We start from the raw sequence: 72,089 nt of genomic DNA, 5'->3' as shown, positions 1-72,089 counted from the left end.
TCTAGCAGAAACTAGTCATAGAGTGGTGCAAAGTGATACCATCTGTGTCCCCTAAATTGAAAAATTTCATTGATAAACTCTCACAAAGTGGTATCAAGTATTCTAGAACATGCCTGGCGGATGCACTCATTAAAAATCAAAAGATTATTTTCCATACACAAAAACAAAAAATCTCATAAGAAAACTAATCAGTGTTTTCATAAATCTAAGCTCATGAAATTTCAGTTCATTTGTTTCTTTTTCCCATTGAAAAAAAATACTCATTTGAGAAAATAATCCTTGGAATATGTTGCCAATACGCCAAGATAAATAAATGAATGCTGACTAAGTTTACAATTCGACACAAATGGTAACTTTTCACTCCATTTGAAGAAAGTGATACTCATGTCTGTGCCAAAGAAAATACATTTCAGATCAAATTAGGTAAAATATGATTTAGAAATTTATTTATAAAAAGTTTATACGTGCAATTAGATGTAAGCGAGAACTCTTTCCCATCTGATAAATTGTTTTATTAGCCTGATATTGGCAGAATGGTAGGATATATACTCTACTTCAACCAAAAGTGTACTTTTGTTCTCAATATCGAAAATAATATTTCTGTATAAGTAGTTTGCTGTTTGTCTGCAATGTGACTTTGCGGTCAATATTGGACAAATTATGTTCAGAAAAATTATGTTACAATTATAGGTATGCCTGCAATAACATAATGAGATTCATCCTTCAGACCCCAGTCAAATCACAATTACACCAAACTTTCCTTCTGTTCTTTTTTATTAGCATTTTTTTTAATATTGCCACTCCAGTTAGGGTCTAAAGACAGGCTTCTTATGTTCACAACAGACTACATAATCTTAAATCTCAAATATAATCTCACATAATGGGTAGTAATGAACTCAAAATGACAAAGGTTCATTTTTATTTAATTGCAGAAGAACCAAACTTCAAATTAAAATGTTAAAAGTGTGCATAGTGACAGTTGACTATATATACCTTTAAACTGAATTTTCCTAGAAAGCAAACAGTATAATTTAAGCATAGTACAGTATTTGTACAGCCGACAGTAATTGTTTTAAATAATATATAAAAATGTTTATTATACTAGGGTAGAAAGGTCAGAGCTGCAGTATATTTCTGACATTTAATATCATACTATATTAACAAATATCTCTATTATTATAATCATATTCTACATACACCTTTACATGGCTTTACATCTAGAGATACATGTATGCTATAGAACCTCTTATTTTCTTAGACAAAAACAGTTCATATCGAGGTGGCCCAAAGTCATGCAGTCCATTACAAATTTGAAAACCCCAAAACTATGTCTTATGCCATAATGATATTATGCATTACATGACAATGTTATTTCACATGAAGGTATATTATATAGTAAATTCAAGACATTTCAAGTAAAATAACGAAGGGTTCAGTAGGTATGGAATTTGCCATACTGATATGCAATGGTAATCAAATTTGTTCTCAAATTACAAATAATTCAGATGTAGAGACAGGTTGTATCATGTAACTAGAAGCTTTAAGATTATGGCATGGATAAACAAAAAATCTGGACAACCTCTTTAGAATAACATGACTTAAATGATCTGTCTTAAGCTTTCTACATCTTTTGAATTTGCACATAGGATAACAAATATTTTCACTGTTAATTTGTGATCAATACATCAATTCTAATTTGTATAAATACCATGTACAAAAAAAACATTGCCCTTCTTTATATATATTCACCATCTACATACTGTTACATCTGGAGAGAGTAAATAATCAAATCTATAAGTAATATTTTTATAAGGCTAAAGTTGGAATCTTGGTTGTGGTCTGGTTTATTTCTTCAGTCAAAAAGTTGGCAAAATAAGTTTCTTACATAAATAAATATTGGCTGAAAATGAAGAAATTTGATGATAAAAAGTTGCAATTAAGAATGAAATTGTGATGAAATCTACTCGTATGTCAGTGGCCTGCAAAGAATCAGCTACACTTTTTCCATTTTAATCTCTCAAGGAATCTTTAAAATGTATACAACCTGCAGCATATCAGACACTTTTTTTTCCAAATCTGACTCTTTGACCTGACATTGGAGTTTATGAAATGCTAAAGCTGAAAGTGGCCTATACCAGATCCTTTTAAGTTATAATTGAATAAACCCAAGACCTATGCCAGATGCTTTCACATAATTGAAGAATAATAAGTAATTGAAGAATGTACCCCAGACCCATGTCAGATCCTTTCAAGTAATTGAAGAATAAATCTTTCAAGTATGCCAGATCCTTTCAAGTTATTGAAGAATAAACCACAAATCTATGATAGATCCTTCCAAGTGATTAATGAATGAACCTTCGAAATATTCCAGATCCTTCCAAGTAATTGCATAATGAACCCTGGACCTATGTCAGATCCTTCAAAGTAATTGCATAATGAACCCTTGACCTATGTCAGATCCTTTCAAGTAATTACAGAATGAACCACAGACCTATTCTAAGTAATTACAGAATGAACCACAGACCTATTCCAAGTAATTACAGAATGAACCACAGACCTATGTCAGATCCTTTCAAGAAATTACAGAATGAACCACAGACCTATGTCAGATCCTTCCAAGTAATTTCATATTGCACCACAGACCTATGTCAGATCCTTTCAAGTAATCACAGAATGAACCACAGACCTATGTCAGACCCTTCCAAGTAGTTACATAATATACCATGGACCTATGTCAGATCCTTCCAAGTAATCACAGAATGAATTCTTGACCTATGTCAGATCCCTCCAAGCAATAATGAACCCCAGACCTATGTCAGATCCTTCCAAGTAATTACATAATGAACCCTAGACCTATGTCAGATCTTTCCATTTAAGTACATATTATGAACCCCAGACCTCAGCCAGTATACTTTCAAGTAATCGAAGAATGATCCTCAGCCCTATGCTACATCATATGTCTGATCATTTTAAGCTATTGAAGAATGAACCCTCCCCAAGATTCTTTCAAGTAATTGAAGAATGAACCCTAGACTTATGCTAAATCGAGAGGAAATCATATTTGTGTTGTTAAAATCAAATTTGAGGTCAGTTGTTAGACCTACCTGTAGAGAGATAGATATAAAGATTAAAGATTAGTTTGATGTATGGCTACAAACAGTAAAATACATCTTCATGTACATAGTAACCATCTGTATGGACAATCAAACTGGTTCTTGTGTCTGTCTACCAAAATCTAAAGGTACACTACTAACTTTCATTTTTGCCCCAATGTTAACCTTCGGAAAATTGGCCCTGTCACAAATTTATTTGATACAACAGGCTTATGAAGTGGTCTGAGTTTCATCAGTCTTCAAAGGGTAAAGAAATATCTACAGGTGAAAATGGTATTTCAGATATTTTTGGTATTTATTTTGATATTTTATATTATGATCAATACAAAGGATCAAAATCCTCTTTAACACTTAATATATCAATAAACTTTAAGGGCATAATACATCTTCTTTTCATAGTTTAGATCTAAGACAGTCCATCTTTAATGTCCAAAATATCAAAGACTGTCTACAGAGGGATTTATATCCTTATGAAGATTCATACAAATATCCAACCACAAGGCATTATTCTTCTGCATTTCATCTTTGAAACACAATACTGTATCTTTAAAGGGACAGTTGTGCCATTTTGGGTGGTTGATTTGGGTCTTGAATATATGTAAATAGTCTTCAGAAGTACTTGAAATGTACGAAAATTACACATTATCTTTAAAAATATCTCAAACAAGGAATTTTACTTCTATTTCTTTTCTGTAACCTATATGACAGTGTCTTAAGAAATGACAGGTCTTATTTTTAACATTCAAGCATGGATTATTTATGAATTTGAAAGGTAAAATTTTGATGGTGAAATGTGTACACTATTACTGATAAGCTTAGCTAAAACAAAATTCCAGTTTTTGAGACTATAGTAAAATTGGTAAAGCGAATGGCAAACCTGTCCCTTTAAATTAGTAACACCCATCCAAAACTCAAATTCCATCATCATAAGAATTAGTAACATTTATACCATTCTGAAGTGACTATGTGGCCACACAGAGGTTGTAAATTTGTTAACCTACATACTATGTTTCTAACCTATGATAACTATAAAGTTTATGAGAATGTACTAAAGGCATTCCTGGTAGATGATGATCTCATCAGTTTAAGATGACCTCATCAGTCTATATGATATTACTGTTATACTGTGTAACTTGCAATAACTAGCTTATACAATATTTAACTAATGTTATCATTTAAGCTTACTTGTTTAATTGTTTGAACACTGAGTGTAAATGAAATAATATTTCATATGCCCTGAACTCCAAAATATATAACTTAAAGCTATGAGGTTAAAGAGACAGATGCACTATTTTGGAGGGTTGATTCGAGTCTTTAAAATATGTAAACAGTCTTCAGAAGTAATAGAAATGTACGAAAATCTCATAATTCCTTCAAAAATATCTATATTAAAATGATGAGTTGTCATTTTAACATTCAAATGCGGATAATTCTGGACACACATGGATTGGAAGGCTAATATTTCAACATTGTGCTGTGAACATTATTACTGATTAGATAAGCTAAAAATTTCCGTTTCTGAGATTAAACTATGATTGGTGCACCTGTCCCTTTAACAATATGTGATGTCACTTGGTAACGAGTGACCTTGTTAGGGTTTACTTGCCAAATAATTCAGCAATATATATATGGATTGGGAGAAACTTCAAAAATTCAAACCTTCAACAGTTTCAAGATCTTACATTTAAAACCATGTTCTACATTCCATCAAAATGTGATCAAAATATGTAGATGTTGCACACTAGATGATCTTAGCATGTGCTATGCTGCAATTACTTACATATCATCAAATAAGCTATTAGAATTTTCTGTACCAAAGTTGACAAACCTAGGTGCAGGGTGGCATAATGTGTTTCATAATCGTGTACCATACATCATTACTAACACATACTACATAGCACATCTCTTATTAATACGATAACTTTTACAAAAAATTTCCATATAATTCCATTCAAACAAACATGAAAATTTTTAAACTTTGAAAGATAGATTGAAAAGTTGTATCAGCCCACACACTGTTTTAACAAGGTTTGAGTAACTTTTATTGATGGTTTTTGTATCAAGTTGATACGAAGGAGAATTTGATTGTTACATGTTTAGCCTATCTTACATTATTGCTGTCAGAGTGGTGCAAGAAACAACACTATATTAATGTCAGCTATAATTCGTGGGTGGGCCATGGTTTGAAATCTGACGCTATCTAAAAGGAGATTTTCACCAAAGTAAATAAGGTTGGGCTGTTGACTTTGGTCATAAAAAAGTTTGATAATTGGATGAGTGAGATAATTTTTTATCTTAAAAACACATGATTCTTATGTTATGCCACTAAAAATGGAGGTGGCAAATGAATTGGGTTTTTTTTCCAACATTTTAATGTAAATTAATAATTTTCCTTTTAAGAAATACCATGAAATCTGATTATTTGAGAGAAATTTGATTTAATTTTCCAGAATTGAAAGCTGTTTGTTCTCTAATGTTGTTCTCTATCACAACAAGATATTCTTGAAAAAATGTAAATAGTCTTCAGAAGTACTAGAAATGTACGAAAATCAAATAATTCCTTTAAAAATACTTCAAATCAGAAGTAAACATTTCTTAGATGTCTTTTCTATATATCACAGAGAATCGTCATTTTGACATTCAAACGCAGATAATTCTGGACAAACATGGATTTGAAGGTTAAATGTTGACGGTGAGCTGTGAACACTATTACTGATTAGCTTAGCTAAAAAATTCCTGTTTCTTGGTAAAAATAAATGGCGCAGTACTGTCCCTTTAAAAAGAAATGTTTTCAACCATGATATTGTTGCATGTCATGCTAACTACCATTAACAAGAAAATCAAAGAAATTCTAGTTAATGGGATTATCATATAGAACAAGTCTTCACAACTAAGATAAATGATGAGATCAAAAAACAAAGTTAATCAATAAATCAATCAAATGATAATACCTGCAATCAACAATGTGATAGAAATCAATATGATAAATATATTGATATTAGATTCTATTGATCATATTTAACAGCTTACTGTTACAGTAACTTTTAGCTGCAAGCAATTCACGTTAACAAGGTCACTTTCAGATCATTTAGTTTGAATGTCCCAAATTAGACACAAACTAAAATATTGGTATGAAATGGGATAGGAAAAGGCTGTTCATTATGGCTTTGAGTTCACAGACTTTCTGTCGACTCTTCTCATTGGCTGTATTTGCTAAGAGACTAAGAGTACAATCCATCATATCATTTCATCACAAAGTTTCAAGATACTAGAAAGGTGACTATTGCAGTCAAGGTATAAGTATTTTATTGTGACAAGGCAGTGTGTATAAGGAGAGAATTTGCCAGAGAAGTGTTAAGAGCTGGTAAAATAATGAAATAATCGATTATCGTCGCTAGGAATTTAAATTTCAATTATTAATTATCAAATTTCATAATCGATTATATATCATAGTTACATTTCCCCACTGTACCCTTTAACAAATAGTTTTCTCTTCCACATAGGTTCCCTTCAGCACAAAACTTACCCACAATGAACTATAATAACCCATCAAAGCATGAATATACTTCTATGACACAAAAATTACTCATGAAATGAAGAATTTTAGCATGTTTTTAATTTAGTATATATATACAGGGTTTCTCAAATGAATTATTTCCATTCTTAATCTCTTTTTAATTGGTAGTCTGCCATCGATAATCAATTTCAATTTGGAAATCGATACCAAGCTCTAACAGTGACACATACTATTTTGTGGACAGTCTACAGCATACAGGATTTATCATTAAGATGCCCTTCAAATGACCTTCTGCAAAGTCATTGACAATTTGTATAACATAACAGATCACCTGATGCCACTCTGCAACTAGGCTTGTCAATTTCACAAAACCACTATCAAAAGACATGCAACAGTCACAGCATGACAATCTGAACATCAACATCACCACTACCAGCATACAATCAAACAATATTATCTTTACAAGTGCATTAAAAACAATGTCTAAATCAATCAGAGATAATCCTCTTTGTACCATCTTTAATGCAATCCTCTTGACATGGTCAGCCTTCTGTCAGCATCATTTTCAAACATCAGCCAAGTACTATGGTCCTTTCTACTATTAATTAAAAACAAACAGACTAACTCTCTTAGTACAATGACTGATAAAGATTGTTTCATTGTGATCATATTTTGGTTTCAAATGACCAGAAAATCATCCAATGGAGATGGGACACAAATATAAAATTTGATACAGTGCAAATGCAACTATACTGTGAAATTGAATATTATATGAATATGTTCAATTCATGAGTTGAATTATTTATAATATCATTTATGACAGAGGTTTTTAACCTTTTTTCTTTCAATTACCCTTTTCAGACTCCTTGATCTATACATTACCCTCCATGCCCCTGATTAAAATCCTTACTATTTCCTCATTTTCTCTTAGGTTTTCCCTGCAATCTCTTTTATGACTGAGAATATAGCCTGACTGAATAGAATGATCCCCCCTTTATGACTAAAACTTACTCATTATGACTCTTTTATGACTGAGAATATAGCCTGACTGAATAGAATGATCCCCCCTTTCTGACTAAAACTTACTCATTATGACTCTTTTATGACTGAGAATATAGCCTGACTGAATAGAATGATCCCCCCTTTCTGACTAAAACTTACTCATTATGACTCTTTTATGACTGAGAATATAGCCTGACTGAATAGAATGATCCCCCCTTTCTGACTAAAACTTACTCATTATGACTCTTAAAAGACACAAAATACAAAAATACACTATAAAAGCACAGTGCTGAACAGACATTTAAAAGCCCATTTCCATATGAAGCCTTTGTATCGTATTAACTGCTCCTTATACTTGGTGTTTAAAGGGTTATCAATGCATATATGCATTCCATTACAGTGGCATATTCCCTTTAATATTAGCATTACAATAGATGAATAAGAAGTTCTATTCATGATAGAGCCATGAGTACATCTGTCACCCTCCTACAAAAAGAATTCTAATTTTAGTATTGTCAATTCCTCTCTCTGAGAAGCTCTCTCTTGGGAATTCAGATGACTTTCCTAGATTTTCAAGAGCTTACAAATCGATCACTTTTTCCATAATTTAGAAATATTCAGACTGATAAATCACAAGTGAATGTCAAATTTGAATTTTCTATTATCTACTAAATAGGTCTGGTTTGAAACAATCTGATGTATTGGCATTATTATTCAAATAGCAAAACCTTGTTTATGAATACATATTATATTGTAAAACATTCTAGATACTTCTATTTTCTCTAGATTTCTTTTAGAAGATTAAAGTGATTGTAAAGAGGTTTTCTGAACTTTGTATGTGTATTGGGGACACTGATAGCATCAATTTGCACCATTCCAATTTTCGATCAAATGTCTGTAGTTCCTGCAATTCCACTAGAACTAAGCGTTTTATGACATAACTAATCGCGAAGTTCTTACATGATGCAGCATATTTTGCGATTAGTGACATCATAAAATGCTTAGTTCTAGTGAAATCTCAGGACCATAGACATCTGACTGAAAATTGAAATGGTGCAAATTGATGCTGTCAGTGTCCCCGATGGTGGTTGTGGGGTTCTAATCTTGGTCAAAGTGTCAAAGATTTTTGACAAATTAAGACTCTTTCCAATCATTCTTCTATTCAACACAGATATAAATGGGTATGGATCTGGATCTGGGAAATGCTTAGGGTTGGCCAAGGACTAGCTAAGAGAAGGGCCATCATGATGTACCTCTGATCCTTGTAAAATATAGCTGATTCTTTCTTTTCCTATTAAATCTGAAGTTTTCTTTTGAATCTTGGGTACTTTAGTGCACAATGATATAAATTCATCCATGACATTTAGCAGCAATCCCCTAATTCTACTGCTCTTAAAGGGCCATTTTTTTTAACAATCATACTTAAGTCTCAGAAACTGGAATTTTTTTAGCTGAGCTAATTAGTAATAATGTTCACAGCTCATTCTCGAAATAGTGAGTAAAATTCCTAGTTTGAAGTATTTTTAAAGGAATTATGCTATTTTCATACATTTCTATTCTATATACATATTTATATTCTAGACTAAAATCAACCCCCCAAAATGGCGCACTGTCCCTTTAAATAATTCATCCAGCTATATGTCTTGGCTTTCTGTAGGAAATGAAATAAACTCAGTAACACTAAGTTAAGTTCAAAGGAGAAAGAAATTCCCAAATCAAGCATGAGTAAACAAGGTGAGAAGTCTAGTGGAATCAATAGAAACATTTATCATAGCCAGTAATATGCTAGTAGAGTCATATAACTGACTAATATATCTTCATCATAAACATAGACTAACTAGAATTATTTCATTTCCTCTTAACTCCCATTTTGTTTTATCTCTCTGTGGATTAGATACAAATAGTCTCTTTTCATCCGACTAAAATTTCCTGTATAGACAAAAAATAAGGTGCGGGTACACGAACGGTCTTGGTTGGAAAATTTTGTCTCCGGTTGAATCTTGAGTAAATTCTCGCATGTGCCTGTGCTCCCACAACATGATTATCGTGTCCCCGACAGGATTTATAAAATCAAACAAGTTTGATGATTGTCTCAGATATCTTAATCGTCTATTTTGAAGCTAGTTTCTATTTGTAGGGTAAATTCTAATCTGATTTTGTATTCAAAATTACTTGGTTCAACTTCCAGTCAAAGAAGATCATTTTGAGATGGATGTTAAGAGACTATATTGACATTACTGAGAAGAAAGACTAACTTTAAAGCTTCAAGCTAGCTTCTATTTTCAGGGTAAATTCTAATCTAAAAAAAATATACCTTTGTATTAAAATTTATTTGGAATCAATTCCAGTCAAAGAAGATCAATTTGAGATGGATGTTAAGAGACTATATTGACATTACTGAGAAATAAGAGAAACTAAAGTTCAGTAATGCAATTATCAATGTCGAAATGACATAATCTTTCAAGAAACACCAGAAATTATACTCCGATGTCAGAAATGTGCTTGATTTATTTTAATTGCTTGACAGTTAATAGTGAAAAATGGAAGATAAACAACTTAATTATTGATTTTTTCACACAAGAAACATCTTATTCTATCATAACATCCAGAGATTGTCAATATCTGATCAACATTTTCCTAGAAGGCTTTAATGCCCAGACGTGGACTTTGTGCTTTTTTGACTTTAATATACTCAGATAAGCAATCATTTCTTCACCCAATCATATACTCTCGGACTACAATGATTTCTGAATTGAACTTGGTCAATTATTTCCGTATGAATTGAAATATAAACTACAAAATACTTGCCCCAAATCAGACATTGATGTGATAATTTGTGACACAGCTTATTAGTAATGACATCACCTGTTAAAAACACTTACAAACAAATTACTCATTCTATCAGTAATGATAACAGTCTCTTACCTAATACTAATAAACCCCTATTAATAGTACTTATAGCCTCAGGCATATTAAATCAGCCTAACTTTATTGTGTAAAAGCCATTATCTTGGAGAAAGCCCCCCCTTGACTATCTTTAAGTACATCCTGATAAGACAATCCTTTTATCATTCTCACATAATAACCTATTGTAGTGGTCAGTTGGTCACTTCAGTGGTCAAGGATGACCTGATAATTGGGTGCTATTTCTCCACATTAGCATTGAAGATAGAACATTAGCATGTCATTAGACATTGTGCTAGACTCATAATTTGTTAACTACAACCTTGTTAATGCTTATTTTATTAGTAAATCAGTATTGCTTAGTACCATGAAAAATACCATCAATTGGAAATTCCAAATTCTGTCAGATTTTTCGGGTCTTTTTTTCACTGGTTAAGTTAGTAGCAAATTTTACCTTATTGCTCACTGCCTTTGATCATGCTAATGTTTATTTTATTAGTAATTTGGTATTGCTTAGTCCTGAAAGATTATGCCATCAATTTGAAATTCTGAATTCTGTCAGTTTTTTGGAGACTGTTTTTCAACTGGTTAAGTTAATTTTACCTTATTGCCCACTGCATTTAATCATTAGTCTTAGAAGAATATGCATCATTCATCTTCATTTGTATTTCTCGCATTGATGACTATTTTTTTATGTTTATCAGACCTTAGCTTGGTTAAAAAATCATTATCCTGATGAATGTTCATAATATCATCCCATATAATTGCAGTTATAGTTATTGATACATGTAGTAATGCAGTCAGTTGTAAAATATAGTGAAAACCAATAAACCAATAAATAATGACAGATATAATTTGTGCAACTTCCAAAATTGATTTACATAAAATGCAAACACATTACAAAATACATACAATTTAGTATATAATATCAAGTCATTGCCACTGGGTTATTAGGGATTTTAGGTTGTAATGTTACGAAAGTAGAGGCACAGGCCTAACCTATAGTGAGAAAGTATTGTATGTACAATTACTTGAATAATATAATATATTTCGAATATATATGAAATGAAAATCCATAATCTGGAATAACATTCAACAGTGTCCTCAGCACACAAGAAAGGCCTCTTAACAGTGCCCAGAACCTTTTCAGGAAACACCAGACATTGCATGGCGCCAATGATACGTTACAGGAGTTGGTTAAAGATATGTCCCCTTGCCTGCAACAAAGTTCATTTTCTAGTCCCTGTTTCATCATAAATGGTAGCAATCCAATGTGACTTGAGGATAAAAATGCCAGATCATCTAGCGATGATCAAATTAGTTAAGTGATGGCCAAAAAATTTATAAAGTCTACACAAACAATAAAATAAGATCTCTAGACAGACAATAACACATCTGTTTTAACTCATCAAAGACACACTTTAATCTCACTAAAACAAACAGGTCTAAACAAAACAACAATCTCTCTTGTTTGTTATGGTCATCAATTATAATGGTCATTAAGATGACCGGTATGTCCACCATGTTTAAACACTATCCATTACATGTGTAACATCAAATGTTTGTGAAGAAAACATCACATGAAAACAGTTTGACCTAAACGAAGATTTTCTGACGTTACTAAACCTGTTCTGATATTTCCTCACAAATGAAGACTTATTTGCTCATGGGCAAAATCAAAAAACAAATTAATGACCTCAAAATACAATACTCTACAGTACTTGTAGTCAAAGATCATTTGATCAAATTCAAGACCACGTAGAATCTGAAACAAGTTGCCAAAATGATTGACACAAAAACTATTGAGCCAATTCTGTCTATGAACCTATATTTTTTATGTTCAACTTCCAATTCCACAATTTTTAATGTTTTAACCATTAGCCTCTAATTCACGTGTCTGTTATCAAGTGTTCTGTTCTCAGTGCAGACTAGGGTTGTGATAAAATGTGCCCATTTACATTGAAGTAAATTCAAAGTGGTCTGAGAACAGTTTCTTAATTGTAGTGTAAATGGAAACAGTATAACGAAATGTAATCATCAATGGTACTGAATACAGAGGAAATTCAGCAAGAATAGGTGAAAGTCGCTTATAAGGCATGTTTGGTAAACTGATCTCAGAATAGTTAAACATATTTATCAAGTCCGTTCTCAAGACCGTTAGAAGACTGCGTCGGGAATAGGTGAAGGCCACTTTTAAGGCATGCGCAATAAACCAGTTTTACAATGGTTACCATTTACTTTACTCGTATTTATGGCGTCCGTTCTCAGAACCGTTCCGGAGATCACCAACTTCAGGTGGGCCAGAATTGGAATAGTTTTCAGAACTCTGGCCCATTAACATTACACAAAATAAAAACAATAGTAATGTATTGGTAGATTAGAACCCCTTTCATCAACTCCCTGAAACAATGGCATTGGAATATGAGTTGAATATATTTTTTCTTGTAATCTCTCCAGAAGTAATAATCTATGAATAATCTTCAGTAAAACATATTCTGTTTGAATTGAAATAGTTTTCATGTTGAAGTCTATAGTCTCTACTTGTGACCTAGGCCAGTGCTTCTATAGGAGAGTATCTTCTTTAACACCTATAACAAAATTCATCATTCTGAGAAGATATGATTGGGGTTATTGTTTTTATCTAACATTGTCTGTAAGAAATAAAGGGTGTGATAAAGGTATATTATTTGTGATATAAGGTGATGATAAAAGTTATAAATTCATTAACACGAGGAAGTCATTAAGACTGATGATAATAAATATGTCATCCATTATCTTATATAAAGACATAAATTACATCATCATCATGATGCCAAGATAATTTCATTAATTAGAATGATGAATTAATTAGACCTGAATGGGACATCAAAGGGGTTGAGAATTCAGAAATTTAATATGACTTGGACACAGTTGGACTTCAAAACACCAAAAGGGTTTAAGTTTTTAGATTAAGCTCCAACACAATGCTATATATTTTAAAGCTTTTAGAAACCTAATAAGCTTTCAGCTAAAATAAAGTCTGAGCTTTAAAAATACTCCAAAACAATCTGATATATTCTGAAGCTTTTACAAATTTAATAAGATTACTACTAGACAATGTTTGACTTTTCACCAGCTGATACTCAAAACAGTTGAAATATTTGAAAGTAAAAAGCTATTTAGGGCCTATATTTCCAAGGGATTGTAAAGAAGTTTTTATGTGTATCTTGGTCACTGATAAAACCAATTCATTCCATTCTAATTTTCAATCAGATGTCTGTGGTTTCTGCAATTCCACTAAAACTAACAGTTTGATGATGTCACTAATTGCAAAAAATGCTTGTAACACATAGGACTTTTGCTATTAGTGACGTCATCAACCACTTATTTTTAGTGGAATTGTAAACACAGATGTCAGATTGAAAATTGGAATGGTGAAAATTGATGCTATCAGTGTCTCTGATTCACATGAAAAATTTAGAAAACCTCTTTACAATCTCTTTAGCTAAATTAGAAGAGAGTTACCAGCAGAATTCCAATGAGTGACCGATTAAGAAAGGTCAAAAAGTATTTTGTTGTTTATCCAGACTGTACATACATGGACATTTATGATTGGTTAAAACTCTTAATCATATGCAATAAGAACATAATGACATGATGAAGAATACATGATAATTCATTAGAAGCACCAACTAATCAAAATGTTTGCTTAATTTGACACTAAAAAATAAGAAAACCCATCTTTAAGTGAGTTTACTTCTTAAATATTAATTTTTTTAAAAGTATAGTTGTCATTCTTTACAAGTATTTGAAAGTTGACATTTTTTAAGGTATTTCAAACCTTCCCCTTTATAATAAACCTTATAAATGGATTGTATGACTACATCAAAATAACATTCAATACATACAGAACATAATACTGTACAAATAAAATTAACTTGTGTACATTATTATGATATTCATTTCATATCTACTATTTCTTTTTGAAAATAACTGAAAGGCTACCCACTCAATATTGTGTGAAGGTTCAAATTTAATTCAAGACATTAAAAGGAAATCTTCTAAAGAATCTTGAAATCATAAAGAGAATTCAAATAATTTGTGTAATGTATAACTAAAGCAAATGAGTAACGAAAATTTTGATTATAGATATCATTTGATCTAGGTTATCTTCAATTTTGTATTTTACAAAACTTGCAACTTTACATTAAATAAAAAAATTTCATTATTTCAATAACAAACACCCTTTTGTACATATTTTTTCTATGATAAGCCAAACTTAAGAATCACAATGATCTGCAATACAAATATTTTTGGTGAGAATTTTCTGTCAAATTTAGAGATTAAGGTGGTTGAAAGGTAATATGTTACTATTTAACAGAAGGCACTGGCACTGGCACAGGTTAAGAGAAATATTTAGACATATACCTACATTAACCTTTAAGACATGAAGGTATTAGATATGTCAATGCCATTAAGAAGATGGGAACAAAGGTTGTAGAGAAGTGAAAATCAGAAAATAAGCCTGATTTGTGACAAGTTTCACACTAAATTATGATTTTGATCCATAACTAGATAAGAATAGACAATAAAATTGACAAGTTAAGCTGTCTAATCAATCGTCTTATAGATCAATATTATTTGTCAACTTTGATAGATCATTCAGAGGTTAAAGGGAATTTCACACACAGATTACTATCAGATATTAAATGTTTTTCTGTTAAATCCCTTTCCTGGATTACAATACTACTGTCTTTTCTTTCAAATTTATTGGGAGTCGCAATGGCAACTCGCTGCTTGCTAACCTAAAGGTGCAGAGCTAAATCTCAGCGTTGGTCGAGATAATACCTTTGGATTTTTCAACCTGGTTTCCCCCTATCAGAGGGGCTGACAGTCGTTTGGATGGGACAATAAACCAAGGCCCTATGTGCTACAGAATGTTAAACATTAAAGATCTCTCAACAGTTAGAAATCAAAAAGAGCAGACTAATGCCACTATCCTGACAAAATTTACCTCATTGCACCCTGCATTGTGTTTTCCGTCTTCATTAGCCCACAGAAAAGTAGGACGTAAAACTCACACATACACTCATTTCTGGTAGAAGAAATTTCAGTATCTTGCAACCAATATATCTGGGGTTGGCCCTTTAATTCTAGAACAACCTTTTGCCAATTCTATTATGATGTTGTTGACTGTCTACTTTAAGGACATAGTGAAGTGTTTATATAAGGTAGATCATAAATTAATGATATGTCACAAACTATTATACTTCAATATCTTTATTACTACAAGATATTCATCAAACTTATTCATATTCCAATAAAAACTCTGTGCACAATAAAAGCTTCAAACATTTTGGACTCCTAAAAGGAACAGGTTTGCCATTCGTTTGACCAATTGTATCTTAGTCTCAGAAAACAGGAATATTTTAGCTAAGCTAATCAGTAATCAGTGTTCACAGCTCACCGTCTAAATTTGAGCCTTCAAATCCATGTGTGTCCAGAATTATCTGTGTTTGAATGTTAAAATGACGACTCGTCATATACCAACAATATTATGATTTCAGGATTGTCAATGATTCATATTAAATGGCAGTCATATCGATTGAAAGAATGGTCAGAGGGCCAGTCCAAATCTGGTTACACCAATCATGTTTCTGATTTCACTGAATGACTTGACCACATTTACAAATCAAATTATCCCAACATCAAAAGCATAATAGAAATTATTTTTATAAGCTTGATTTCAACATCAAAGTAAATAGCCGATTAATTTGGCTCAACCTTTCAAGTAACATCACTTTCATTCAGCTAAACCTCTCAGGGCAGAAGTCAAACTTGCATCAATAAGACTTTGACAGTCGCTTTTGAAGTGAAAGTGTTGATGACAGACGGACTGACAAGTTCACTTCTGCTCATTTTTTTTACTAGAATAAATGACTCTCTAATCAATTTCTACCAGAGATGTCTTTTAGATGCTATGTGCTACGGCATAACATTGTACTACAGGCGAAAATTTTCCTTGAAAACATAATTTTTTTCCTCAAAATCATGCATCAACGAGTAGAAATTCAATAATTTCCTGCAATTTTTGTCCGTTAGCACCAAGAGCAATTAATTGTGTGAAGCATGGCAGTGGTGCACAGGTTGCTATGGTTGCTTAGTCTCCCCTCCTATTTTCAACCTGGTTTCCCTGTTACTAGTGATTGGAGCTAAGGTTGGAGGCACTGACATTGCATAAATTGTCTGGGTGTATGGATGAGAACCTTAATAATCATTGCATACTGCATAACATTGCAATATTCATTAGCTCATTCTAGAGAGCAGAAAAGAAGGATATAACTACAATCCCCTTCATTTCCAGTTTCAGGTCTCTCTATCTTTGTACTCTACTTCTTTTTTGAAGGCTTCCCATAAAAAAACCCTATATAAGCACAGCTACATGTAAAAATTTGAGATCATTTTATATTCCCACAGTCTGTTAGAATGTGGTAGCAATACCATTCATTCACTATGCATTATGTACAACAGATGTAAGATATCTGTATGACAGTAATGGAATGTTGAGAATAATAAGATTTCAAACCATAACTAAACCATATTTTTTACACATGATCTATTTTAGATAGACAGATATATCTCATTGATAAAATAACTCACCAAATTATAGTTTATAATCTAAACCTGATAAGGATTATTGCTTATGAAAACAGCTGGGCTAAGACCAGATTTGTTGTCTTGTTGCTGTGTGCACAATGGTTGCATATGAAACAGTTTTGGTCTGCAATTCCTTTTTCATTTTTTCAATAATTAGAAGGAAAAGTGGTTAAAAATTGTTTCTTGATTTTTTGTTGCAAGAAGAACATCTTAATGAACTAAAGTTAGCATCTTTTTGATTGGGCAAATGACAGGCAATGTAGTGTGCAATGAGGGAATTTTGAAGGAAACAAGCATAAGACAAATCTTTTTTCGATTTACAAATCTGTTAAATGATATCAATGCATCATCCTGTATCCTGCACTTGCACCTCCTGAATAACTAAGCACTTGATAAATTGTTGCGATAATCTTCAGAACTAACCTATGAAAGTCATTTAACATTTAAGCTTCACGTAGGTCTATGAATTTTGTAATAATTCGAATGTGATTTAAAAAAACTCTTGACCATAAATGATTGATCTCTTTAGACAATTTTAAAGCAAAATTACATGTATTATCTAATCAGACCCAACTATCAATTAAAGTTTATTTTGACCACTTTAAGTCTGTCCACAATCGGATCACACAGATGTTTATTTGTTCAAACTGCCTAACAACTTTCTATTTCTTACATTTCATCATCGCAAACAACTAATCTTAACACAAACTTTTAAAAATAAACACACAAACAAACCAGGTTCTACTCTCGCCACTAAAACTATAATCTTTTTGTCCACTTTAAATTGACCGTCGTCCACTTACAAAGATAATATTTGATTTGTTCCCAATTTGTGGTCAGCGTCCAGAAATAACATGATGACCTTGATGTGATCATGCATAATAAATAGATTGAGTGGTCTAAATGTATGGTGGACACAGTGGTCAAGAGTGAAAGATGACCAGTGTGTAGCCAGTCTAAACACATTATGGTCAAGATTAAGAGATGACCAATCCAATAATCAACTGGTCAGTTGTTAACAGAAAATGACCCTTTGTATTATACTGATCAATACTTCTTGGAAATGGAAATACTGGATGCATTTAATGATGACCAAGAATCACATTGTGAATTTATTTTGCACATATAAAAAGGTTTGTCATTTTCAGGAAATGATTTAGGCCTTGAATATATGTTATGTCTACAGAAGTACTGTAAATGTATGGAAATTGCATAATTCTTTCAAGAATATCTCAAACTAAAGAATTTCTTTTCCTATTTCTATATAAGAAATCTAAGAAATGACAACTGAATTTAACCAGATAATTCTGGACACACATGGATTTGAAGGATGTGAACACCATATCTTAACTAAAACATCTCATTTCTGAGACCGTCCCTTTAAAAAAATATAGTAGATGGTACTAGATAGTACATAGTACCAGTAACATCAGGAAATTTCTGTACTAACATTAATAATTCAAAAAAAATTGTGTGTCTGAAAAATTTTGTGTTAAGAGTGAGATTGAGATTGAGATTGAGATTTAAAAATCCCAATAAAAGCACTGGCCTAGGTCACAAAATTTTATCTATATTAAGAACAATTTATGTTGAAAACTTTTAGTGGTTGTCTATGTAATAATATAAATTGAAAATAAAACAGGAGCTGTTTGTTTGGAACTGATTATAGAAAATGATTGGGGAGACTTAGCACTAAATTGAACATGAGAATAGAGTAGTAAGTTGTTAGCTAGTTGGAATTCAGGAGAGTTTAGTAGACTATAAAATCAATACTAGTAAACTACTGACACTGGTATAGTAGTTAATGGAGGAATAAAGTTCACTCATCAAGAACTGAATGAATTGATTGGTCTGATTCATTCCTCATATTTCATTTTTCATTCATTGATAGCAGCTCTATTTGTGGTGGAAACTTGACGAACTGTTTCAGTATCACTAGCTATGATTGCTGATGTCATGTTAAAGATGGATTCCATGATATTTTCTTATCATAAAATTGAATCAATTCTGATTGACCAAGAGGCAGACATAGTGGCATCTTCACAATGTCAAGCTATTATGAACTGCTTTCTTATACCTTGACTGCGATAGTCACTATTCTTGTATCACGGAATGATGTAATTTGATTGGAATGTATGCCAGCGAATACAGTCAATCAGAACCATTGACAGAAAGGTTATGATCATTAGACTTTGTCAAAACTTCTGATTGACATACAATCAAATCACTTCATTTACACACGTCCATGATAGCAGTACAAGAATGGTGACTATTGTAGTCAAGGTATAGGTACAAAGTTTTTAATAACTTGACACTGTGAAGACAACATATGTAGCAGATATTAGAGGATTTAAAGAAATAGTTTTTCATGTTTCCAAAATTAAAAGTTAAAGTTGGATTGCAACTTTACTTCAATATTTTGATCACAATAACTATAACTTAGCCAGTTTCATCTCATTCATAGTTTGAAGAACAAGGAAACACAAAATGATGTGAAAAACTGTTACAGCTCAAGCAAGACATTACAATGTTTTAAAACACTTAACACTTAATTTTTTAATGCAGTGTTTTCAATTTTGAAATCACCGGTTCAAATTGACAAGATCTTTTCTCACGCCTACATAAAATCAAAAACTAAAATTCACTCCTCATGACCAAAAATGATCAAGTTTGAAAGAATTTTGCATTTCTCAAACCACTTATATATTTCTGCACCAGCAGTCTAAAGGATGATACAGTGTGTTTATAATTAATTCTACTCATATCTTTATATCAGCACTTTAATATCAAGTGTCACTCAACCAAATAAGAGATAAATATTTTCAAGTATCACTTGAAACCTCAGAAAAACTGTATCCAAATAAGATAGGGAGTGAGAGATTTGGCAGCTAGATCATATTGAAACCTTCTGCATCACTTCTATGTCAGCTTAGTTTAGATTCATGTATACTAGCATCTCTAAACCGTATTTGTAATTAAGTGCAAAAGTCTTCAGAACAACTATAACTGCCCAAAAATTACATAATCCTTTCAAATTTACTACAAAATACAAAATTTCTATATAATTGTCTTCACTATATATGGCAGAGTATCAAGAAAAGACGAGTTGTCATTGTAACTTTGTAAGCTGATAATTCTGACAAACATGGAATGGAAGGCTCAATTTCCTTTTAACAGTATTAACGATTGGCTTAGCTTAAATGATTCCCATTTCTGTGACCATGGTCAGTGGCGGAGCCAAAGAGTAGGGAGAGGGGGCAACTGCCCCTCATCACTTCCCCAAAAGCAAGTTTTTCAGGCAAAAATCTCATAACTAAATCAGAAATTTGGGCAATCTCAGATATTTTGCCCTCTCTGGGACATAAACCTGGCTCCACCACTGACTATTGTACGATTGGTCAAAAATAATGGTGCACCTGTTCCTTTAAAATTGGCATTTGTTTGATCTCAAACATAAACTGAAAGAAGCACCTCTATTGTAATATTGTTGCCAAAATGATGCTTCTATCTTTGATGAGTTTTTTGCCTTTCCTGCTACCAACAGTATACATTAACATAAACAGCATATCAAGCAACTTGTTTTTAAGAAAAAAAATTCTCTTCTTTTCTACTTTGTAAACCAAACATCAGATATTCATCAACTTTAGTTCTGCAACTCTGCACTTTAAAATTAAAGAAGAGAAAAACTGGCTCAGTTCATCTTAGAAACTTGAGAATATTTTTTTAAACTTTTGGTGTGAATATTGTGTAAACTCAAGAGAATAGTTTGGGATCATGTCGCCTTAACCCAGTGTTAAAGTCAACATTTCAACTTTTTTTTTCCAGGCCATGATAGGACAAAAGGACAATATGGTGTCTATTAACATAGTTCAAATTTGAGGACAATACAATCATTACTGGTTTTACATTGACCTAGTTCTCAATCTATGTACTGACCCCTGTCCACTTTGACATATCTTTATCATAAATTATTACCATGATAAGCTTGACTTTCAAATTGGCCATTACTCGAATTTTCAAAATGTTCCTTGTAAATTTATATTAGAAATTACTTAAACCTGTTATCCTTTTAGGTTGGTGAAATTATAATTGTCAATTGGAGGTTCTGAGATAGAAAAAGCATTCAATAGCCTGGTTCATAAACCTAAACCTTGTGTGCTACAGCATATCAAAGATATTTATACAACTGGCAATTGAAAAAGCACCGGCTATTTGTAACTGTCCACTGTCCAGGCAGAATTTTCCTTATTGCACACAGCATTATGTCAAGAATACAAAACTTGATTTCTTTCAAATGAAAACTTGAAATAAGTCTAAAGGAAACAGGAAATGGGGTTCACCAAATGTCAATTTTAGGGGTCTTAAATGTTATTTTTCTTGCTGCCACTGGGGCTGCAAGTAGCTAAACAAAATCAAAACAAATGGAGCTGGCACTTTCATTAGCCTATAAAACTTTATAGCTTGATGATAGATGGGATAACTAAACACCCAGAACCTCTTGAGAATTGGGTCAAGAAAGTTTGTCTGGGGTCAGAGATGTCGAAAAATTTCATGGTGATGGAAATTGTAGCTAACACCACCTTGCTTTGATTACCAATGGCAGAATTATTCTAGTGTCTAGTCTCCAGTGTCTTGTAGTAGACATTTTGAAAATAGTTTCACTGTTAAATGATAGGGGTGGATATTTCAACCATTCTGTTTTGACACTTTTAGACCACATGTAGTGTTGACAGAGATACTTAAAGAAATTTGGTGTCCTTTTTAAGGAATTTATGTTAGTAATAGGAAATCGGGCTTTACAAGCATTGGCCCTAGTTGCTGCCAAGGCTTTGGTGAAGTCAACATAACACTAACTTAAAGGGCTGCTCTGGTATCAAGTTATTATGTGGCATATAGAGCAACTGCTAGACATATTTATCATTTTCAGGGTTGATTTGGGTGTTGAATATATGTAAATAGTCTTCAGAAGTACTAGAAATGTACCAAAATCGCATAATTCCTTTAAAAATACTTCACACTAGGAATTTCACATTATATTTCTATACTCTATATTCTTCATTATATCGCAGAGTGGTGATAACAAGTGAGTCTTATGTTTAACTTTCAAACGCGGATAATTCAGGACATACATGATTTGAAAGCTAAAATTTTGACGAACACTATTACTGATTAGTTTAGCTAGAAAATTTCTGTTTCTGAGACTAAGGTACAATTGGTCAAATGAATAGCGAACCTTTCACTTTAATACCATGCCACTCTTAAATCTATCTTCCTCTATTCAAATTCTGTCCTTAATTCGTATCTTAACTGATCTTTTTGACATACAATACATTTTACATTTCATTTCACTTGCACTGAAGTAACTTGGTTAAAAGTGAAAAGTGACACTGTTTTGTTCTAATCAGATTAACAAACCGTGAAAATATGTGTGCCTTTTATTTTTCCAAAAAAAGGAACATCGATAAATGTAATCCTCTTGAGCGTGACCTTAATCCAGATTAAGAATTGATCAGACTTAATCTCACTATTAATCTAATTAAAGATCAAACAATTGAGCTGTCAATGTTGTTGTAATATCAAGGCTATGTAAGACATTCACACCTATTATTATAATAGTAAAACTCAGACATATTGGAGACTTGAACACCTTACAAACATTATTTTTCAAGTATCTTGTAATACCGAATTCTTATAACACAATTTTCTACAGTCTATTTCTAGTTTCTACATAACAAAACATAACACATTCTCAAGCATTAATTTAGTGCCTGTGGTTTTAAGTTTGATATCTAGAACAGAATGATGCCTTAAATGAAGAATGAGGTTTGATCCAACATCTTGGTACACAAATTGGAGTGTGAGACACTGGTAATATTTGAGTATCCACAAAAAAAAAACACAGGAAAAATTAATCTGAGCTTCAATATTCATGCCATAATTTTTAAGCAAAAACCTGTTCAACATCATATTTTCTTTATGACTGTCAAAGACTTTAGAAGCAATTCTTCATACTTTTCAATATAACTTTAAAGCAGCTATACAAGGGCCTATATATTATTATAGTCTATCTGAATATTGAATTGTAAGTAAGACAATATGGATTGAATAATCCCCACATTCTATATTATTATCAGCTTCACAATCCAATATTATGTGATATGTATTATGTATTGTGATGTTCATTGTGACATAATGTTTATATTTGTCATACTCAGTAACACAATGTTCCATTATGATTCACTGTAAAATGATGTGTGATGATTTTTAAAGAGTTTTCTTACCTGTGTTGTGTATGGAGGGCCTGCTAAATCAATTTCATCTTCTTTAAGTTTATTTTTCAATATGTGTTTAAGTTGAACTTTGGGGTAAGTGAGCAAAGCGTTTTTGCCAATATCGTAAGCATCAAGGCGAATGGGTTGACCGTCTAACAAATCAGGCGGATCTGGAGGGGCACCTAATTCATTCAAAACGGAATCATCATAATATCCAAGTTGTGGGGTAGCCCCGACCGTTTCCTCGAGGGTAAAATAAACGGCTGTACCCCCTTCTTCGCGTAATATCCTCACAGCTCGACACAATTTCTCTCTGTGTTCCTTTTTATTAATTCCAATGGCATCCAAATCTAATTCCCCGATTTGTTTGCACACTTCCAAATCATCATAACCGTTATCAATAAAGGACTGCGTATACTGAACCATGTTCAGAGAACGAAGCCATCCTTCCACGATATTATTATTGTTTTCCGACATTGTATATTTTTTATTCTATTACTCACGCCAACATTAGCAATCCTTGTATATTTTTACTCCATATTTTAGACCTAAATAATCCACAAAACAATGTGTTTTCACTCAACCACTAACACTCGATACACACAGCTGTCTACTGACTAACAACCTGCTCTACTATATCCCGTTGTCTGCTTCAACTTCTCAATACTCTCAGTGCGTGCGCATCAAGGGTGACGTCATCAACGGAATTCCCAAGTATTCATCAAAGGGATATCCCGCTATTTGCACGTGCGGCTAACAGTTTGTAAACAATGGCTTTGAAAAGTATTTTAAAACGTGATACCCCGTTTAAAATTTATATAATTGAGGTTTAGGCCACAACAAGATGTCGTAAGGCCTAACAAGTGGCATTTATCTGTTTCGCAGAAGTAGACCGATTTAAGCCTTCAGCCCATGGGATTTTTCTTATTTTCATAACTGTTTTAGAAAAATATTTCAAAAATTTACAAAAAATTAAACAAAATTCAAGTGAACGGAACTTGTTAAGATGTTTGCGGGAGAAGGGGGAAGGGGGCCTCATGCCTATGCCTTATGCGTTCAAATGGGTATGAAATTTTGGCATAGGAAAATGTATTCGGAAATTTGTAGGATTTCATGGCTACTTCTCATTCCTAGGCTATATTCCCTTAAGTGGTTGACTCTAAATTATTCAGAAAACGGAAAAATAGTAATTAATAACTTCCTCAATACACGCGACAGACGGTCGGTGATATATACAAGTCAACGAATTGTAGAAAAAGATAAAAGGCTTATGAAATAATATTACGTGAGATTATATAATACGGGATAATAAGCTTATAAATTGTAAACAATATCAATATACAATATATTTTTCTTTTGTTATGGTTAAAGGGACAGGTTCGCAGTTTTGAGGGGGGGGGGGGGGGGATCCTTTGGGTCTTAAGTATATATAATTGATCTTCAAAAGTACTAAAAATATACGAAAATCGTATAATTCTTTCAAAAAATACACCAAACTAGGAATTTCAATTTCTATATAGGACTGTTTCGGCCTTCTGGGCCTCATCAGTCCAGTGCTGCTACTGGAGTGGAGGTTTGGCTATATAGCCGTCTCAGATGTGGTGTCATCATAGTTTTTTTCTATATATATGGCAGTGTTTCAAGAAAAGACGAGTCGCCATCTTTTGCGGATAAATGAATGGTGAATCTGCCCCTTTAAGTATAAAATTCCTTCGTATTTCACATTTTCCATTGATTTTTGCTTAATGGATTGTGAATTTTAAGACTATTTTGTGTTTCAAATACATGTAGAGTTATATATATCAGTTTTGGAAATATGTCTATTTTGATTGCAGAAATAAGCCTTAATAGAGATAACATAATAATAAAATAGATCTTATCGGGTAAAATTAAGTCTTGTTTTCTCGAAATAATCCTTGTCAAGCGAAAAAATAATGATAGAAATAAATCTGGTTTATGTAGTACAAATAGATATGCAGATATATGGACTTGATTATTTCAACTATTTCAACTATGGGACTCAAGAAGTCGTTCAAGTCAACTTCAAAAAATCCAGGGGGGTGGGGGCAATATGTCTTACGGGGGTGCCCCTTAGACAGTGGCCTTTTTCGGGGCATCATCTCGGGATAAACTTATTAATGCAGATTGAAATCCATTCAAAACCCAAGCTGAAGGTTTTATTAGCTCCGCAATCACCAGGTTTTGTTAAAAAATCATACGAAGACCGACTAGGGGAGGGGAGCATATACCCTAACTGACACCGCCAGTGCTTATAAGGACGTGAAAAGTTAGGCACAATTCCGTACAAATATATGAACTAACCAGACGTGTGAAACCAATAATAATTGTTCTTGAAGAATTGGCATTCATTAATATCATTTTTATTACCAGAATACATTCATTATTTGAGTAAGAGAAATGTCTTTTAAAGAGGCATGCTATTTGATATAAGAGGGTTAGAGCCGACTCTCGAATGTACTGGCACAGGCATCAGAATTTTTCTTATTTGATTTACAGTATTTTCAGACCACAACAAGGTGATCATGGGAGACAATTACCTTAAGTTGATTTCATTTCAGACCACAAAGCTATCAATGTCTTGAATATTTTCACAGCTTTAACGTTTACATTAAGCATAAACAATTCAAAATGTTATTTTACTCTTGTTCCACTATCATGTTAGATTCTGTGTATTCCCCTCTCCCTAGACCAAATTCCCTGACGAGTTGAGTCGTCTTTTCTTATAGAAAAGACATCTATAGAAATCGGAAACTTTTGGAGGAATTATTTGATTTTCGTACATCTCTAGCACTTCTGAAGACTATTTACATATACTCTACAATCCTGTTAGATACTGTGTGTTCACCACTTCCCTTGACCAAATCTTCTGACACCCCCCCCCTCTCAGCTGGAAAATTCTTGCTGCACCACTGACTAGACCCTTTTGCCGAGTCTTTTGCTGATGAAAGAAAAGTCAAATTGACAATAAATCTACAGGTTTTAATAAATTAAAATATTATTTATAAATATCACAGTTCACTTGTTATTAAAGGAGATATTCAGTCTAATTCTATATTTTTAGCACAGATTTAGCAACCCTATTGTCTGAGCAATGCACCAAGTTTTTTGAATTTTTTGATATATCTTTTTAACTCGAAATAGTACTGTCTTAAATTGATAAAAATATAATTTTTTGTAAGTTTACATTGAAGAGAAACTTATTTCTCCCCTAGAAATTTCAACCCAAACAGGACCAAATTTTGGCTGAAATTTTCCCTCTGTAAAAAGAAATTTTGAAGACAAAATGTGTGCTTATATTTATATTTTTGTCAACGCAAAGACGTTCTAAGACTTACAGTACTATTTTCAGGCTGATTTTTTCTACTTTGCTCAGGCAATAATGCTTTTTCAAATAATAGGGTGTGACAGCTGACGCTGGGCTAACTCTCGAAAGAACTGGTACAGAGTTAGGGATGTCACAAGCTCATTTAGCTGTGAAAATATAGAATTAGACTGGACATTTTAGTCAAGGAAAGATATTTGTGCACATTTTGGTATGACTCAAAGACTATCCAAGAAATACGTTTTTTAGATAGAAAAGATAGTAAATTAACAATACAAGCTAAATTTAGACTGATTTAAAGGGATTGTTAAGAGGTTTGATAAATTTTTAAGTGTATAGGGGACACTGATAGCATCAATTTGCACCATTCCAATTTTCAATCAGAAGTTAGTGGTTCCTGCGATTCCACTAAAACTAAGTGTTTGATAACGTCACTAATAACAAAGGGCCTTATGTGATACAAGTATATTTTGCAATTAGTGACGTCATAAAACGGTTACATTTTGTGGAATTGCAGGAACCACAGATATCTGAATGAAAATTGAAATGGTGCAAATTGATGCTATTGGCGTCCCCAATAAACATACAAATTTTTAGAAAACCTCTTTACAATCCCATTAAATACTTCAGAATAAAGTGAAATGCTTGGTTTATGATTTGCACCCAGATGTGATCGAATATCTTTACTTAAAGACACCTTTAATGTTAAAATAATACTCTTTTACTACAATGATAACAATTAACAATATCTATATTACTTAATTTTACATAAATACAATTATTTGACTTCAGCTCTAGTATTTCGTTTCATACATTTTCTGTGGGTTACTTCACTCAAATTATAATCTTCATGACTAGACCTCATCCCTTGTGAAAAATCATCATCAGAACAGCGAGGTTTGGAGCAAAATTTTAAATTGGACTTGAGCATTTTAAGCAATTTCACTGAACAGGAGTGAGACATTTATATGAAGGAAATCTTCACAAATTCAGCCAATGAAATGCACTGTTCAGGATGGCATAAATGGAATTTGATCTCGAATGAGTGAAGTGATCCACAGAATAAAAATAAAATGAAATATTTAGAGTCTATCAGATATACATGACATAATTTTCTTTTTCAACTTAAATATATCATTCAGTTCTGTTTTGGCCCAATATATAGGCCTATTTGATTCTAGCAACAGACATGACTGATATTTAACTCTTTGGCCTATTTGTAAATCTCCAGTGTTTTCGCAATTATTTTTGATAAGATATGCTAACAGAACCTGTCATGTTCCTGAAACACATACAAAGGCCTGAAGATCTCTTATGAATATCAAAGTCTAATTTAAATTAGACCTAACTTACGTTCGTATTTTATTAGTTTCGTTTTGAATGTGTTATTAGCTATTAGCTTTGTATGTAACCACTACAGTAAGGTCTAACACTGTTCTTGACTTTTCATTCTGTTAACCTTTGCTTGACCTCTGTTTTAACCAATCACGTGGCTGCTTTTTCCAGCGACAGGCTAATGTGACACGAACAATAGGTGCATTCCAAGGCATATTAGACTAGTGGGCTTGATAAGCTAGTCTAATATAACTCGAAATGCACCTATTGTTCACGTCACATTATCGTGTAATATTCGAAACCAAACTAAAATTTGAACGGAAGTTAGGTCTAATATTAATTAGACTGATGAATATCCCAGATCCAAAAAAACATCCCACAATTTGCTTCAAAATCTGTACTCAGTTACGGTAAATTAATATCACTCAGAGAATCTCTCTTAAATATCGTGTAAACAAACTCAATACCCAAAATAAGAATTATAATTTTTGCCATTATTGGTATTGCAAGAAATAGACATGGATAATTCTTAACTTGAAGTTGTTGCAATTTGAAAAATGTGATATCTCTATCTTTCATGCAAAATTTTAGTATTTTTTACACTGTTTTATGATGCTACTTTTTGATGCTGTATCAATTATTGATTTCACTTCCACAGAAAAACACATAAAAATCACTTCACAGAAGTGAAATACAACATAACAGTGATAATAATATGGCTAAAACAAAATCCAAGTTTAGGCCAGGGTTCGAAAAAAAGTTCTTCTTTTTGCTTCACTTCATATCCAGTTGACTAATATAACCTTTTTTTTGTAGAGAGTGGAAACAAAAACAAAAGTGAATACTGTTGCACGCAGTCAAGATTTTAAGTTCCTTCTGAAATTTGTTGTTACTACGGTAACAGTCAAACAACTTGACTTAAGCCTATGCCTTTACTGAAATTTAAATGACAAGTAATTAACAATTTGAGTAAAATTCAGATCATTTGATTGGATCAAATGTTTTTTGGGATTGAAAAGTTGCTTCTACAATCAACATTTTAAAGGAACAATTTAGCTGCATTCTTTGATTTAGAAATATGTTGCTCATAGTAATTCATCTTCTAAAGCTGCCTGTATTCTTCTAGGTTCTTCTTTAACTTCTGGTAAATCATCGATTAAACCCCATTTATTTGTGGATGCTATACCTGACAAATGAAATTGAAATTTTCATATAGATGATGTGTATGTAGATTGTTTCTGAAAATGTTACTTATGAATCTAAAAACACAGTAATAAAAACAAAAAAAACAAAAATCCTGGTCATATCTTTTATCCAACAAAATTGAAAAGTAAGAACAAAACAACCATTTTTTACAAGGATAACAACAAGGATCAAGGAAAACCACTTAAGTTCCAGAGGATTCTTTCTACTATCCTTGACCATTTCTCTTGGCATTGATATTTCCAGGATGCAACAGGACTAATAAGGAAAGATAACTTATTCAAGGTCACCAGAATTTCATATGCTGACCAAGATTAGAACCCACAACCAATATATCTTTCATGTAACCAAGCAAATGATGTCAGGTATTGATCTAACCTATTGTATAAACCAGTCTATTTGTGGTCAGCACCTTCAATGTTAATTTGAAAATTACCTGTTTGTACAGTATGTGGATTATCAGGAGATTGTGTTCTAGGTGTAAAATCTCTACTGGAATGTTTAGGTGTGGTATCATCATCAGATATACCAGCTCGTTTCTTTAAATATCTGTTCTTCTTCTTCCTTCTATGACTGGACGGAGGAGTTGCTTCTACAGAATCTAAAAATAAACAGAATCCTTCAGTTTACAAGGTTAGAAGACTCAGCTTGTCTTAAACTTTTTTTGTAAAAGCTACCCATTAAGACCATTTTTATAATAACCACTTTTTTGCCAAACGTAATTGAAAATTTACATTTTTTTTTTACTTTGGAACTTATTCCTCATCAAGGTACAAAATCTTGTTAAGAAAGCCTGGTCCTGTATTCGCGATCTTCGATCTTAGCGCTAGGATGTCCTAGGTTCTTATCTTCAAACATTGATTCTAGGATATCCTAGTGCTAAGATCGTTTCGAGAATATGGGGTCTGATAGACAGGTAACAAAGTAATTCAAGGATAGTCAAAAAGTTAACTGTATTCATCTGTCAGCTAAATTGTTAAGGTGCCCTCACACCATAGCAATCACTGATGGTTGTGAACTGATGATGGTCATAAGTTGAAAACACCACTCTCATGCAATTTGTGTTTGAAACTCCCTGCCACAATATTTATTTGCTACCATATGCAACTGGTGATAGCTACGAGGGCACCTTTATAAAAGGAATTGTCTTTACCATCAAATGTCTGTGAAATGGACGGAGGAACAACTTGAATAAATGGTGGAGGGACTTGACGTCTGGGATGAGAATCACTTTCTTTATCGGTATCACTTTCAGACACTACATATTCTTTCTTCTTCTTTTTCTTCCTTCGTTTCTTTTGTGGAGTTTCTTTTGATAATGAATCATCATCCATTATTTCACCCAATCGGATTTCATTATTTGAGTCATGTGACTTTAGACTTCTGACACTATCCAGATTGTGTTCTTTGACTTCGACATTAGATAATGTTCGAAGAGATTGCATGCCGAATGATTCAACATTTTGATCTTCTGCCTGTTCTAAATCTTCCACCCGTGTTTTGGACTTTCTCTGTTTTTTCTTCTTGAAGGATTCCTCTGAAAATTTGGTACCCAGGGGTTTTTGTAAAGGGGGTAACAATGGGTTAGCACTAGCTCGTGGTGATGAGAAACTGTTTGTTGGGGGTAAGTGACTAGCTCCAGAAGGTAAAGAACTAAGGGATCTAATGGTTTGTGGGGTAGTCAAAGTTTCAGGATCTTCAACTGCTTTATCTTCTGCTTCCTTTTCTTCCTCTTCAAATTTTTCCAGTAGTTCTTTCTTTTTTCTTTTTTGTTCCTTCATCTTTGCTTCCTGAAAGGCAAATTGTAATCTCCGTCAATAACAATAATACATACATCTATCAAATATTGTGGATTCTCAAAGAGATTTATTAAGTTGACAAACCAAATTGCAGGGTGGTATTATGTGTTCCATAAAAGCTAATATGTTTTGCCTGTAGCAACAGGTCTCGTTTCTTGAAATTCAATAAAGTCTTTGGTTGAAGAAAGACATCGAGGAATTCCCAGGTAAGAAAAATTATTATGCCTGTGCCAGTGCTTTCAACCTAGTGTGAGCTCTCACCCCCTAATTTTCCATTCAACAACAACAACATCTGTTTTTATTAGAGAAGATAAGGTAAGAATTTGAAAATCTTGAGTTACTAAATTTACCTTCTTTTTCAAATCATTAACATCTAATTTTTTAAATGGATCTCCATCTATTTCTGTTTCATTATCACTCACTTTATCTTCAATACCTAATCTCCTTTTTTCTTCTTCTTCTTCTTTCTCTCTAAAAAATACAATGTTCCTAGACGTCTGATTGAAAATAGGAATGGTGCAAATTGATGCACATAAAAAAATTGGAAATCTCTTTACAATCCTTTGTAGACATTAGAAAAAACCAACTTTTATTAACAAAGAATTTTAAGAATTGTAAGTGTTAGGCAATGATAAGGTCAGCAGAAATGTATCTGCTTCACATACCTTTCTCTCCTCCTTTCTTCAACTCTCTTTTTTCTTTCAGCCTTTTCTATTTTCCTCTTTTCATCTTCTTGTCTGATAGCTTCATCTACTCTGTTCTTTAACTGATCCCATTGACCACCTATTATAGATAACATCCATTTCATACCATTGTGAATAGATTTATCCATTTTCTTACCACTACCTTTTATAGCTGAACAGGTTTCCTACAATACATTAAATATCATTATAGACTTGAAATTCTAGTCACCATCTCATAGCCATGGGGACATGTTGGTCGGTTTCTTTGGGTCTTGAATATATGTAAATTGTCTTCAGAAGTACTAGAAATGTACGAAAATCGCATAATTACTTTAATAATACCTCAAGTCTTTTTAACTTACAAATGTGGATAATTCTGGACACACATGGATTTGCAAGTTAATATATACATAATGAAATGGTGAAAAAATTTAAGTTTCGATCACTACTTACTATTCTACATGGACACTTATTAGTTGTTACTATTTGATCTAAATTTAACTGTTCACAAATATCTACTTCATCTAAAGCATCACTTTTATCTTGTTTATTAGCTAATCTACAAATTGAAACACAAAACATAATCAATTATCTGTTTTTTTAACATTTAAATTTAATATCAGATTTATAATACTGGCATTCTTATCTCGTCTTATTTTTTTTTTTTTTTTGGGACTTTAGAGTTTTTTTTATTACTAAATTGATGTCTTATATTCTGTTCACATATTTCAAGTTATATTATGTTTAAGCATGTTTTGTCTTGTCTTTTGAGTTTGCCATCTCAACATAAATTCATTTCAATATTTTTTGACTCTTTATCCAATTCGAAAATGAGTATAGAATTAGACATCAGGGCAAATTAATATAATTATGTTTCTTAATTAGTCAAATCAGATCATGATTTAGTTACAAGAGAAACTTGTAGTCTTTAGTTACAAATTTATCAGCTTGTGGGATTAAAGATGGGAAATCTCTTATTATCCTACCAAAGATATGAACAAACACTTACAATAATAAAGGCTTTCCAGAAATATGTGGATTCTCTAAAACTTCTTTCAAATTCTTTTTTGCTTCATCCATTCTAGCACCGGCCGAGGAATCAATGACATATATTAAACCATAAATTTCATGTAAATAATTTGTCCATATTCCCCTGATGTTTTTCCCTCCACCAAGATCATACAGTGTGATATCATATTTGTTAAATGCAAACTTCTCATATGAGTAGCCTATTGTTGGTGCTATGTCTAGATCAATTGGGTCTGAAAAATAAACATGTTATCAGTAAGATTATAAGGTATGCGGACTCAAATTGACAATTGTGGCCACCAGATGTTCATGAAGGCAATCAAACCATGTATCGCTACTGCATTAAAATGCCAACATAATATTGTGCTAAGGGATCAAAATTAAGAAACTCTCCTAAAAGAAAAATAGCTGGCACTACTTCAGGCGAGATTGAGGGATTCAAACTTTTCTAAGAAAATCTGATAAAATTACACATACCTCCACTGAAGCCTTTAGTTGTTGTTGTTTTTCCTGCATTATCCAGACCCAAAATAGCAAGTGTTATAGATCTAAAATGAATTACAGTTCAATGCCAATAAAATGAACATTTTAATAAAATATCACAGAAAAATTGTGTTAGACTGTTAGATGATTTTGGTTACAAATCCCACATACATCATAAGCTTATACTTGTTTCGAAATGTAGATCTACTTGTCAAACTTCAGTAGGGACACAGGCTGAATATAGGTCAATTGTTTGAAAATTTAATAGCAATAAACTCTGAGTAACAACATGATTTATGTTCTGTTTTAATATTTCTAAAGAAGCTAATATGTTACATGCTCAGCATTTGATTGTTGAATCACATTTAAGGACAAAGGAAGCAAAGGTCAATAACAAGAATATTGCCCTCCTAAATCAAAGGTTATATGTTAAAACTGATTTATAATTCTTCTTTAAGCTTATATAAAATAGCATTATATTGATAAAATAACAAACCTTCTTTTGGCACGTTTTTTGTTGATGCAGGGAATGCATTTCCCAAATAAACTGAACATCTTTTCTTCTGCTGAAAATTCAATGACATATTATTAGAATAGTCAAAAACAATGTCCTAATGAAGTTAGAATTACAATACTCGAGCCTTGAGGTAGAACCATAGCCATCTAGCACATGTACAATTCAAATGATCACTCAAGAAAAACTGACAAAATTCAACACAACATCGAAGGAATATGAGCCTACTATTAAATTTGAATCAAGTATAGGGATTACCAATTAATTGGTTAATGAGTTAATTACACTAATTGGCATGACATTTTCTGTCAGCTTACATGTACTGTCAAGTCTAGCTATGTAGCTATATCGCAGCAATGCATTAGGCCTAGTTACACAGACTAGTGGCTTGCCTTCATTTAAGCTTACTGTTCAACCACATTGTTTTCAGAATAACACTAGAATTTGAAATATCAATATTACAAGGCGTGACTTAGAGTTTTAGATTGTTTTTGAAGTTTGGGTTGATAGGAACGCCTACCAGCATGTTCAAACTAATCCAATGAAGAAATCTGAAATAATGTTTTTAATGTTCAGGCCATTTCCAAGGAAATTTCCTATGTAACATTAACAAAACTCGAATCTCTATTGATCCGAAGACATCCTAATAAAAATGGCAAGCAATATATTTTGAATATTTGTGAATTGTCAAAATTGACAGAAAAAAATTCATGTAGTTAAACAAGCTTAGAGCCTTCATTTTCATTTCACATTTGTATTTTTTCTCCCTAAATAGAATTTTTTAAAAAAGATAAAATTACTCCTTCTACTAACCTAAATGCTTCTATCAGTTATTCATTTGATATGCCCGATTTCCACACCATTTCAACAGGAAATAAGAAGTAATGACGAAGTGTCAATTGGAATATTCAGCCGGTAGCCATCTTGGCAACAAAACATAGTTTGCCAAAATTAGGTCTCTCTTTATACCGTAAATAATTCTTAATGTCGTAAATTTGATGTCGACTGAAAATTGGAAAATTTTCAAAATTTACAATTCTTTGAGTTTTTTTAGATAAGAATTAAAAGTTCTAAGAATCAGGCAAAAGCCAAATATAGGCTAACACCATAGATTAATGAATCGAAGGCAAGAGTTTTGATTTCATCATCCAGAACGAAATGTCCACTGCCACACATGAGACGTCTGGATGACAAAAACTTTCATGCTTCGAGTTCTCTGATTGGTTGAATTCCTTGCTTGCGAAGATGTGTTTATAATGGTTGCAATGTTATTTCTGTAGGTATCTGTTTGTTTATAATTTGACCTATATTTTAAATAATTAAGGAATATTCTTCGATATAATTGATTGAAAATTTTCAAAATTAACGCAGGATACCCCTAACATACTAGATTTTGACATGTAAGTCTGCTTACAAAGTGAGATAAGGGGAATGCCGACTTGACATTTCACTTGGCTTTTTGTCAATTTTCTGAATGGTGTTCTTACATGTTCAGTCTTGGCCTTTTGGTGTTCTCGTCTCGATCATGGCTTGACATTGTAGATTTATTTGTATTTACGTATCTCTTTTACAGATAAATGCTGGACCAGTCAATGAGAATTTGTATTTAAAATGCCAAGACAGTATCAGGTGAGTGTCTCAGAATCAACAGAATGCCCTAAATTGTAAATGAATATTGCCACCTTTTTCATGACATGTTAAGTTTAAAGGAACCATATCATCATGCTGTTATTGGCTCTGTAGCGTGTAGCAGACTTACAATTGCTGTAATGTTTCATTCCCATGTGCTGATATTATCAATAAAATAGGTAATGAAAATTTTGACAACGTTCTGCCTGGCATTGATGGCAATCTTTATGTTATTCCATGATACAATAGGCTTATAATAGTTTGAGATACTTTTGAAGGAATTATGCAATTTTTGTACATTTCTAGTACATCTGAAAACTATTAACATATCTTCAAGACTCAAATCAACCCCCCTTTATGCCATAGCTGTCACTTTAAAATGGAAACTAATGGTATCTAATGTGTGTAATCACTAAATCTCAGGTAGCCTAATTATAATTTATTCATGAAAGAGACCTAATCACCAGTTGTACTCAATAGTATAAAAGACATGTTGATCTGATAATTATGGTCTAATGATAGCAATTGATTCATATCAATTCTTTTAAAGATGGATTGCCTTTAAAAATGTTGACTGGGATAAAAGACAACTTTGAACTCAACCAAGGGGAGGTTAAAAACGGAGTCCAAAATTGATAATGATTTTGGAACCAAAATGATATAGGCTACTATTTTTCATTATTCATCCTAATTCATTGATACCGATCTGATTTTTGAATGTCTATTATCATTGCATGCAATTTTTTACATACAACTTGTCCTTTATTGATGATGAATAGTCTTAAAGGCCATGGTTTGCCATTAATCGGAGTTGATTTTGGTCTTGAATATATGTAAACAGTATTTAGATGTACTAGAATTGCAAAAACATGGCATGATCCCTTCTGCAGATATATCTCAAATTAGAAATTTCTATATATAATGTCTATTCTATAAGCTTACATAGCAGAGTCTATAGAAGAACGAGTCTTCATGTGCACTTTCAAATGCAGATAATACTGTACACACATGGATTTGAAAGCTCAAACTTTGACAGTGAGCTGTGAACACTATTACTAATTAGCTTAGCTAAAAAATTCTCATTTATGAGACTAAGGTAATATAGGTCCTTTAAATTACAATCCATATTGGAATCTTGTGGATTGGTAACAAGTAGATTGGAAATTATTTTCTTTGTTTTATATTTACATAAAATATATAGAAACCATCATTACAATGTCACATTTGACTCATAAGCTAACCCATGATGTCTTTCAACAAGTTTCAATTCGTCAGCAAAATTCTGCCATTTTATTTTATTTCTGTTAAACTTAATTAAAACAGTTAAGTGAAAGAAAGAAATATGAGAAAATGTACATCAATTGATATATAAGCTTACAGCGTAAGAATAGTAAATGTAAAAGAAATAAATCAGTTGGAACCTAACTTTAATATAGCTCTGTATACTATATACTTTATTCATGCTATTTGTTATTTGTCATTACTTGTTTGATAGAGCTTCCTTTTAGTATGCTACATAAATCTAATAGATTTTAATGCTGAAGAGACCTAAAGATACCTAAATTTACTAGAAATGGACGTTACCAAGGTAAAGTTAAGATATTTTCCTCTTTATGTTTTTGTAGGGTGATGATTATTTATCGCCTGATGATTTTGAAGATCAAGAAACTTTGGTATGTAATTTTCAATTCTATTGTTTTTTATATATGCACATATGTATATCCTTGGGTAAATTTGCTAGTCTGTCCGTTTATGTTTATGATTAACAATCAAGTAGACAATTTTTGAATTTGGATTTGGATGAAATGTTAACATATGATGGGCATTGTCGTACAAATACTATTTTGTCTTAACCAATGTTCCTGAATAAGTTTATGTGTCTTGTTTGAGTATTATGGAAATATTGACTAAAATGAAAGAAAAAATGAAAATGTGATTAAATCATTTGTAGCTTTTGTACTTGTGGAAACATTATATGTTGTCAAAATTAAGCTTAATTAATTTTACAAAAAATTTACTATTTTTTCTCACTTCTCACTTATGTGATGTGATATTCTATGAGATAATTGTGATATTATTTATGAGACATTGTGATATTATTCATGAGATATTGTTAAGTGATATTTTATGAGACATAGTGATGTTTTTATTAGATAATTGTGATATTTTTTGACAGATAATATTTTGTGAGATATTGTGGTATTTTTTATGAAATAAGTGTGATATTTTTTATGAAATAAGTGTGATATTTTTTATGAAATAAGTGTGATATTTTTTGACATACTGTTATTGTGATTTTTTATCCAGAGCACATTTAAGTATTCTAAGGAAATATCAACTAGTGCTGATATAAATGCATATTGCATGAGCTTAATGTTATATATGCAATAAATTATCAAGAGTTGAAGGATATACCTGTATCTTATCTCAATATCTTGTAGCTAACACCTGTATTTATTGTGGTCCAATGAATAATTGATATTAATTTGTATTATTAGATATCAAGAAGTAAATCAGTTGCTAGGAATAGATCCAAATCAGGTCAGACACATTTTATTTTTCTTAATGAAAATTTGTTAATTTGATCCTTTGATTTTATGTATGGACCCGCTCCTGATTGTGACTTGAAAAATAATGAACAATACATGAAAGAACAACAACTATTATTTGAATAAAAAGCAATGTATTCATATTCCGTAGTCAAACATTTTGGAGAACCAGTCAGACATGACCTGTATGTAATCAAAACAACAACCCTTGTTAAGCTTGTCTTTAAAAAGTAACGAAACACCTATTTGAATTTTGCACACGAATATTGCATTTAGGTTACTAACCTTTGTTTGTGATGATGATTTACACAAAATAATATTTCAAAATTGCTTCATTTAAAACAGCGTGTGAAAATTCTTTCATTTTTTAGTGCCAAGGAGAAATACCAGGAAATCAAGCAAAAGACCAGGTAAGATTTTAGTTTTATTTACAAAATTTCAGTTGTATACTATAAGGTATGTTTTTTTGTGAACTCAACTTGCATATAAAGAGTGTAACAAAAAAAATACCAAACATTAGCTTCTAACTCTGATCTTGTTTCAATGTAATTGTTAATAATATAGGTTCCTGAAGTATTTTTTTTAGCAAATTCAGAATAAAAAGTACCAAAATTCTAAAATGATACTATTTCTTCTCTTGCATGACTATAATTGTTATTTTACAAAATATTTCAGGATCACCAAATAAAAGACCTAATAGTTCGCTAGGAGTCAGTGGTAAAACAGGTCACGATTTGTGGATAACAGCTATTAAAAAACGACAAGGAGCCTGTAAGTTATGTTCCCTTTTTTTTTTAATTATTGCTTAGTTGTCAGATAAAATTGGTATTATGCAGATAACCCAAGATGGGTACCAGTATTGTTTGACTTGGAGGTGTTTCTCGAAAGAAGGCTTTGGTGATCAAAAAACACTTGCAAAAATTTAACTATCAATTTAAGTTTAATTATTGTATTTTTAGTAAACAGTGGATCAACTGGTCATATTGGTAGTTCACCAAGACATAAAACACCTATAGAATATTGGGTAGATACATTACGCAAAACTGGTTCAGGTATGTTGACTGCTAAAAGATACTTAGTTATTGATGTGTTCATGCTCCAAAAGCTATATTGAAAGAACAGGTCAAAATAACTCTGGGTTAATATGTCCTGTCTTATAGACAATCTCAGATGCAGAGTGGCCTCAAGTGTTCATGGATACTCTTAAAGAGGAAAGTTTACATAGCCTTGTTCCTTATGTATACATTAATCTATATGTATTTTGGACGTATTGTAGGTATCAGTACAGAAAGTGGAAGAAATACATTTACTGGTTTAAAGAAAGATAATGGTTTAGACATGGCCTATTATAGTACATCACATCATTTAAGACAAGTCATGGGAGTAGAAAAACCTAGAAAAGGTCAAGAGCCATATAGTAAGTACATTATGTTAGTTCATTATGAAGTCTGTTATACCATGTGTACTTGGTTTTCAGTTTCATTAAAGGGATTGTAAAGAGATTTTATTAACTTTTTACGTCTTTTGGAGACACTGAAAAAATAATTTTGCAAGAATAGAAATCTTAGTTAGATATTTGTAGTTCATAAAATTCCCCTAAAACCAAGTTTTTTTATAATGTCACTATTGGAAAGTTTTGCTCACTATATTTGTAATCCAGTCAGCATAACACTATCAGTGTAACACAAAACAAAACACCAGAATAACACTACACTAATGTTATCTTGAGCTCTGACCTCTGCATGGTGTAAACCACTATTGGTTAGTGTTAAAGGGATAAGGAAACTCATGCTAAGCCAGTGTTCTGAAACACTGAGTTGGAATTAGTGGAACACTAGATTACCACTAGATGAAAACTAGTGTTAAATTGTTCCCCAAATACCTCAAAGTTTAGTGTTATCTCAGTGTCACCCAACACTTTGCATCAAGGTCAATTGTTGGGGTTAGTGTTACACTAGTGTTACAATTATGCACTAATCCAAGACTAACACTAAGTTCTGACCCCACTTGTTGACTTGCATTATCTCACCACTTTTTTTATGGAGAGTGATTATGACAATTTTGGATATTCTCTAAGATCTATTTTACCTGATTTTGTTTTAGACAGGTCAGCTGCAGGTACACCAGCTTATAAAACACCAGAAGAATATTATGATGAAGTTTTGGAACTCAGAAAGGTACTTCATTTTCCCATCTGGTTTAAGGCTAATGTGTTTATGTTAGAAAAAAAAACTACTATTTTGTACAAGGATTACAACTTCAGTTCACAAGGATCTTTTCTGCCAGCTGGTCTTTGGCAAAACCTCTTGGCATTGATCTTTCCTGATTATTTGTACCCATTTATAGTTGGGTTAGCTGGAATATTAAGAAGAGTTAATTTATTCTTAGTGTGTTACAGTCACACTGAAAGTGTTTAAATCAAATCCACTACCCACACATGATAAAGAAATCCAAATTTTTTGAAAAATGAAATTTTTGTAAGAGAAAATTTTGTTGAATTTCAGCAAATCAGTAACCTAGGCCATGATAATTCTACGATGAAGGCTAAAGTTAGAAGATTAGAAGAAGATAAAATTAAAAAGGTGGGAATTGAATTGATGAATTTTTGTTATATGTTTTCAGTTCTGCGCTTCCAGTTAACAAAATGCTACTGAACTAGTCACTTAGTTGGAACCATTCAAATCTTGGCATTCTATCTCATTACATATAAAACGAGTTTCATGTTTTTTCAGGGGGTGACTCCTCTCTTGATTGAATCAAATTTTTTTTTTTATGGCTAATGTAGTAACCTTTAAAAAATACACAAATCATCTATTCCATCATTTTTTGTAGGATAAAGAAATGGAGTCTCTCTTGAATCCATCAAAGGTAAGGTTTTGGATTTATCATAAATTATAAAACTTAGCGGATTCAAAGGTTAAACACACTCCTGGATCACAATGCCATTCTGACCACCAATTTTATTCAGGCTGTCTGTAAGGGAGATCACTCTTAATACAAACTTGATCTATTTATATGTTTCTATATTATTAGAGTGATGATATAAGAAGAACACTAGGAGATAGAAAACCAGATTCTGGTGCTGTTATACATAGTCTCAAACAAAAAATATTGAAATTAGAAATGCAGCTTAGAGAGAAAGATGCTGCTTTTGGGTAAGAAGCTGTTAAATTTTCAGAACTGTCAAAAATTTCAATTTGCATTTATGGATTGCTCTTTTAGATCAATCTTTCTTGAGACTTCGCCATATATAGAAAAGATACATATAGAAATTTCTATTTAAAGGGATTATGAAATTTTCGTACATTTCAAGTACTTCTGTAGACTATTTACATATATTTAAGACCAACAAAAATATAAGATCAACAAAATGGCGAACCATGGACTTTAAAGATGGGTTCCCTTACTTTATTTATGAAAATGAAAATGCTAATATTTATATGAATAGAAAGTAGAGGTGTTCTAATGACTTGGAAATATACCAGTTTGTCTCACATGTCCATAATTAATTCATAATTAGCTAAATTAGAAGAGAAATACCAGCAGAATTCGAATGAGTGACCGATCAAGAAAGGTCAAAAAGTCTTTTTTTGTTTATTCAGACTGTACATACAAGGACATTTGTGATTGGTTCAAACTCTTAATTATATGCAATTAGAATATAATGATATGATTAAGAATACATGATAATTCATGAGAAACACCAATTAATCAAAGGGTTTGCTTAATTTGACTTGAAAATAAGGAAACCCATCTTTAACATTGTTAATTTTAGTAAATTACAAGGTGATTTAAAAGTAACTAAGATAGATGAAATGAGATGTCAGATGGAAGTAATGTATCAAGAGATAGTCAGATTACAGAATTCCAAAGATACTGGAGTAGCCAAGTCTGCTAGGTAAGACTCAGATAATTTTGATTTTGAGATACCTTATTAATGGGATGTTTGGGGGTCGCTTGATTGGTGAGTTTTACACATTCTGGATCCATGGAATCAACTGGACATTCAATAAGTTGGAACAGAGTTCAGTAAGTGTTCCACATATGCTGAAAAAATAGTATGTGCAGAGAGAATTCAAAATGGCAGAGAAGGAAATAGATGGGGAAATTTTGGATTTGACATATCTGCTGACGGAACCTGTTCAGGACTCACCAATCAAGTGCACCTTGTACAATTTTGACTTTTTTAATTTGTGAGTTATTTCCCTTGTTACAAAATTATCTTGTTTGAGATTGATTTCAAATTTATAGTGTTTCTACCATGATCTTTGCTACTGTATAGGTGTATTGCCATTTTGTCGTCTGCTAATTTTTCTTGCTGACATTGTCTTGATTCTCTCACTATTTTTAGGTCTACCCCAGTGGGAAAAGAAAACACAGTAAAAATAAAGGCGTTAAATGAGACTATTTTAAGATTAAATAAGACTAATGAAAGATTAGAAGCTGATAATAGAAGTTTAAAAGAAGAGTTAGAGAAAGCTACTGGTGGAGATGAAGTTGATGACAGCCGACTAACAGGCAGTAAGTATAGTCATTTAAAGGGATTGTAAAGAGGTTTTCTAAACTTTTTATGTGTATCGGGGACACTGATAGCATCAATTTGCACCATTCCAATTTTCGTTCTGGCGTCTGTGGTTCTTGCAATTTCACTAAAATTAACGAGTTTTATGATGTCACTAGAACCACAGACGTCTGAATGAAAAATGGAATGGTGCAAATTGATGATATCAGTTTTCCCGATACACATAAAAAGTTTAGAAAACCTCTTTACAATCAATTTAAGAGACAACATTGCCTTTTAATTAAGAATTCATTCTGCTTGTAGTTAGCATATCCTGATTTTAAGGACATCCTACTTAGATGTTGAACCCCTAGAAAATTAAATGTTATATGTAGAAATTTTGATATCCTTTTGAGTGACGTTAAAATAAAACATCATATAGTCTGAGCTCCATCTTATGTGGCTTGTTGTAGAGTGGCCTCTAGCCTTAGAAGGGTCATTTGGAAGATGGTTTTACTCTTAAAGTATAATTTTCTTGATGTGTATTTTAAATATCTGTGTCAAAAAGATTTAAAACTTAATGATATTGAAAAAGAAATGTGTAAATTTAGTTATTTTTTTATCAAATGAAGTTTATAAATCAACAATTACTTCCTCTATTCACTTTAATGAAAAAAAAAAAGAAAAAAAAATTGTTTAACAATGTTTACAAAATTTGTGAATTTACAAAAGAATTCATGATTTTTTTAACAATATTTTGTTCAGATTAAAATTATTTTGATATTTGTAGGAGATTATGAAGATATGAATAGAAGACAATTATTAAGTTATGTCAAGAAAATGGAAGTTGTAAGTAATCCTTACATAATTAAAGGTCATTATAAGTGCTTAGATCAAAGAGTTGATAGCCATAATTTCACCTAAGTCTTGTATCACTGATATTCATAAGATACTGGAATGATACATGAAAGGACCCTAGGACCCATTTCACAAAACATATTAATAACAATTTTGTCTTAATTGTAAAATTTCAAACGAATGACAAATTCTTATCGTAAAAATGTTTGGGGAACTGACCCTGTATCTTCAGATTAGCTATTATTGTCTATGCAAGTTGGAAAGTTTTTTGAATTTTTTCGATATTTTTTGAAAGAATTGGAATATCTACCTCAAAATAGTACTGATAGATTGCTTCGATAAAAATATAAACATGAGCTCACATTATGTCTTCAAAATTTCTTTTTACAGAGGACTATTTTCAACCCAAAAAGTCACAAATTTTGGCAGAAAATTGTCCTCTGTAAAAACAAATTTTGAAGACATAATGTGAGCTTATGCATATATTTTCATCAACGCAAAGATATTCTAAGACTAACAGTACTATTTTGAAGCTGATATTCAAATTCTCATAAAAATAATGGGAAAAATTCAAAAAACTTTTTTTTTTGCTCAGATATTAAGTTCCCTACCCACTTTATATTTTCTATCAGGATCTTATTATGAAGTCCTGAATTATTAATGAGAACTATTTATATTTTGATATTGTAGAAAGTTGAGAAGTTAGAAAGAAGAGCTGAGAATGATAATTTATCAATACTATCATTAGATAAAAATAGATCTAATGTACCTGGTAAGTTTATTCTTCTATCTGAACCATTCTTCTTTCATAAATGTGCAAAAATCTGCTGAAAAGTTTTCCAATGACGGTATCATAGTTTCTTTGTCTGTCTCATTGTACCTCTTTAAAAGATCTTATGGATTTCATAAGGATCTTGTCTATCTGCTGGTACTTGACATTGACCCTTCCCAGATTATCCAGACTCATTTACAGCTTGGTTGACAGGAATAATGAAATAAGATGACTAATAAAACAACCCTTGACAACCATTTGTTCAGCGTAATCATATAAAGATTCTAACTGTCTGTTCTACTGCCGTTTTCACGAGGCTATAAGCAAACTGGAGAACCCAGAAAAAACGATGTTTTTGTTTTTTGATTTTCTGACTTGAAATGATCCAACCATTTGATACTTCAAAGAATGAATTAATTAATTTTAACCAGACTGTAATTTGATATTAATATTATCATTTTGTATATTACCAGGTAAAATAGATCTAAAAGGTAGTATAGAGGAGAGATTACATCAGTTAGATCAGAGAGAGACTGAATTATTAGATGAAATAGCTAAACAAAAACATCTTATACATAAACTAAAAGAAGAAAGATCTCATTATAAACAACAATGTGAAGAGTAGGTAGTGTTAGTGTTGTTGATCTGACAAAATGTACTGTTTATATTGACATCCAGGGACATATCCAGAGAATGACTGAGGAGGGGGCCAAAAATGAGAGGTGGCTCTCCAAGACGAGGCCTGAAAGGCCTAAGAATCCCTAGGCAGGTGTTCGTGGACTGTCATAGGTCCCCAGAAGCCAACATATTTCGGATGGCTTGAGATGAATTTTGAGCATTTACAGGGCTTGATTTTCACTTCTAAATAGTACCTTTCATAGTCCTACTTTTCTGCACCAAGTGGGCTAATGAAGACGGCCAACGCCATGCAGGTTGCAATGAGGGAAATTTTGCCAGGGCAGTTGCATTAGGCTACTCTTTTTCAATTCCCAACTGTCGAGGGATCTTTAACGTGCACAGCCTGTAGCACATGGGGCCTCATTTTTTTGTCCCATCCGAACGACTAAACGCTTTTACATGTCAGCCCCTCTTACGCAGGTTGGCATCAGTCAATCTCAATTTCCCACTACTGTTTTTAAATGTATTCATAAAAGTAAGGAACATCCAGACATAATTTTACTGTTATTGCCATCAATAGTCTACAATGATACTCTTTTTCTTTCAGTGGTAGACCACCAGGAACTCCTGGTAGAAGTACAAGAGCCAGTCCTAGAAGACCAAGTACTAGGTAAGGAAACAAGAATTAACAGCTGAGACTGTTTATATTTGAAAGTTTGTTAATTGATAATGATATTTGAAAAGCAGTTTTTAAGAAATTTAGAAATATACCTTACTCTAAACTGTTTGTTATGTTTACCTTATAAGGGGTTCTGAATCATCAAGACCACCAACTGGCAGACGACGCTCCGGTTCTGATGAAGAAGAAAGACTGAGACAAGAAAAAATCGAAAGTTTACAGAAAAGATCAGCAGCTAGTAACATTCAAAGAAACTGGAGAAAACACAGAAGTCAAGCTCTTGAAGAGAGTGAGGTAAAATTGAGTAAATTAATGGAATACTCCAATTCTTAATTCTTATTCTTATTAGTAGACATTTTTCTCTTTCAAATTCTTATTAGTGTAGAAATTCCTTTTTCTAATTCTTAATGTTAGTTAAAGGGATTGTAAAAAGGTTTTCTGAATTTTATATGCGTATTGCGGACACTGATATCTTCAATTTGCATCATTCCAATTTTCAGTCAGACATCCTGTGGTTCCTGCAATTCCTCTTAAACAAAGTGTTTGATGACATCGCTAAGTGTCAAGGGCCTTAAGTGATAGAGCCAATTTTGCGATAAGTGATGTCATCAAACACATTTTTTGTGGAATAGCAGGAACCACAGACGTCTGACTAGAGAAGCACCGAGCATTGGAACATTGGAATGGTTCAAATTAATGCTATCAGTGTCCCTGATACACATAAAAAGCCTCTTTACAATCCCCTTCAATTCTTAGTAGGCTGAATAACAAATGATTCTATATTTCTAATTTCTTGGTTTACATAAATCTTATTCTTATCTTGTCTTATCTTATTTTAATTTTGTTTATTTTCTAAAACTCTTTTTGAGATTTGTTTATGTCTAATTTCTTTTATTTTCCTCTGTTAATTACTCTACTCTAGCGTAAAAAACAACAAAAACTGACAAACATTCGAGAAAACATGGCTGCCAGACACATACAGAGAGGTTGGAGAGACTATCAAGAAGAACAACATGTAGGCTTTTATTCTTTCAAATTTTCATTTTTCGCTTTAGCACATCAAAAATTCATTTGGTTTTGGTTTGGGTTTGAATTGACATTTGATTCACTTTCAAAAGCTTAAGGATTTCAGAAGCTTGAATGCCATTTAGTTTTGAGGCTGTAGTTCTTTGTTTAGAAGTGCAATTAAAGGGACAGATTCGCCATCCGTTTGACCAATCATACTTTAGTCTCAGAAATAAGTATTTTTTAGCTAAGCTAATCATTAATAGTGTTCACAGCTCACCATCGAAATTTGAGCCTTCAAATCTTCGTGTGCCCTGAATTATCCGCGTTAAAATGACGACTTGTCATTTCTTGAGACTCTGCCATATATAGAAAAGACATGTATAGAAAGTGAAGTTTGAGTTATTTTTGAAGGAATTATGCTATTTTTGTACAATTCTAGTACTTCTGAACATCAACCACTAAAATGGCGCATCTGTCCCTTTAATTATCGAAAGGTTCAAATTCCTATTTCTGTTTCTATTATCAATCGATATATTGAATTTGTGTTTAGACTGGAAGAGAAAACAAATTGAGAAATATTCGAGAGAATAGGGCAGCTCGAAATATTCAGAAAGGCTGGAAAAATTATCAACAAGTACAAGATGTAGGAATTTATTTGAAATGTCTTTTAGATAGTGCAGAAGTGCAGCTGCAGTTTCAAAATTTGACCATCATTTGACAAATCATTTTTCCTTTGTTATAATTTTCTCAATCTGATTAAGATACAGATTTGATATTTTTGTTTGATTTTTATCATGAAATATTCTATAATGATACAATATGTTGAAATCTGAAGACATTCTTCAAATGACATGTTCAGTTTTTAAATATAATTCAACCAATCAGACTGTTTAAATCAAAGTCAATTGTTGTGTCAATATATTTTGATAGAAATGAAATTTCATTGGGTCTTTGGTTGAACTTAATAAAAGGAGCTACTTACCAGATCTTGAAAGAGAAAAGTAGAAAAAATGAAGGAAAAGCAAAAAGCTGAAACAAAATATTTAAATCTGTATTTAAATGAGATTGGTACTTTCCTCTATCCTTTTTAAGTAATTTCAATATTAATTTCATTTTTTCTCATTTCCATTTCATTTCATTTTCCCTTTTTTCATTTTATGTTATTTTATTTCATTTTATTTTGTAACTTTCATATTTCTTGTTTTCAATGTATAGTGCCAAAGAGAAAATCAATTGAAATCTATTCGAGAAAATCTAGCTGCTTGTCAAATCCAAAGAGGGTGGAGAGAATACAAAGAGGAAAGAGATGTAGGACATTTTTGATAATAGCATATGGCATGAAGCATGAAAAAAAATGTCAGAATCAGGGTTGTTGATTCAGATAGTTGTGCCAGTCATGTCTTGCCATAAGACTAGAAATAAATCTGGTTTTAAAAATGAAATTTCACAAAAACAGCCCTGGTCACAAGTCACTGTTCATATTCCAAGAAACTTAAAGAAAGCCAAAACATTTTACCACCATTTTATTTCACAAGACAATAATCACCTTTTTCCATCAAATCACACTAATATGCATGGTTCATTGACTGTAGATATATGTTACTAATATTTTCATTCTAACAAATTCTGTTTATATGTTTACATTTTCAAAATGAATGTTCGTTATGTGATAACTTGATCTATTATCACAAGAGCATATAAGATGAGATGATAGTTCTTATCAAAATGGCATGGGGCATGAGATGATAGTTTGTATCACAATGGCATGAGGTATGAGATGCGATAGTATTTATCACAATATGAGATGATAGTTTTTATCACAATACAAGATAAGATAGTTTATATCACAATGACATGGGGCATGAGATGATAGTTCTTATCACATTGGCATATCAGATGAGATGATAGTTCTTATCACAATAGCAAATCAGATGAGATGATAGTTCTTATCACGATAGCAAATCAGATGAGATGATAGTTCTTATCACAACAGCAAATCAGATGAGATGATAGTTCTTATCACAATAGCAAATCAGATGAGATGATAGTTCTTATCACAATAGCAAATCAGATGAGATGATAGTTCTTATCACAACAGCATGAGGCATGAGATTATATTATTTATCACAAGATAAGATAGTTTATATCATGTCTTCTGGATTTATGAGGGATGATTAAGAGGATAGTTTTGTCTAAATATTTGCTTTATCAGCAAATGGAGCTCAATTTCAGCTGTCTGTATCACTTTACAAAATGGACACTTGATATCTGTTTCTTCTTCAATAGAAGACAATTATATTCTCTCGACTGCATGTTATTTCATTTTCTTTTTCAAAGGCAGAAAATGATGAATTCTTTGTACATATGCCTAATAAATGTTCTTTGCACACTTGCATGACAGTTGTTGTAAATTTACTTGTTTAAATATGCATGAGAGAATTATTTATGGCCCACTTGCATGAAATGATTTGCATTAAAGCAATAAAGACATTCTTGGAACACAAATTATTTCAAATGAATTTGCACTTAAACTATGAATATGCTTCATCTTTAAAGATATAATGCAATATGTCTTCGTGTAATTTTTGAATCATTTAAAGGAATTATAGACAGATTTTCTAATCTTTGTGTGTGTATAGGGGACACTTTTAGCTTCCATTGGCACCAATCAATTTCCTGTCAGATTTTTATGGTTCCTGCAATTAAAAGAATTCATGACTTCACTATCAGAAATGCCATTTGAGTGATAGTGAAGTTATATTTGGTCAAGGTTTTTCTAGAATTACAGGACACATAGTTGTCAAATCAGAATGGTGCAAATGGATGCTGTAATACAAAGACTATAAAAACCCCTTTACAATCCCTTTAACAAAAAAAAAAATTATGAAATATTGGTGAAAATTTTTTTAAAATTTCCTTTGTAGATGAAGCATATTTATTGTTCTAAATGTATGTTATCTTGTAAATGTACTGTCATCTATTGTTTCTATCTTTTTCTCACTAATGCACAGAATCAACGAGACAGAAGAGTCAATTCTTTTAAAGAGAATCGGGCTGCTCGTAAAATACAACAAGGTTGGGCTGGATTCACTCACAGAAGAGATATGGATGATGTAGGTTTTTTAGTCCTTATTTTTATAATGATAACTGTAATATAAAGTCTCATTAAGACCTGCAAGTCTTGACAAAAAAAGGCCTACCCAAACAATATTAAAATTTTGTTTATGCATTAGGCCAGACCAATTTATACTCTTGTTTAGGGATCCTATTACTTCAATTTTCCAGAAATCAGAAGAAAAAAAAAAGGTCTGCTGGTAAAAACACAACCTTCATTTCCAATGAAAAAAAAATGATCATCAGAAACTCCCCTTGTTTTAAGCACAAGACAATATTATGGAATAAGCTTTAATAAAATATATTATTTTTGATCAAATCAACTCTTCTACTGAGAGAATAGGAAAATCCATTTCAATCCTGGCTTTTGTTCATTTTTTTTTCCCTACGGTTTTTCACACAAATTTGGTATTTTTTTCCCTACTGCCATTTTAAAACAAAAATCTGTCAAACAAGGAAATAAATTGGTCTAGTTTTATATATAAAATAAAATTTAATGTTTCAAAATGTTTGTTTGTATTTTTCTTGTGTTGACTATTTGCACCACCTCTTAGCATGGTTAGTCTAGTGAATGTATTTCTTTTCTTTGAAACTGTTGGTTTGTCTAAGTCAATTTTTTGTCTGTGTCCTTCACATGGATGGAGCCATAATTTTTATGTCAAATTGTGACGGACCTAATCCTGACAATCTCATCCCATTCTATTGAAGTTAATTTCATGCAATCAAAAGTAAGTGAAATGATGGAGTTGTACGTCCTACTTTTCTGCACCATGTTGGCTAATGAAGATGGGTGATGCCATGCAGTGTACAATGAGGGTACTTTTACCAGGACAGCAGCAAAAGCCTTTTTTTTCTCCAACTGTGGAGGAATATTTAACATGCAGGGCCTCTGTTTATTGTCCCATCTGATCAACTACCAAGCAATCAAAGCAGAGGCTGTAATATTGCTCTACTTTCAGTTTCACCATCCCATAATTCATCATTGAGCTAATAAGGATCAGATTATCATCTTAAACTTGGTTTGATGATATTTTTGATTGCTTGTTTTATATTATAGGCAAGTTATGTGATACAGGGTGCGTTAAAAGGACATAGAGCTAGAAAGAACAGATTAAATGATTACCATACAGAAGATTCTACAGAAGATGAATCATTAGATGATGCTGCTTATCTTATACAATCTAATGTTAGAGGTCATATGGGTAGAAAGAAAGCAATGAGAAATTTAAGGTATATTGTTCAATTCTTTTTTAAGTAGCTGCAAGAATCTGTAGCTGTTATATTCTATTTTCCCATGTTATCAACATCTTTATGATACACTATCTATGCTATCTTGAACGGGGTAACTAGTTTTGCAGAAATTGGGATTCAGCAAGGAGATGGTTGAATTGAAACTTGAAGTAATATCTTCTTTAAGAAAATCAATACGATTATATGGCATAAGGCTTTATCTATACTTTGAAGATTTCCCATTGCACTTGATAATATGATTTTTGGTAATATTACAGATATGACTCTACTGATGATGAAGATTATAGAGCATCAGTTAGAAGACCTTCATCAGGTAATGTTTTTATCTTGATTAAGGCCTACTATGAGGCTACTCAGGCAAGCGTAGTAGCGTAAAGGATGTCTGCATCAGATATCTTACTTTTATATACATGTAGATGATTTTCAGTAACTGCAAATTGCTAGCTTTAAGTAGAATATCAAGTCATTTATTCGACCTGTAATACATACTCGAAGTGCTTTTCCTATCAATATCAAATGAGTTTCAATTGTGTGCATATCAGGGCTGTTGATTTGCCAGTCATGACTAACAGGACAGCTCAAATGTCCGATGGTCAATATCCTTGTCGGACATCAAGCATAGGCCTGTGACTTTCCAAAAAAAAAAAACCTGTGCCAACTTCATACAGTTAACTACCAGGTCCAGTGCGCTGTATATGAAGTTATTTACAGGGTGAAGGTCACTTTTAAGGCTGTATTTGCTCTCTTTTTTAAGAGAGTTCAATTTTATTGTATTGTATTAATGGTCATATTCTGCTTATTTTAGGCATGGGAAGCAGAAATCAAATAGGAAGTAGGGTAAGTAGAGAAAATTATTTGCCTGTGATCTTAAAAGCCTAAAAAGCATATATACTAGTATTAGTATTTCGATGGATTTGAGTATTTTTTTACTTGTAAATTTCATGGTTGACACACGTTTATATGTTTCTTTTTTGTTTTGTTTTTTCAGAGAAGTAGCAGATCTCCGAGAACTAATTATTTCTCAGGACAATCTAATAGAAGTTTCCATGACGACGATGATTTTTAGAATCCATTTTTCTTTCTTGAATAGAACAAGGCACAAAATGGTGTCACTGTTAAGTACACACCTCAAATTTGAACTCTTCTTAACTGACACATATATAAATTATTTTGAAACTGCATTTTGTATGTATGAAAGAAAAAGATGATCTAGCGAAGAATACAGAAATACTACTGTAAAAATTTTGTTTTGAGGTTCTTTTTCAATAATAATGTGGTATACAAACAATTAGATTAATCAAACTACTTAGTTGAGATTTTTAAAAAGTTATGAAAATTAGTTCCCTGGAATATTCCTTTGATTACAAGGCCATGAAATTTAGTGCCCACAAAACTCAACTATGATAACTTTCAAATGAAACAATTACTCTTTCTTCTAACATGTATACAAATAGCTTTGCTCAAAACAAGTTACAATATTGTAAATTTGATACGTATATATTTATAGTTATAATTTATGTATATATTGCATATTTATTCTTTTTTTTTTATTTAAAACACCAGGTTTTTAAGGTGCCTTCAGAATTTCACAAGACTTAATTCTTATATTTATTGCATTGTACTTATATGATATTCCTTTTCGCTTTTTTCGAGAATATTTTTTTTTATTGCAATGCTTATTATGATGATGACAACAGATGGACATAGCATGTCCGACATACCTATTTGAGACGACCTTTGCTGTTATTATTTATAAGTTGTCTTCTATCTTCTAGTCTGAAGAGAAGGTGTGACAAGTTATGTAATTGTTACAGTAAAACGAAAACAAGCTTATATATGTGCAAATAGTTCATTAAACTGTTCGACACTTGGAACTTGTGATGCTCTTACCAAAATAATGTAAATCAAATTTGCATCAAGCTTTATTTGCTATTATAGCTCTGATAAAGCTTAATTTCAGCTATCTTTACCACTTTTCAAATTTGAAAATCTACTGTCTGGTTCTCTACAATTAAACAAAACTATACCAAGGCAGTATATACTATTATCACTTCCAGAACATAATTAATATTTTTCAATGCAGATTTTAGAATGTTACTAATGGATTGATGATTTTGGCTACATCTAAATTTATTTGATATGTTTTGTGCAAATATTTATTTGACTATGTCACTTTATTTAACCATCTTCATTATGAATATGACTATAATTGGCACATTATGACAATATTTACATCTGATATTAAAAAGCTGGTGTAGTAACCTCATTGCTATGATCTCTTGATGAATCCAAAACATTGTAGATTGTGTATAAACAAGTGCTGTTTACGTGTATTTATATAGACTTTATTTATAAAATGACATGTATATATTTTGTATATCCTGTGCCTTTGATATATTTACATTACTATTATGTATATTTACATTACCTTATGTATATATACATTACCTATGTATAGTAAATTTACTTGATGTATATTTACAATATTTATGTATATTTACATTACTTTATGTATATATGCATTACCGTATGTATGTTTACATTATTTATGTATATTTAGATTACTATATGTATATATACATTACTTTATGTATATTTACATTACCTTATGTATATTTACATTACCTTATGTATATTTAAATGAATTTTTTTTATGTATAATGTAGAGAGTTTATCTTTTAGTAGAAATTATATATGTGAATGTTGTCCGTCCAAATTCAACTCCAATTTTATTTATTATACATTGTTAAATTTTATCTTATTAAAAAGTAGGCCTACAAGTTTAGTTTGTTATTATAAATAACTTCATGGTATGAATTATGAATCATTCAGTGCAATTCAGTGAGAAACATTTAATTGATGAGAGCTTATCACATGCTACTGTCACATTTCAGATACACATCCCTCATCAGGAAAGCAAGTTTTGGCAGAGGATTTCTCTTTTCAAAATATTATAACTAAGCCTGAATATATATGTAAATAGTCTTCAGAAGAACTAGAAATGTACGAAAATCGCATTATTCCTTGAACAATACTTCAAACTAGGAATTTTACTCTTACTTGATGAGTCGTCATTATAACATTCAAACATGGAAAATTCTGGACACACATGGATTTGAAGGCTAAAATTTCAACTGAACTGTGAACACTATTACTGATTGGCTCGTTTCTGAGACTGAGTGTAATTGGTCAAAAATAATGGCCCAGCTGTCCTTTTAAGCTTTCTCAATATGCAGTGAAAAGAAGTTCAGACTATGTTATTTGAACAAGTAGTTGTGCTTCTGGATAACCTACATAACTGCATGATGTAGAAATTGAACCTTTTTCATATGAGGCACCAATGATGTCAATATATCAGGGCATCAAAATATTTTTCTGCCAAACATTAAAACATTTTAAATGGTAAGTAAATAATTTTTAATCATAAGGAAAATATATCACAATGATGCAAATCAAAATAATTTAATCACAACCCTTGAACACAATCACAAAATAAATAAACATCATTAAGAAGCTGCTGCATCGGCCAATTCACTATCATCATCGAAACTTTTAAAAGATTTCTGTTGCCGGGCATGTCTAATATATTTCAAGTCCTCAGCATACTGTTGTTCACGTAATAATTCTTTCCTTTGGTTTTCTAATTCTACGTTATGTTCACTCAAGGCTCGAGTTTTTTGGATTAATTTGAGTAATTCTCTTCTCAAGCGTCTATTTTCTGTTTTGATAGAGTCTGTATGATCTGTTAAACATTGCACTGCCTCCTGTAATACAACCAAACATTAATGTTAGAGATTATCATTCGTGTTATTTAAAGATAAGCATGTTTGATATGTGTGCACATAATGCTCCAAATCTTGATTCATCTGGAATGTGTAATTTGACAGCTTATGCCTCATCAAGTCATGATTCTTAAATCTAATGACTGATATTTTGTGCTACCTATTTCAATTATTTCGTATGCAGATCTAGATTTTTTATGTATAATTTTTTTTTTCAGGCTTCCAACTTTACCACTCACAATCTTAAGTAATTTTTGTTTAAATTGTGTCCAGTTGTATTTTGATCCACGAGCATAGTATAGTCTAACAAATCAAATTCACAGTTAACCTGATAAAAAAATCCTAGGAGCCGGTACTAATGATAAATAGAGCATTTGATTGGTTTGAATGTTTAATGACCTAGAACATGTGTGCATAACAATTTTGTCTGATCATGGATGGCAAGTGTAGTAACCCTCAGAATCATGAAGAGAAACATGGAGTTTAAGACATATTTCAATCTTAAAAGGGATACATTTTGCTGAATTTGGTCTCTATCATCTAGGCATTCAAATATTCAGATGTTTACATCTATACAAAATACCTTATTAGCCTTTTTCTCTAGAGTTTGAATTCTAGTGGTAGAATCTTCTTCATATTGTCTCTTCTCATCTAAAAATCTGGATTTTAAATCTTGAATTTTCTCAGAATGTTTCACTCTCATTTGCATCACTTCTCTTTCTAACTCTTTTATTTTATTTAATTGTTCTGTTTGTAGATTCTGAAAGAAAGTAAGAAATAGAACTTTATTTTCTACTTTTCTGCTCCTGGTTAAGACAATAACTGATTGCATTAATTATGGGTTTGTGCAGAAAGTGAAATTTTAAATGAGAAAGTTAGCAGTCTTTGCTTACAACTAAAGATCTATTCTATTCCCTATCAGCCTTGTCTTCTCGGTGACATTTCTTGATTCCTTGGGTGAGAGAGCTTTGTAGGGGCCACTAAATTACTAAAATATCAACAGTTCTTTCAGGCAATTCTTTCCATTATATACACATTGATAAAAAATCAACTTTTTTTCTTTCTCTGTAGATAAGCAGCTAATCTGCATCACTATCATTTATGAGACAAGAAACAAAGAATTATCCTATATGCTAATATTCAAGTTAGACATTGATCATCAAAAATAAAGCACATACCTTATATTCTTGTAACTCTAATAATTCTTGATTTGTTTTCTCTAATAAATGTTGTTTCTCTAATAACATACCTTCCAATGCTGAAAATAATTATAACAACTTTCATTGGTCTTATTGATAGAACCACTACAACACGCACACAAAAACACATGAAACTGAAATGAGACCAGCAAATCAAAGGCATCTTTGGAGCCAATCCTAAACATCCCCCTTGCTGCACAATCATGGGTCTGGTTCCACTCAGGTGTCTATTGAAAAGACATTTCTTGAAGCCTTTTGTGCAAATATATCATATCAGTAGTCTTTGTATGTCAAATTTATTCAAATTGAAAGGTAAAACTATCCCCTGTAGCTAGTGTCAAACTGTCAAAAAATCTCAAAGCCTACCTTGTTTCTTGTCATCATATTCTTGTTCCATCAACTGTTTTTCTAACTTAATATTTTGTATTTGTTGTTTATTATGATCACTTAACGTTATTATTGTTGTTTGACGTTTGCTGGTTTTCTTTTCTATATAACTCATATATTCATGCTACAAAAAAACAAACAAATAATAAGCATCTTTGAATTCCAAGGTATGCTATTAAACATTATTATTGAACAACATATGCTATGCTATTGTTGAGCTGTGTGATTCATGCTCTGAAAACTAAAAATAAGTGTAAACTTTTAAGTCTAGGCTTATCATTAAAACAAAAGTAGTAGATGTAAATACTTACACTTTCAACTCTAACTTTTTGTGCCTCTTGTTGCAACCAATCATTTTCCTGACGCCTAGAGGTTAAGTTAAGGAAATATACGCACAAGAAAAAATAAACCAGACCTAGGGATTTTAGGTTGTAACATTGCGGTTAAGCACAGGCACAGGCATGTAGGTGTAACCTCTAGTGATAGAGCAATGTTTGTGAAGTTAGACCTAGGGCTAGGCTTGGTAGGCACCATGATTCTTGTGTCAACTGGTAGTTCTAAACTATTCAATATGTATCTAAACAATGCAAAATACATGTATATATCAACACTGCACATCAAATATTTATATTTATGGCGCAAATGAAATTAAATGTCTATCAAAGGATACAATTCATCAACTCTTTTCCTGGCATTATCTAAATCTTGAGTAACCTTTTCAAGCCTGAAATAAATACAGAATCATTCAGTTTATCCACTATCTCAATTTATAGCGCTGAAATTTTCAGAGTAAAGAAGAATCAACAAGTTACTGAACAGAGAAACTGGACTAGTAAAAATGTAAATATAAACATGATATTGATAGACTACTTACTCTTGTTGCAATAAAATTTCTTTTTCAGTGAGTTCTGGGGTTTTAGGGCGTTCACCTGATGGTGTTTCTGAATCTTTTCCCTTTTTCTTGCCCTTCTTACCCTTGTCTTTTTTCTTGGGTGGCATTTTTAGTAGTTCAAATATAGAAATAAAAAATATTTATGATTTTGTCCACCATTGATGATGCGTGACCATAGAAACGACCGGAAGTTAAAAACAGCAGGTACTTGTTTCGTATTTCGCTGTACGTAAAAAATACTTACAACTTACCAATTCAGTATGTATCAAACGTATAATTCAAATACAGAATTTAGCAAAAATTCAAGATGGGATTTACTTGAAAATATTTGTTATTTTCTCCAAACAGAAATAAAATTCGAAATCAATTAATATCAATTTCAAAATGGCTGGTCCCGGGAAAGACGAATCTTCTAATGTCAAAAAGGCTTCTAAATCAAAACCTGGGCCTTCATTAGATGTCACGTCTGTGGAATTCAATCCATTAGAAGCTCTTTATTCACCAGAATGCATTATACCTCATCCACAAGTTAGAGTGTTTAAAAATGTATATGAATATGAGCGTTTAACTTCGTCTGATGAAAATGCAACTGATCCAGAAAGTGTTCAAGATGAACTTAAAAGGAAACAGCCTGGGACTACAAAAACCAAGACTGGCGGCCCAAGTCAGTTTCGAAAAGAGGGAGCGGCACCAAAGGGAATGAAAGAATCTACTCAAACAGAATCTGATAATTCTAAGAAAGAATTTAAGAAACCATTTGTATTAAGAAATATTCTAACCAGAATGGAAAAAGGTATTAGTATTAAGCTTAAATAAACTCTTGTTAGTTTGCAATGTTTATTATGAATTCACGTTTTAAGACAATGGTAGGTTTAAGCCAAGACTCATTACATTGAATTGATTTGATTTTGACAACTTGAAGCCTTTTTCAGTCAACTCATTTTAAATTCATGTCTATTCCAATAAAATCTTTTGTTTTAGCATTGATATTTTTTAAATATCAATTCTAATCTTTTAGTGATTCTCATCTTTTTTGCTTACAGAGGAGTTGGCAGGACCATTAAGTTTGTTACAGCAGTGCTTAATGAAGAAACATAATGTAAGAGTTTGGACAAGAAGTGCAGTTAATATTAGAGGTGTTTGTCGTGGCTATATAGTAGCTTTTGATAAACACTATAATTTGGTAGGTATTGGCATTGTCTTTTTCAGTTTTCTCTATTATCTGCCAATGTCTTATGAATTACCTGGTTTATCATTTTAGTATGACTCTTGCTGGCAGACATCTTCATTCTAGTTAAACCAGAATTTTGGTAGAGGAGCCTTTGACATCAGGCTTTAAATTAATTTCTAGATTTTCAATGAAAATGTTGCTTTATATGTGATTTTGTGGCACTTTTGGTGAAACATTTTAAGAAGAAATATTCTCACATTTACTCACACAATTTATTACAATTCTACTGGAAATTGTCAACTTATGGATTGATGTTTTAGGCCATGATAGATGTGGATGAAGTTTATAAAAATCCCAGATACACCAAGATTCAGAGACTAAGGGTGAGATATTCTGATTTGATTTAATTGAACCAAAACTGACAACCTGTGTCATTGTTCAAGTGGAATCTTGCAGTTTTCCAATGATAGATTTGAATACTTTAGTATTTTACGTTGAAGACAGCTCTTATTTATATGCTAATTCTTATTTTCAGGCTAAGAAAAAAGCATTAGAAGAAGCTGAAAGAGAAAAGCTTGCAGATGCCACTAGTACTTTGTCTATCAAAGGTTCAGTGCACTCTAGACTTGGACCTAGAGTAGAAACTGGAAGCGCAAACTCTCCTTGCAGAGATCCAAGATCTATTAAGCCTAGCTCTGCATCAGTGGAAAATCCTAGCAGGGATCCAAGATCTGTGCATCGACAGAGCTCTATGTCAAAGGACAGTCCTAGTAGAGATCCAAGATCCTTTCAAAGGAAGAGTATTGTGTCAAGTCCTAGTACACCTAGCTCAAGAGACCAAAGCTGGAGTTCTGCTCAGCAGTCAAGGTCAGATTCTCAAGGTCGTTCTCGGCATCCCTCAGGAACAAGGAATCCTGTATTAATATGTGAATCAGTATTTTTAGGTATACATCCAGAAGAATTGTTATATAGACATGTTAATCAGTTATTTATTAGAGGAGACAATGTTGTTAGTGTTAATATTATATCTAGTTGATATTAAATTATTATTCAGCAAGTGATTTATCATTAATAATGGAAAACTTGATATGTGTGAAGTGTGAACCATCAAAGACATGGTTCCAAACTAATAGTACTATCTGGAACATCTGGCCAATTATGCCACGATACATATCGCAATACAGGGGTTACAATATCTATCAGACCAATGGTTGTAGTTAATTTGAAGATGAATTCATAGGGTCACATATTTTTGCTTCTGTATCATGGGTGCATGTATCAACATCTTGTTCAAGACCGTTTTCCTTCCACTAAAAATAGGACTGGGCAATGGAGGAGATTTTATATAAAAATAAAAACAAAATTTCACAGACAAATCGTATTTATTTTTTTAAAGGTTTTTTTTTCATAATTTTTTAATTTCTGGCCACCCTTAACGGTACAACTGTGTCCCTTTTAATAATATATGTACATTAATTTATATAAGTGTCATTTGAAAGTGACAACTTATAATAAATTAATTGGCCACAGTTGTACTAGGGTTTTAACGATACCTGCTGTACAAATATAAACCTCTCTGGGAAACAGTATGACGTTTCAAACAGAGTGATTTTTTATCGCAGTTTATCACTTATATCACATTAATCACATGGAACCAGTCCAAGAATTAATATAAATACACAAGAGATGGGAAGCCTGAATATGCCGAGTGATTATGAAACTTGTGAACGAAAATGACAAAATGTTTTAAAGGAGTACACTGACAAAATCTTACAATTTTAAACAAAGACAAGTTTTCATTTTAACAACCAAGAAGGCAGTGACATACTTAATTTGGTATTCATTTAAAAAATGATTGAAAGTAAAAATCTTTTAGTCCAAAAATAAGATCAATAGCAAAATTGCGAGTTTTTTTCACACATTTCAAGGCATTGGATTGTCAAAAAAAGAGAACCTTTCTTGATTAAAAATATAAAATTTTGTGAACACATTCCTTTAAGTAACTAACAACTAAAATGATATGAGATTGGTTGCCTCCTACACAAAGTCCTCAAGTCTTCCAGCCAAGGAACATCTTATATCAAGCAAAAAACAGAAAATATTCAAATACTAAATCAAATAGCCAAGGCATCAAGTTACTTTACAATTTTAAAAATATGAAATCATAATCATTTCCAGTTATAATTCTTAAATATTTCAGTATTGGACTTAAATTGGAAATCTGTGAAAAGCAAAATGTTATGTGACAACAAGGATTAAGAAATTGCTGCCAGTGCCTGTCATTTCGTGGATGAATTGAAACCATTCAAAAAGAAACTTTCATGCATGGATGTAGTAGTCAAAATATTTGTCTTATTAGAAGATAAGAACACAAATTCATTTATCCATAGCACTTTTCAGAATAGAAAACCTTAACATGCATGGATGTAAATTAAATTTTGCTTACAACAAAATACCATTCTATGAAAGGGCAATTCAATATATGCACTAAGTATAATAGTGTACAGAGTGCACTTATCAAAATGTCATGGTATAAAAACAAACTGTTACAGAACTTAGAAATAATGTTCAAGATTTCTGACAGTATTACTTTCAGTATTTCACAATAAAAACTATGAGAGGAAATGAAATATGTGTGAAATTTATTTTGAGATTCATTCACTCACTGTATACAAACTGTACATTCTTTCACACAAATACTACAAATGAAATATAATGAAATTTACATTAGTTGCTTTTAGAGTGAAATACTGAATGAAATATTGTGAAAGCACAATTTAGGTAGCACATCATTGTAAAATGCTGAAATTTTACATGAATTATTTTTGCTGCTTTGCCTTTTGATAACTATTTCAGTAGACTTATTGTTAGGTGGGCATTTCTTAGATATTCCAGTCTGAAAATTGAAAGCTGAAATTTAGCTTTATCAGCTTGAAAAGAAATTATTAAACTGAATAATCCCTTCAAAATTTTCAAATTACAATACCCTAACTGTACCCTTTGAACAGAAGGTTGGAACCAAATGTTTAATTTATTAATATTGCCAAGTTTGGAGTAAAATACTGATAATCCATTCATAACTAATACCCATACAAAACTATGTATGGTTCTTATAATGAAATAACACAAACAAACTTAGTTCATAGCTATTTTGAATCTTTATCTCAACTTAAGTCGAGGTAAGATTCAAAATGGCTGTGAACGACATTCGTGTGTGTTATTTCCTTATAAGAACCATACATAGTTCCATATGAATTAATACCATCATGTTTCTATCTAATTGCACTTCAATATCCAGTTTTATATGCCTATTACATCTGATTAAAGCTGCAAATATTTTGGCTTTTGACTGAGAATCAGTTTTTGAAAGGAGTAGGAAATTTGCAACGTATAATGAATTGCATTGCACTTGTACAAATTCAAATGAAAAATAAAATAGTTTCAACAAAATCTAGTAAAGTGAAGGACATTTTTTTTTTATTCCTAAGCTATGATACTAAGCTTTCAGAGGCTGTATCCAGCTTTCAAAGAGATAATTCCATCATTCTTAGACAAATTTGTGAATGCAACTATTCTATAAATATCCTTGATGCAAAGACATTTATAAGCCAATTCATTCAACAGTCTTCAATGAAATATCACAAATTACAGTCTATTTTAGCACTATTATCTGATACTTCATAACAAAAAAAAAGAAAAGAAGAAAATAACAAATTGCATTTCATAGTAATAACAGAGGTATGCTTTAATAATAACAGAGGTGCCCTTCCATCCTTTCTCATCTTGTGAAGGTATCAAAATTCACAGAAAACTATCATTTTTTCAATGCTTTCACTAAAATTTGGATATTTTCGGTTTCTTCTACTGCTTCGACAACTTAAAATTATTAATCCTAAAATGTTCTCAAACACAGTAAGGAAAGATTCAACTAAGCATATATTGAATAATATTTAAAAAAAAAAACATAGTAAAATCCTCAAAAACAATGTTTCTGGAATTTTTCTTTGTGGAATAACAGGAATCGCAGAAAAAGGTGGGAAATCACAATGGTTTAAATTCAAGCTAGAAGTATTCGAGATAATTATACAAATCGTTATTTGAATCCTTTTAATATTGGCCAATAGATTTATTGAATTTATCAGAAACGCTTTTCCGTACAGCTTTTATTTTCATGAAAGCTTTCAATATATGCTTAGCCTTAAGAACACTGAAATCTTTCCTTAATAAACTAAGCAGCACTTTGTATTAAATCATGTTGGCCACATGATTTCGTATCATATTTTTCCAAGTTCACATGACAAAATGAAATGTTTTTTTGAAATTTAATTTGTTCACACGATGATCTTGGACGGTAGTTTACACCAGATGTCTTGACTGGAAAGAAAATGGAATTTTGAGTGGTGGCTGGCTTCTTATTTTAGTTCAAAAACTCTCCTGTGAACATCATTGCATTGAGATCCAAAGAACATAAAGTACTCAGCATAAAGCTATCGTCCATCTTTGAGTAGTGTTCCACAACAAACTGGCTCGCGTGAACAGCAGTTGTTTAAACCACATCAATTTAGGATGGCAGATCCTTAATCACATGTATTCAAGTCAATACTAGTTTAAGTCCCGATCTTCTAAATATCGGTATTCGAAAGTAAAACCCTCCTTTTTCCGTTGGCCCCATTTCTCGTAATCGAAAAAAAGGTATGTGCCCTGAAAAGATAAAAAAAAATTTTTTTAAAACAAATATTCATTTAGATAATTGGTTTTCAACCCAAATCAACTGCAACTGGCTGTATTCACATACATTCCAACTAAATCACTGCATTTCCAAACTTCAACGATCTACAAGAAAGGTGGCTATTGCAGTCAAGGTATAAGACAAAGTTTATAATAGCTTGACATTTCAAGAAAATATGCCCACATAAAACTTGAAGATGTCTCACCTGCTCAAAGTCTTCCGTAATTGTTTTTGGTTCTTCATGCCGCTGAAACCACATCATGTACTTCGTGTGGAACCGCCACGATTGCTTCTTTAATGCTTTAGCTGCCAAATATTGAGCCTTTGTACCCTGTAATGCATCATTTATTTATTAGAAATGTGTTTAGCTTTGTAGTTATGTGTATACAAGTTTTGATGAACGAACAGCACAGATTTCAGATTTCAGATTGAGTTTCCCTTAACACTTTTCAGAAAGAAAATAGGATGAAGAGTTGAAATCGTCTACAATATAAGCTTCACATTTAGATAAAGAAAAGGCAATAAGTAATTACACAAAAAAAAGATTATTTTTTTTCAAAATTGGAAACCATCTGATAATCAGTAGCCATGGCAACAGAGAAACCATTTAAACAGTTAGACCTACCTCCATATAGTAAAATATAAAGAAGAGTGTCTCTGTTGACAATCTAGTAAAGAAATCGACAGAATCTGCGTGGGGTGGCGGGAGTTGATAATAATATGATGGTGTTGGAAAAGGACAGCGTGGCAGGTAATGCCTGAAATACAAGATGTAGGTCCATATTTAAACTCTGTATGACAGACAAGGTAAACAGCATTAAATGGAAACTAATGTTTAGGCATTTTTGTAAATGTCTCGAAAATATTTATGCAAGCTTACATGTAAACCATTCTGAACAATTCAAACTGCAATATAAGTATATTTGGACATCCATTTTTTAAGTATATTGGGGCATGGTTTAAGGTGGATCATTTTTGAAAATAGTATCAATGAAGGCGAAAGTAGCAAGCATTCTATGTCCTGTTCAACAGGTTTCCCTAAACTTTCCCTTCACACGATATTCCAGAAGGGTGCCCTATTTTCTGACACTCAATTGAACGTACCGTAATCTCTCTGAATCTGAAGGATGAGGCAAATGTTGATAGGCAGCATCTAACATTGTCAACTGATACAAATGATCTTTTACTAGTGGAACGGGACCTAGTGGTGCTACCCCTAATAAAGGATTTAACTGTATGGTTGTTGTTTGTTGCTGTGATTGAGATGCCGATGGCGGTTGTAATGAGGGCAACATAGACTGTTGTTGTTGTTGTTGTTGTGACTGTAATGAAGCTAACGATGGTGGTGGTTGTTGTAGTTGTTCAGGTGATGGTGCTGTTGGTTGTGGAGGGGCTTGAGATAATGGAGTGCTAAACACATCTAAAAATAGATTCATTCAGTAATCAATTGTTGGTATTACATAGAAATATAAGCAAAAATATTTGTGCACATCTGGGTCTGCACAATACATGGGCAGTCGTTATATTTTGGGTATGATTATAGGTGTCTCAGTACCTAAGCTGTTCTGGACAGCCTGAGCATGCCCTGCTTTTGTACCAACATTTCTATGTACTATGCTATAAATGTTCTAAAAAATATATATTACTTGTTGATTCTGTTTTGACACCATCTGCAGAAGAAATCTTACTCTCAAGACCTGCGTTCTTAATAGCTTGTTGTGCCATCGACTTCAAAGAAGACGTCTCCTAAAATAAGAAAATGAAATAAATACACAAGCTCAGAAAATGTTATTTGTGTCAATCCCATCTTGATCTGATCTAAATCTATGCTCCTTGATTAAATAATTGACCAAATTTAGCACAAGGAGTCTTGGTTTATGGCCATGTCTGAAATACTGGATGACTTTTCAATGTCAGCTTCTCTGACTTGCAGGCCCTTAGCTAGACTTGATTGTTTGGGGGCGCAAGTAATATATCTGGAAATCAGATATTGTGAGTAATGGAATGAATCAGTTCTCAGAATTTTTTCAGGGAGGCCCTGTATCTACAGACCTACTGACTTAATACAGGGGACCAATAACAGGGGAAGATGAAAGACTTGTGATCAAAACCTGATAATTTAACTTTTGAACAAAATACTTAAAGCCTACTTACTTTAAACATATTGCCAGCACTAGAAGGACCATTCATCACTGGCAAATCACTATTTATAGACTGGACTGTATTCACCATTGAATTACTGATAGAGTTATTAGGTAACGCCGAAAACATACTGGAGGAATACAACGGTGAGGGAGCAGACGGCACCGAAGGATTTCCCGAGGAGGTTAATAAGGAGACAGAACTACTTGAAGAAACAATGGTGCCATTTGTCGTCGTTGAACTGTTATTCACTGCTGCATGGTCTATTGAATTGACCTGAGGCTTTGAATCTATGAGGAAAAAAATCACATTTTTAACTTTAGACTAATAATTGACATTGAAATCATTATATAAATACAAGCCATATTTACCAAATTGTAGTCATAAGCTTTCTGAACAGGAGACTGATCTGTCAAAACCAGTCACTCAGTGGCTCGAGGTCATTCAAAATGGTGAACCTGTTCTACCTCAATAGAGACACCAGCCACATGTTTACAAGAAAAGTACCATATTATACATATTCGAAATTATTGTAATCACTCAGAATATCTGAAAGCGATTGTAAAGAGGTTTTTCTATAATTTTCATGTGTATCGCCGACACTGATAGCATCAATTTGCATCATTCCAATTTTCGATCCAATACACAGGCAGACGTCTGTGGTTCCTGCATTTCCACTAAAACTAATGTTTGATAATGTCACTAAGGTAAAGGTAAAGGTCCTAATGTTATAAACCGAATTGTTAAATTGCAGGAACCACAGACGTCTGACTGAATATTGGAATGGTGCAAATTGATGCTATCAGTGTCCCAGATACACATACAAAATTTAAAAAAAAAATTTACAATCCCTTGAACATTCATTGAACTGACACCATCCTTATAAATTGACTGAAGGAATGCAAGAAAACCACCTTTAAATTTCTGTGACTTTCCACAACTTGAATAATTTAGTGTATGACTGTTTTACCTAAAAATTCTTAATAATATTCCACCGAACATGAACAGTAAGAAGTAGACAAGCATCAGATTTTTATCAAAAGCTAGCCGTAAAAGCTTAAATTCAAATTCTACGAAGATTGGTTACATTGAACATTTGAAAAAGTGCAGTGACCAAAACCTCAAAAAAAGATTTAGCTAACAGTATATTAAAAGAAATAACAACTGACTATGTTAAAGAATTTAAATGCTTACACTAGTCAAATAGGATTATTTTGTAACAAAAGCCAAATACTATTCAATACATTAAGCAAAGAAGCAGATTGAGATGAGCATAGACTATTGAAAAACCTTGAAATTTTAAGTACTTAACCTTTTGAACAGTCTAATTAAAATGAGACCAAACTTTGGTTAGCTGGTTGTTTCATTAGCTTTTATTTTCAATATAGCCACTTCAGTTAGGGTCTAACGACAGCCTTCTAGAACCTCGATGATCTCTGCCTTAACCAATCAAATTTCTGGCCACTCCAGCACTAGCACGTATAACTCCATTCGTTTCATTTCATTTCTCCAGCACTAGTATTTTATGATGTGTTTATCAGGTTAGGTCAAAAGGTTAATTTGACAAACTTTCAAGAGGGCTGTTGTTAGACCCTAACTGATGTGGCTATATCAAAACTAAAAGCAAATAAAAAACGGAACGAAAGTTTAGTTTAATTAGACTGTTTTTTGAAGTTTGAGTTGAAATGAGAGAGTCAATTGTTATTCCTTTGCAAAAATATCATGCAATGAAACGGCTGTCAGAGCTAGCTTACCGTGGGTAAAGTTATTCTGTGGGGCTGAATTACGATGCCACACAGACGAAACGGAATTAGATAATCTTGGCGGAGTACCTAAAATACATAGAGAGAGAGATAGTGGTTGATAAGGAGCACCACTACAGAGCCGAAAAACTATTCACCATTCCTAGTGTTGGGTGTTATAGAAGATACTCTCCTATAAAAGCACTAGCCAAGGTCACAAGAAGAGAACCTAGTCTAAAATTAAGAAAAGATCTGTTTATAAATGTACCACTTTGAAGAAATACATTTTGGCTTAAATTATTTAAGCAAGCGTTAGATAATTACTTGCAACTACCTGGGAAAATTGAGGAAGAGGAAATTATATTCTACAAAGAAAAGGGAGAAGAAAGGAACTTGTTTGACTGTATAAAAATTTTATTAGGTTGGCATTATTAATATGACTAGTGTTAAATTTCTTTTTTATATTATATTGATTTTTCCCATATATATCCTTTCAAATCTGTTCAAGTTTTAATAATTCATCCCAAAAATATTATTGCCACAAGAATAGTATCATATATGATTATGTTCAAGTGGACATATTTCAATATTGTTTCAAGTGGATATCACAAAATTAAGCATCAATAAGCTTATATCACGATATGGGTATAGATATATTGTGATATTTATTAAAATTATGGTTTTTACTGGTTTTTGAAACAAAATAGGTTTTTTTTCTAGGTCACCCCAGTCTTGAACATCATGAAAAAAAAATTTGTTTCAAATATTAAGTTACTTGTTAAAATTGTGTAGATGATCTTATCTGGACAAAATTTTTATGATATATCACGATAACTACCATTATATCAAGATATGGCCATATTTCGTTTTTTTCAATCAGGCAATATTAACTAACAATATAAATTCCTTTACTGGTACCAGTATTTATCGTGATACATAGCCTTAAACATCAGTGACAATTTCCAATACTTCTATTAAGATATAGTTGCATTAATTACCTACAGAGAGCCAGAAATTGGAAAATGCCTAAGCTTATATAGTTAAAGCTCTATAAGAGATATTGGTTAGTATTGAATAATTACATGCTATTTTAACAGATCATGCATATTTGTTACATATTAGATTGTGATGTATAAAATAAGTTAATATGTGTTTTTAGTATTCAATGTCCAAAGAAGAAATTTTGAAGGATACATATTTTTTTAAATCTTATCCTGACTGAAAACATTTCTTAGTCAAAGGCATTGAATACTACAGAAAGGTAAATAATCAGAACATTATAACATAAAGCAGGACTTTTTCATCGGTTGCTGCTGCATTGATAAATTCTCAATTGATTTTGAGACTTGCTTTGATTTCATGATTTGTAATGATTTTGTAATTGCCAAACCAAGTCCAACTCAAAATCCAAATGTCTCTAATTTTAACTCTAAATTAATATTCAATTGATCAATCAACAATTAGGAAAAGCTTGACATGCTTTTGAAATTGACTGCATAATTACAGAATTAGTACCAGTATTTGCAAAGAACCCCTGAAGTTGCAGCTTGCAGAATTCAATTTTCAACAGACAAAAAAATAACTGATTTATGTTATAATATTTTGACTAAATGGAAATAATATTAGCATAAACTGGTATTAACTATAATGATATACTATGTACTATAGAGTACTATACCTGTCGAGTTAGTTGATTGACCACTGGCCGATAAAGCAAATGGTGTAGATGGTGGCGTCACATGATTGTGATTACTATTTGACGTTGTCACTATCGTCGTACTGTTTTCAAAATTTTGCACTAAGTTACTGAAAAACAAAAGAACAGAGCTTATAAACATCACTTCCAATCAGAACTTAATCTAAAAGAAATTTACATACAGAATATTAGTCAAAATCGTACAAGAAAGCTGCCATGCTAACCTTTTGTCTACTCAGTCATTTACGTCATGTCAACCGCTGATAGGTCTACACAGTGTAGAGTAGACAAGATTTATGGTCAAATTGTGAACTAACCGCCAGTTGAAATCAATCTAATATGCACTTCACGAATTGAACAACATATGTTTTGTTTATTTATTGCAAACTTTAGCTTGATCGGTGAGGAGTTAAAATTGAGAGAATTTTCTCTGCCATTTTCTTGAAAGAGAGCTAATCGGCTGTTAAGTTGTCATGGTCAAGGTCACGAACTTTCAAAGAGATTGTCATCCAGTATCTTGATGTGTTGGATCCTGTATACAGTGTCCATTTTTTTTACTTACAAAATACATTTCAAATAATGACTTCTCAACAAAAATTCCCCACCCCACCCCCATTAATTATCAAGATTTTTTTTTTCTCTAGGATAAGATCAAAAACAACATAAAATGAGATTCAAAATACTTTCAATTCACTCCAGAAATGTGTTCAATACGCACTTTTAAAATTTTACAAACTTAACAAATATTTCCTTGTATTTCATCAGCACATTAGATTTCAATCAGCCTATGACACCAAGTCCAACCAAAAATATATCTAACACATTCAATAAGGCATATTCAAGCAAATTTTCACAGTATCTCACCTTAACAAGGTCTACAAAATCACACCCAATTCTATACCCAATTGACAATGTTGTGTTTATCAACATCTGATCAAAGGTCACAGTTTAAAAGTGAAAGTTACTTTTATACATCATTTAAAGACTGCTTACATCAAAACTGTCCAAATTTCATGTAGTGTCATCAATTTTCAAGATAACAATCCTATACTTGAGTTACAAGCTAAATAGGGAAACTTATTTGGAGCAACAGAAGCCAAAAGAAATCTATCTTTTTACCAGGAAATTTTTTTCTAAGGGGGATAACTCTCAACTTGTTTACTTCCTTATTCTAAAAATAGCTCTCTGACCTATTTTCATTGTAAACATAGTTCAGAACTGAAGGTAAAAATTCAATTCATATCACTATCCAAGTTGAACTTCATTCAAATTAAGCTGAATCGGAAATTAAGAGTACACAAAGTTTAACCCATAAAAACCTATTTTAGTATATATTCAGTTTCAGGTCATGCTGTTTCAGGGTTTGATATTTATAACACAATTACCACTGATTTTAAAGGGAGAGGGAGAGGTTGATTTGGGTGTTGAATATAATGTAAATAGTCTTGAGAAGTACTAGAAATGCTAAAAAAAATTGCGATTTCCTTCAAAAATAACACAAACTAGGAATTTCACTTTCGATTTCAATATGGTATGTCTGAGTTGCCAAGAAATGATGAGTCGTCATTTTAACATTCTAACACAGATAATTCTGGACACACATGGATTTCGACAAATTTCGATGGTGAGCTTGTAAACACTGTTACAATTTGTGTTTCTGAGACGTAAGTAAAATTTGTCAAACAATTAGCAAAACTGTCCCTTTAAGCTTTCCAGCATGAAAATAAACATCAGTTTAAATAGGAAACATTTTACTGAATGCATTTATGGAATAATTACTTTTGGAGAATATAAAATACAATGTTTCAGGAGGTTGTTGAAAGCAAAGCCGATCTAATCTGCCATGGAAAGGTACATTACAAATCCTTTCATTTCTTTCATAAGCAGTACCAAGCATTTGCTACAAATGTTCGAGAATTATTTTTTTAAAAAAACAATCAAAGAATCATAATTTTAGCTGGCAATGATAGGTATAATTTGAGTGTAATGCTGATTTAAGCATTTTTGCTTTAAGAGCTGCGGTGGCTAAGTGAGTTAGACGCTTGCTTGATAACCTATCAGGGCTCAATCGGCAAAGGGTGAGATGAACTCTGGGATTTTCAACCGGGTTTCCTTGTCAGTAATGCAGGGCAGTGGGACTGACAATAAAAAAGCGTCTAGTCTTTTAGATGGGACAGTAGACCGAGGTCACGTGTGCTACAGGCTGTGCATGTTAAATATTCCTTGACAATTGAAAATCGAAAAAGAGTAGGCTTATGCTGTCCTGGCATGATTTCCCTTGTTGGCCACTGAATGGCATTTCCTGTCTTCATTAGCTCATTAAGTTCCATTTCATTGCAATAGCTTATTATAATTCCCAATCTTCTTTAATTGCATATCTAGTTGTTTATTCTACAGGTTATCATTCCGCCATGATCTAACGTAAACCTTTGTGAAATCATGCTCAGTTGAAATTTGCACAATATGGCCATAAGTTGTCTTAATTCATGCCAATGCATTAAAAAAAAAACATTTAAAATAGATCTGACAATACAATTTAACATATTAACTATGAATATATCAAAATACATCACATATAGTTAACAGAGCATTTGATTGGTAGAATATTAGATGACCTAGAACATGAAATGCATAATAATTTCTTCAGATTATGGATGGAAAGTGGAGACATCCATAAAACAAATATTTAGATTTACATTTTAATCAGTTGGCAGAAGTCTTGTTAGAAAAACATTAGGTAATCTACATTTGAATAAAACCTCGCTAAAAATATTTGCACCAATAGCTTCATTTCTCTCTTTCTGACCAAATTAAGCTTTAAATCAGTCACAATGGAGGCGCTTGATTGGAGAGCTATGAACAGGTTTTGTCTGTTACAATTCTGCCCCTTATCAAAGGATATGAAAGCGGATATAACACATTCAAAATATCTCATCCATTTCTTTCTCCGCCATTTTGAATTCTGTCTGCATCTACCATTTTTTCAGCACACTTGGAACACGTTCTCAACTCTGTTGCAACTTTTTTTTATTGAATTACTGTTGATTCCAGAAATCTTTAATTGAGCGGGGGCTCCCATAAGTCCCATAAATTAGACAATTGTAATCCATCCAATTCTAATGACTTTATTTTTAACCAATCAAAGGGTGTAAAGACTCCTTCCTGATAACAATTTAAATTGTGGGAATCAAAAACCAAAGTAAAGTAATATGACAACCACTTTGGGAACGTGATTCCAAAATTTGTCATTATTATCAGGAAACAGGAATTTCTGTCTTCTCTAAAGCGGATTTTGTAATGCATTCAATGTCTTATGCTTCTGGGAACGCAACTTTTGTTTGCATCACAAAATCCAAGTGTCGGAGAGGACAGAAATTTAATTTGCTGGTGGTGTCATCAAACTGACATATGTTCAAGAAGGCCGTCTTTAGACCCTTATTACAGTGGCTATATCAAAAATAACATACGAACGTTTGGCCAAATATTCATTTGAGTGAGTAAATTTTAATCTTTATTTTAATCAAATTAACCTAACTT

The 72,089-nt window shown here is 32.1% G+C and overlaps 6 protein-coding genes across 6 annotated transcripts in view; 2 read left to right on the top strand and 4 right to left on the bottom strand.

Annotated features, from left to right (window-relative positions):
* Positions 1 to 22,836: 22,836 nt before the first annotated feature.
* LOTGIDRAFT_170443 (hypothetical protein) lies at positions 22,837 to 23,921 on the bottom strand (the record flags this gene model as incomplete). Its single annotated transcript, XM_009069084.1, has 2 exons — positions 22,837 to 22,896; positions 23,454 to 23,921. 2 exons carry the CDS (start codon positions 23,919 to 23,921, stop codon positions 22,837 to 22,839), a joined length of 528 nt encoding a protein of 175 aa, XP_009067332.1.
* A 7,840-nt stretch (positions 23,922 to 31,761) lies between these two features.
* On the bottom strand, positions 31,762 to 33,386 carry LOTGIDRAFT_135548 (hypothetical protein; the record flags this gene model as incomplete). Its single annotated transcript, XM_009069083.1, has 4 exons — positions 31,762 to 31,992; positions 32,261 to 32,366; positions 32,817 to 33,069; positions 33,314 to 33,386. Coding segments are annotated over 4 exons (663 nt in total), but the record flags the coding sequence as incomplete, so codon positions are not given.
* Positions 33,387 to 37,035: 3,649 nt separating this feature from the next.
* On the top strand, positions 37,036 to 51,878 carry LOTGIDRAFT_170441 (hypothetical protein; the record flags this gene model as incomplete). The annotated part of the gene is made up of 23 exons (XM_009069082.1): positions 37,036 to 37,050; positions 37,088 to 37,135; positions 37,961 to 38,003; positions 38,383 to 38,421; positions 38,687 to 38,782; positions 38,971 to 39,063; positions 39,288 to 39,428; positions 40,115 to 40,188; positions 40,516 to 40,593; positions 40,844 to 40,879; positions 41,045 to 41,166; positions 41,787 to 41,909; positions 42,363 to 42,532; positions 43,303 to 43,361; positions 44,061 to 44,142; positions 44,616 to 44,763; positions 45,368 to 45,430; positions 45,568 to 45,733; positions 49,372 to 49,560; positions 50,619 to 50,791; positions 51,070 to 51,125; positions 51,618 to 51,649; positions 51,801 to 51,878. 23 exons carry the CDS (start codon positions 37,036 to 37,038, stop codon positions 51,876 to 51,878), a joined length of 2,124 nt encoding a protein of 707 aa, XP_009067330.1.
* Positions 51,879 to 54,318: 2,440 nt separating this feature from the next.
* LOTGIDRAFT_135547 (hypothetical protein) lies at positions 54,319 to 56,542 on the bottom strand (the record flags this gene model as incomplete). The annotated part of the gene is made up of 5 exons (XM_009069081.1): positions 54,319 to 54,576; positions 55,178 to 55,354; positions 55,773 to 55,852; positions 56,160 to 56,304; positions 56,492 to 56,542. Coding segments are annotated over 5 exons (711 nt in total), but the record flags the coding sequence as incomplete, so codon positions are not given.
* Positions 56,543 to 57,456: 914 nt separating this feature from the next.
* Positions 57,457 to 59,279, top strand: LOTGIDRAFT_170438 (hypothetical protein; the record flags this gene model as incomplete). The annotated part of the gene is made up of 4 exons (XM_009069080.1): positions 57,457 to 57,865; positions 58,116 to 58,255; positions 58,564 to 58,626; positions 58,779 to 59,279. The coding sequence occupies 4 exons, from the start codon at positions 57,457 to 57,459 to the stop codon at positions 59,277 to 59,279; spliced, it is 1,113 nt and encodes a 370-aa protein (XP_009067328.1).
* A 3,566-nt stretch (positions 59,280 to 62,845) lies between these two features.
* The window catches only part of LOTGIDRAFT_179956 (hypothetical protein), a gene marked incomplete at both ends in the record, with an annotated part of 15,689 nt that continues 6,445 nt past the window's right edge, over positions 62,846 to 72,089 (bottom strand). The window contains 8 exons of the mRNA XM_009069079.1: positions 62,846 to 62,944; positions 63,178 to 63,303; positions 63,598 to 63,730; positions 64,077 to 64,294; positions 64,391 to 64,392; positions 64,661 to 64,718; positions 65,127 to 65,355; positions 67,086 to 67,090. Of these exons, the coding sequence (XP_009067327.1) occupies positions 62,846 to 62,944; positions 63,178 to 63,303; positions 63,598 to 63,730; positions 64,077 to 64,294; positions 64,391 to 64,392; positions 64,661 to 64,718; positions 65,127 to 65,355; positions 67,086 to 67,090 (870 nt within the window). The remainder of the gene's footprint in view (positions 62,945 to 63,177; positions 63,304 to 63,597; positions 63,731 to 64,076; positions 64,295 to 64,390; positions 64,393 to 64,660; positions 64,719 to 65,126; positions 65,356 to 67,085; positions 67,091 to 72,089) is intronic.

This window comes from Lottia gigantea (assembly GCF_000327385.1).
Source record: "Lottia gigantea unplaced genomic scaffold LOTGIsca_98, whole genome shotgun sequence".
Lineage (NCBI taxonomy): Eukaryota > Metazoa > Mollusca > Gastropoda > Lottiidae > Lottia > Lottia gigantea.
This window is presented reverse-complemented; position numbering and strand designations above follow the sequence as displayed.